The sequence below is a fragment of the Callithrix jacchus genome, chromosome 20 (assembly GCF_049354715.1).
Source record: "Callithrix jacchus isolate 240 chromosome 20, calJac240_pri, whole genome shotgun sequence".
In the NCBI taxonomy this organism is placed as follows: domain Eukaryota; kingdom Metazoa; phylum Chordata; class Mammalia; order Primates; family Cebidae; genus Callithrix; species Callithrix jacchus.
The window spans coordinates 33,335,574-33,407,662 of NC_133521.1; positions in this window are offsets into that span (position 1 = coordinate 33,335,574).

Sequence of the window (72,089 nt, forward strand, 5' to 3'; positions counted from 1 at the left end):
ATTTTGTGTTACAGTATCTTCTGTGCATTTATTCTTACTTCTAGACAGGTACGTTTTGTTCTGCTGAAAGTCTGAATTTGTAACTTAAACCTTGAATTATGACAGATACAATTATCTGAATTGCTATATTGCACTTATCACAAAACTCCATTTCCCTATGCAGTAGAATGAACATGATTCAAAGTGTTATATATCATTTGAGGGATGTATCAGGCAAGAAAAAATATATACCAATGCATATATTTTCAAGTGATTAAATATGGGGAGTAATGTCAGGTATAGGTGATGGGGGGATGGAGGCAGCAAACCACCTTGCCGTGAATGTACCTATGCAACAATCTTGCATGATCTGTACATGTACCCCAGAATCTAAAGTACAATTAAAAAGAAAAGAAAAATAAATACCCAGCTGAATGGTTTGATCGTCCAAGCAGCAGTTTATAATGAGTATATGACAATGTTGTAGACTTTACTTCTGCTTTATATCACTAAAGTTCATGTAGCATGATTTTAAATTCTGTGGAAAGGTTTGTAGCTCTTTAAGCTGTGCTTGTCTCAACTTGCTTATGCCCCGAGAAAGAGAATTGGCTTGTTTAGTACCTTTATGAAATTGTCATACATTTCTGTATTTTCAATCAGTGGTGTCACAATGATAGTTTATAGGATGCTTTCATGTATGCATAATCCTAAGGATTATTGTTCTGATTTAATGACTTGAAGAACATACATCTACTGAATAACAGAGTTGGGCTGGGTGTGGTGACTCATGCCTGTAATCCCAGCACTTTCTGAGGCTGAGGCAGGTGGATCACCTGGGATGAGGAGTTTGAGACCAGCCTGGCCAACATTCCCTCTGGCATCAGAGGTGGGTCATTTGCTGAGAATGAGAAAGTGATGATGGAGTAGGAGATCTGAGTGAGTGAAGAAGAATTTAGGTGGCCACTGTAGTGAATGGGAGGGAGGAAATTAGAAGGGTGCAGTGTTGCCATACGGTTTTTTAACTCAGTAAGGATAGCAATTATAAATTGATAAGTATTAGCATCTGTGCTTTGAAATGTTGGACAATCCAGGTATAGGTTCAACTAAGATGGACTGTAAGTCCTCGTTTCTACTGAAAATGAAAAAAAATCAGCTGGGTGTAGTGGTGTGCACTTGTAATCCCAGCTACTTGGAAAGCTGAGGCAGAAGAATTGCTTGAACCCAGGAGGTGGAGGTTGCAGTGAGCCTTGATCACACCACTGTACTCAAGCCTGGATGACAGAGCAAGACTCTGTCAAATAATAATAATAATAATAATAATAATAATAATAAACAATAACAGAGTTGGAAACTGAGAAACTTCTTTGAGCATTAGCACACAAAATGTGTATAATTTCCTATTTTCATGGATAATATGAATTAAGCGGTCACAAAACTGATTATGTGCGTATGGGAATGTTGTTATTTCTATTAGGACCCTATCTCTTCAATTCCTTCCATATCTGGCTCCCTCTTACTCTTCTCAGTTCACCTTCAGCACTAAAAAAATATCATTGACTTTTTAATCCAGTTGTCCTTTCATTATATTTGCCTGTCCAAATCCTAGTCATGGTTCAGTCTCATTGTCTGTCTTAGTTAAACCTATTCCTGGATTGTCCAACATTTCAAGGCAAAGATGTTAATATTTATCAGTTCATAATTGCTATCCTTACTGGGTTAAAGAACTGTATGGCAACACGGCACCCTTCTAGTTTCCTCCCTCCCATTCACTACAGCAGCCACCTAAATTCTTCTTCACTCAGATATCCTACTCCACCATCATTTTCCCATTCTTAGCAAATGACCTGCCTCTGATGCCAAAGGGAATACAGGGTCTATGATCTGTAATTTCTTAAGCTCATGATACTAAGACTCACATTGCTTGGTCTTGATACCCACCCTTAATCCAGCCCTCTTGAGTCAATAGAAGAATCTTCCCTCTTACATTTAAAGTTAAACCCTACACTCATACTCAGAGCCCGTCTCCTCTAGGTTCCACAGTGACCTAGATTTACCAGTTCTCTCTTCCTTTCTGTATCTTCAACTTTTTCCTCTCTCCTGACCCCTTGTCCTTGGCACTGGCCCCACATTTAGCTGCAGCCATGTCCCTACCTCTCTTCCACCTTGCAGCAGAAGTCTACTGGCTCTGCATCTTCATTGCACAATCTCTTCTGCACTGCAGTCTGCCTTTCACCCTTCCTGACCCAATAAAGGTTCATTTGCTCCATCACCACGAAATCATCTAGTACTAAATCCCAATGAACAATGTTACATTATTGGTATGGCTTGGACATGATTTTACAAGCAAAATATGCGGACTTGACTTTGCAAGCCAAAGTGAAGATATTTGGATTTTAGAACATCATTCTGGCCTGTGGTCTGTATTGGAGGGGGCCAATTCAGAGGTAGGAAGATAAGTGAGAAAGCAGTTGCAACTAATCTCGTATCTGGAATATAAATAAGAAACAAAAAGCAAGACCCAATTGCAAGGAAAGATGTTTCTCCCTTCCCTGACTCTTGATAGCTCCTCATTGCTGCCTATTTTTTAGCCTTTGGATTTAGCAGGAAGGAAATGTGGGAATATAGTTTATTTTATGTTTATGATGTATGTTTAGCTTAGGCTGGGTACTAACTGTTTGAAAAGTACATGTTTTCTAAAAGAGGTGCAAGATGCAAATAAAATATATAAAGCTTCTATCATCGAATAATATAGAATGTAGGTCAACTTAGCTCTAAATTGCCAATTGATAAAGCAGTTCTGCAGACTATGTCCCTGAACATTATTGCTTAAGGAAATATTCTAAAGTGCCAGATATTTCATTATTTGAGTATATTTTTATAAAATGGAAATTTATTGATTGTTATCAAATGGAATAATTAAAAATATTTAAAATATCAGTTTATCTTATCTAATCTTTAAAACATACATATGTTCTAAAAGTAGTGTAATTATGTTTATAGAAATTGAGGAGAACGTACATTTGAATTTCTTTGAAAATAATTTGTCTTTATGTTACTGTGAGTTGTCAAACATCAGGTGACTGAGGTTTGTGTAGCTTCAGAGCATCACTGGTAAATACTTTTATGAGTATTATTTATTTTTCCATGTGGATTCGAGTCACTGTTTGGTTCATTTTAGCCTGGAGGACTCTCTTTAGTATTTCTTGTAGGGTAGATGTGCTAGCAACAAACTCACTCAGTTTTTCCTTATCAGGAAATGTCTTAAGGCATGCCTTCAATGCTCAGCAGGAATTTTGTAATGTGCTTAGCCTGCACTTCCGACTAGTGCACAGCCTCCAGCTTAACCAAAGGTGAAAATTTAGGAGATTCTCAGGTCTTTTCCTGGGCATATGCAGAGCCCTCTTTGTGTAGCCTTTTAGATTTTCAGAAATATGTTGCAGCTTTTCAGTCTCCCCCATGGACATCTCATTCTCCAGCTTTTCCTTTTAAACTTTATGACTACCCTATTGTTTGCCTACTGTTCTCCACTACCTCTGGCGTCTGCAGTGTTAAACAATTGCCCCTTATAATTGTTTTTCACATGTGCCCTCTCTTTCCATTCCAGGAAAAATCTCTTTGCATTGAGTCAACTCTGAGTCAGTAAAAATAAAGACAGCTTTGCAAGTAGAATCTTCCAAAGAACTACCAGACTGGTCAGATAATGAAAATTATCTGAAATGGGGCTTTGAAGGAACTCTGATCTGTTTTCTCTCCACTGACTAACATGCTACTGATCTCCGTGTGATGTGCTGCTGTTATCTTCATGGCTATCGCTAAGCTGGCATGGGGGAATAGGGCAAGTTAATAAAACGCCACAAAGTTCACAAAACACCTGAGATTTAGCAATTTTTCTTGAGTAAACACCCTCAGGATTGCTGGAAGCCTCTAGTTAATTCCAGAGTTCTGAGCTTGTTGATTGAACAGTTTTTACCAGTTTCCTCATGTCTTTGATGGAGGAGAGGATTTTTGGAGGATTTTTACTCCCTTATTTCCATTGATATCACCTATTCAGTCCCTCTCTGATTCTCACTTTGGTGAAAGTGAGATGAGATATACTAAAAATATTAAAAAGGTGCCAGGTGGAAGCTGGGCAAAACTAGATGATGAGTTGATAGGTACAGCAAACCACCATGGCACATGTATACCTCTGTAACAAATCTGCACGTTCTGCACGTGTATCCTGGAGCTTAAAGTGAAATAAAAAAGACCCAGAGATGGTTGTCAATTTTGTCCTTTGGTATGTATGCAGATTGTGCAGATTTTGGGGAACTCACGTAGGGGTTCCGCAAGTGGAAAACCTGTTTCATGAATGTATCATTCTTGATTTTAAACACATGAATGTGGGGTGAATAAGGAGCATAGTGTGATTGGAGGGGGCATTGCAACTGAGCCTGTGCATCTTAACAAAAAAGAGACGGATGCCAGGGCCCAAGGTCTTCAGTTGGTTCACATAAACCACAAGATGAAAATCCAGATATAGAATAGGTGAGTTGAAGACAAGGAAGAGAAAAGCCTGAGAGAGGTGAGAGGAGGAGGACAGATAGAAGAGTGAATATACCAAATAAATGAAGAGAATTTGATGGCTCATTAAGATCAAAAGCATAGTAGGGAGATTCCGGGTGGAAAGAAGCTGGTAGAATTGCTTGCATTTCTGGCTTCAGCTTCAAATGTACTCTTATTTCTCCTCCCAATTTAAATCGAACTTTTCATCTCCCTTTAGAAATGGCAGAGTAACCATCACAAAATGATTGTAAGCATATGGTGTGTGTTAATGTGATTGTTTGCCTCCTCATTATGGATTTAGTATGACCATTAGCATCTAACTGCCTAATTTCCCAATAAACACTGAAAAATTAGAGCTGCATCATTGCCACCCTAGTACTCACCATAATAATTCTGTCATTTCTAAAAGCGTTTAATCTTCGCAAAATGATGCAGATCATTTGCTTTTGTATTATTTTGACTTTTGGCCGACATCAGTATGATTTATTTGTGAATTATGTTTCTGTATAAAATGAAAATTACACAGTTAACCATCTTGTATCTAAAAAATAAATTATAGTTATCTAATTTTTAGGATACCTTTTCCTTATGAAATTAACGTTTATTTGCTCTTTTTATATCTTGGTTCATATTAAAGTTTAAAAAAATTATTATCAACTAAATGTATATGGTAAAATATCCAAATCTTTCCATGCTTTACTTAAGTTGTTTTCATAAATGACTAAGAACAAATTCTTACTATGTGCACAGGTATAATTCATTATTTAGTTGGCAACAATTCCTATGAAGTTGAATGAAGACTTGTTCATTATTAAAGAAAAATGTATGACCTTTAAGTAATTTTCACATTGTATAAAAACACATTAGAAACTGCAGATATGCATACACATTCACACTCACGTGCCTACTCACAAGATCTTATATTTGCACACACACACACACAATTTCTCTCTCATACAGACACAAATATTTACCATTCCACAAAACACATGCATACTCACCCACACAGTCATGTGTACATAATATTCCCATACTCACTCTCATAGGCATATGCAAATAAATTTTCTACTTGGCTTGGAATATGCAAAATTCTTTCATTTTTGACACTGCACTATTTTCACTGATATTGAGGGGTAAACCTGCTGATATTTTTCTGCCTTTCAACTTGGATATGAATAAACAGAACTATTTATGCATTTCATTGTGAAATATATGGAATGCTTCTATTAGATTTCAACCATTAATTTTCTCTTTAGGTATTTGATTAATCTTTAAAGCATCTGAGCCAGAAATGCACACATAAAGTTATCACTTTAATTCTTCCCTTAAAAATATGGTCAAGCACAAATTTCCAAAAAAAGAAAGTAAATAGGCATCAGTTAAATATATCTCCCATTAGTATTATGGCTAAACGTACCATGATTCTACCCATTCTAAACTTTATGCCTAGTTCTAATGCCTTTATTTCTACTGGTTTTTCTGATGTAGCAGGTTTTTATTTCATTCAATCTAGACCAGATACCAAATATTCCAATTCTTTCCATGCATATCCCAGGACAATTGGAAGTAGCTGCATAGGTTTTCAGTTGGACAACTGAGATGGCTGTACCTGCATCATCTTGTCTCTATCTTGAAGATGAAGATGTACAGAAACAACATGAACCTCGCCTTGCCCTTTTTGTTAAAGAGAGGTCTGAACGGGGCCAGAAGATTGTAGAGAGCAATGATGCTCTGATGCATCTCCATACTTTGTTCCCAGGCCATTGGCATTTTAGCTGAAGGAAAGAGCTCATGAAAACCTATTCTGGGCCGGGCGCGGTGGCTCAAGCCTGTAATCCCAGCACTTTGGGAGGCCGAGGCGGGTGGATCACGAGGTCAACAGATCGAGACCATCTTGGTCAACATGGTGAAACCCCGTCTCTACTAAAATTACAAAAAAGTAGCTGGGCATGGTGGTCCGTGCCTGTAATCCCAGCTGCTCGGGAGGCTGAGGCAGGAGAATTGCCTGAACCCAGGAGGCGGAGGTTGCGGTGAGCCGAGATCGCGCCATTGCACTCCAGCCTGGGTAACAAGAGCGAAACTCCGTCTCAAAAAAAAAAAAAAAAAAAAAAAAAAACCTATTCTGTGCATCTGTCATTTGGGAATTCTAGAACTTAAACTTCAGGAAACCCCAGCCCTAATTCATCAGGTTTCTTTTCCTCTAAATACGCCTTTACAAATGAGAAAATGGAAGCCCCCAAAAGGAAAACAACTTGCTTTAGATCACACAAATAGTTTGTGTCAAAGCCAAGGCTACACCAATAGTCTTGAATAGTCTCGATAATAATGCTGGCTCCTAATTCACAGTGTCTTCTGTGTCCCTTAAGGATTTCTAATCACCCATCACCTAAGTGATTACCTGCTGTTGCTTCTTTTCCACTATATAAATCATGAATGCCTGGACAGAATAAGTTCCATCATGCACATTCTAAAGAATCTGCAGTTTCCTTCCCTCTAAATTCTTGTCTCACTTTTAGTGGCTTGTATCTGATGGTGAGTGATTTGTCAATACTCTGGCCTGAAGGAATATGTACCAGCTCCTTCTTATATTTAATTATTGGTGACTTATCATCATTAGAAATAGCCTTTGAAATTTGTCCAGAAGCTCTTCTGTTACCCACTTTTAAATTGTCAAAGGTGAAAGTCAGGGAAAAAGCTCTTCCAGTTTCAAGAGTATTTAAATGATCATACTGACCCAAAATGAACGTGACCTCAGAACTTGCTTGACAAAGTAAATTTAACTCACTCCAGAGATTTTGGAAGGAAATATATACTCAATATTTTTTATGATTTTTTATAATTTGTGTAAGTTTTATAGGTATCTTTATTGAACCATGTTGGTTTGAGACTTTAAAGCAAAGGGGATATTTGAGCAGGTGAAGATGTCCAAAATGGGAATGTTGTCGCCAACTCTTAGTTGACTGGAGTTCAGCCAATTTAGTGGTAGAAGAAGCAGCCTTGATTAGCTCTATTGTTATAGTTGCAGACTCTTTTTAAAATAGGTACAGAAGATGCCTGGTGGTTTAGAAGATTTTTATGAATATATATGTATATATATAAAATATGTAATGTAAAGATGGATAATTATACTTATTCAGAGTAGAAGTTTTGTTTTTAATTTAATTTGTACAGGTAGCTGTTTTATATGTGTACTATTTTTCCTTCTATTTTTGCCTGGTAGGTTGTAGAATGTGGCAGGGAGGTAGAAAAATTCCTGAGATCAAGCACTATTTCTAGGTAGCTGCTTCCTTTGCTGTGAATTTACTGTTAATCCTCTTAGTCATAATCTCTGCAATTGAATATATAACTTCATTCTCCAAGTTGAAAATGCCAAATATCATTTCAAAGTGATTAAAAACCTGGTGATAAAAAAGTTCCAATAACAGTCTCATTTTATGACTATTTCTTTGGGTGATTTCCTAATGATGAAGCAGCAATAATAATGTATGAGCTTTTAATATTAAGTATTTAGAGACTTTAATAATTTGAGATTAATATTTATAAAACATTTATGGCGAGATAGTGAACATTTAATGGAAATGTCTCAAGTTACATTAGTAATATTAGATTGACCCATATAATAGTAAAATATAAATTATGCATTTTCCCATTGATCCTTGACAAGTTTGTATATGGAAATATGAGTGATGGGATGAATGTGGACTTTGGAATTGTTCAGACTTAATAGAAATGGTAGCTTTGGAAAGTTAATTGTGCTCTGAAATGCTTTTCGTATTTAGTAAGTGACAGTGGTGATTCCTGCCTTGCCTGCTTTTTTCAAGTATTAATGATATACGGTGCAATAACCTAGCATAGTGATTTGAAGGTAGTGATAACAGCAGTGAGTGATAACAGCAACAAGAAGATAATCACGATAAGGATAAAGAATATATGAGATGAAGCAGCTAATAGTGACCTTGTTTTTTTCTTAATGTGTATTCTATTTCCAAAATCTCAAAGTATTTTATTTGCCATCTCTTAGTAAAACTGAGAAGTTTAAGTGAGTGTTACTTTATATTCTAGGAATTAAGAGGGGGCAGGAGATGAAGTTCAATTCACACAAAAGGCCTAATGAGTATTTCTCGGAACCTTTGTAAAAATTGCTCAGTTAATAAGGTGGCTTAATTTCATTGCTAACAGCACCAATGCATATTTCATTCACTTTAAGTGTTTCCTTTTTCAGAGCCAGAATGAAAATATAATAATTGCATAGGCCACGATTAACCAGCTGCTTAGCAATTCTCTATCTTACTATTTTCTACCATATCTTTTTGCAAGCAAAGGACAGCAAGCAGACAGTATGAGTTGAGGATAGGCAGTGCATTTTTGTTTTGACATAAGTGCTCTCCCTTTAATGGAGCATGAGAGCAACCAGCAGTGATAGCTACCTGTGTATTTTTAAAAACTGAAGATGCCTAAAGATTCTATCCACAGTACAGAAAGTTAGCCCTTTTCATGGTGATGTAGCCAGTTTCATCGAGCTGATTTTGTAACTGTTTCTCTCTTGGCTTTAAGTCCAAATCCTTTGTTGAAGTAGGACCAATGGACATTTACTGAAAGTCTCTGCCTCCATGCCCAGTTCCTTCCCCTCACAGTGAGACCCTGTAAAGAGTGGCTCACAGAGCCTCACATCCACCCTCTCCCCACCCTACCCACCATCAGCCAGCAGCTGTCAGGCCGGGGATATTCTGGGAAGAGGGATTTAAAAGAAAGCACAGGGCTGGCAGTCTTCACAGATTCCTGTAAAGAAGCATCTCTGACATTTGGAGTGCGCAGTCACTCCTGCTCATGGCCAGCTGGCTAGAAAATTGCCCTGGACATCATGCATGTGACTGAGAATGAGGCAAACTTTTAAATGAATCACTAGGGAGAGGGGGATTGCATTAGTTTTGTTTTCTACTTTTCAGTTTCCCCAGATTGGTCCTTCCAGATGAATCCTGTCTGCAGTAATTACCGGTGGCCCCCCCTAACTGAGACCCGTAAGTGCCCAGCCAAAGAGGTGTTTAAGGTTCCTTTCCTGTACCTGAGGATCACATAGCCTAGATGGTCATCACTCAGGTAGCAGAACCCTAAATGTTCAATGCTGTATCATCTGCTGGCAGCTTCCATTATTCTCCTCAAGTCTTCCTACCGCCCCCTATACCCCATCTTGCTCTCTGTCTCTGCCTCTCTTTCCTGTACATGTACACATATACACACACACACACATCAAAGACGTGTATGCCTGTAAAATGACCATCCCTGCTTTATAATCCCACGATGCCTGAGTCTTTAGCCATGTCTCCAGTCCATGGGTTGATGTTGTTTGCATTTCCCAGGACCAAATTCTGTTCTCATCCCACTCTATCATGAACCACCCTCTGGTTAGTGATCAAGCTTGCTTTTGATGCTTGCAACATCTTTGCTCCTTACACTTAAGATGATATAATAATTAACTAGGTAAGCTTTCATCTGGCTCAGTCTGATCAATGCATCTTGCTGTTTATGCTTCTGGGTTGGATTTGAGTTTTGTTGCAAACCCCAGATGTAGTGGGGCCATTAAACATATTTCTTGTCTTTTCCCTGGGGTATTTCTTTGCCTCATATTTTTAAAGTGAAGGTACATCCTACACAATTGAAGTTTCTAAAGTCTGCCTGTAAGGTGGAACTGAAATATAGTAAAGTATTCCTCTTGAATATGCCCACAAATCACTCATAAGGCATGTGCTATGGACATGAATAACCTCAGTAAGACCAACAAAGCCAAACAGCTTTTCCTGCAGCATGATCCAACCACTGTGTCTTCACTTGAATATCAGATGAGGTTTTGCCTTGTGTTTCGGCTTTATCTTATATGAAAATGCATATATTTAATCCCAGAATCATATTTGTGAGCTGAGATATTCACAATATTGGGGATAGAAGGGCTGACTGATAAAAACAGCAGATTCTGTTGCTAGCGTTGTATCTGCACTGTGGCATGTGTTCATTGAGAGGAGCGGGGAGTAGATTGTCAGTACTTACTCTCTGTTCTTTTCCTCAAGCACCTACTCTTGAATTTGCATAAGTCAAAGTACAAATGACAACATGCTGCTGTTCTTTTGGGCAGCTCAAACCCTACACTTAGTAATTCACATGGCTGACCATGGCATTGGGAACCAATGGTGATAATGAACGTGACCACCATTTATTGAGAATTTGCTAAGTGTGCAAAGCATGATGCTAAGTGTTTTATGTTGTAATCCTATTTAATCTGCAAATCAGCTCTGTGAGTACTTACTTACTAGTCCCATTTCCCAGATGTCTATGTGTAGATACATTTTTTAAATTGCATTTTCGGTTTTGGGGTACATGTGAAGAACATGCAAGACTGTTGCATAGGTACACACGTGGCAGTGTGATTTGCTGCCTTCCTACCCTTCACCTATATCTGGCATTTCCCCCCATGCTATCTCTCCCAGACTCCCCATCCCCCGCTGTCCCTCCCCTATTCCCCCCAACAGCCCCCAGTGTGTAGTGCTCCCCTCCCTGTGTCCATGTGTTCTCATTGTTCATTTTAAAGAATCTTTCAATCTTCAGAAAAAAAAGTAAGCAAGACACATCATTCACCTACTTTTATCCAACTGTGTATGTGCGCACATGTGTGTGTGTGTATTGTGTGTGTGTGTGTGTATGTGCATATCAAATGCAAACTGGCTTACAGGATGTAACATTTTAAAGAGCTGAAAGCTGAGAGAGCAATAACTGTTTTCATTATACTTAAGATGAAATGACTGAAGATTGGAAGGTTGACAATTGTTTCCAAGTCATACAGCTAGTTCAACTGAGTATTTTGAGCCACATTGCTTCCTGCTCTTTTTAGAATAGTAACTTTTGTTTCCAACTTATTTTTTTATTGTCTGTTTTCTAGCTTTCTTACAAGCTAGAACTTTGGCAATGTCATTGCAAACTGCAAGGTATTCTTACACTACATTCTTTCTGCCAGTAGCTGATTGGCTTCTGAGCTTTTTATTTTTATTTTTTTTTTAATGAGATGGGCCTTGTATCTGCAGTCTTGATATTTCCATTATAGACAATTACCAATATTTCTAGTATGATACAGTTTCCTATCAGCAAAAAAAAAAAAAAAAAAAAGGGCTTATTTCTCTGTCGGGGCTCCGGATACAACTTTAAGGTGTTTCCATCAATTGAGGCCTTAATCGTAAGCTGCCTGGATGTGTGGCAACATTTTGTGTTATCTATTGCTCAGTCAGAGGTTTAGTAGGAAATTGATCTTATTTCTACTATGATATATTGCTTATTCTGCTTTTAGTTTTGTAATTAATTTCTGTTTAGTACTTTGTCTCTCTTAATGGCTACATGGTTTTTGTTTTCTTTGTTTTGTTTGCTCATTTATAAAAATTTCTAAGACTTGAGTAATGTATTTTTAGATATTTTAGCAGTGACTGTTGTAAGTTAAATTATCATACATACTTATTTAACTATAACTCTATATCTTTATTTATTAATGTTTAACTTTATATTTTGAGACAGAGTCTCCCTCTGTTACTAGGCTGGAGTGCAGTGGTGCAATCTTGGCTGACGGCAACCTCTGCCTCCTGGGTTCAAGTGATTCTCCCTGCCTCAGCCTCCCGAGTAGCTGGGACTACAGGCATGTGTCACCACTCTGGCTAATTTTAAAAATATTTTTAGTATAGATGGGGTTTCACCATGTAGGCCAGGATGGTCTTGACCTCGTGATCTGCCTGCCTAGGCCTCCCGAAGTGCTGGGATTGCAGGCGTGAGCCACCACGCTCAGCCTTGATGTTTAACTTTAAATAAAAAGAAGTTATGTAACATAAATTACATGATGGTCTCTAGTTTATCAGCTTTGTCGGTAGATGTGCTAAGGTTTGGTAAGGCATGCTAGCCGAACTGAAGACTAGCAGTTCTCTCCTGAAATACTCTGCATCAACAGAGTTAATTTTCATGACCTCTTACCACACTCTTCAAAAAATTTTCTGAATATCTCGATTTCTACTGGGCCCAGATTCAAAGGTAGACAGTTTTTAATTGAATTCATTTTCAAATAATAGGTACTTTTCTAAATCTGGCCGATAAACAACCTGGAAGCCAACAGCAAAATTTTATATAAAAACATTGACCATTATATACTTCTAGTGATTGATTTACATTCTGATTCTTTAAGTACTTAAAAATGCATGTTTACCTTTTAAAATAGCCACCGGGGGGCATTTAACACAATGCAGCAATAGTGTACTAAATATAATAAATGAGAATGTGCCAGGAAGGCATTGCTAATAAAATAGCACAACCATCAGCTTCGGAGTTGTGGATTATGTATTCTAGTGAGCTTTATGAAAGTTAGCAATTGGATACAGAAAACTGAAATTGGCTGCACATTCAAAGGTACACCTGCATGTCTGTATGAGTGTATGTATAGGTATATACATATATGTGCATATGTATTATATTTAGAACAAGAGGATATATGGATGTTTTTAGAACTTTATAATTATATACTAATAATATTAGTAAAGAGTTGCTTAAAAAGACTCTAGTGCTTGCAAAATAGAGGGATAGGCAACCTGTTCAAGAAAATGAGTGGCAACCCTAGTCAGAGGAAGCATCCTGAAGTTTGAAGGACAGTGTTGCAATCAAATTTTGACAGAAAGCATCTCACCCTCTTTTCAATTATGCAATTATGCCAATCACTTTCCCTTGAATAGAGTGATTAAGTGTAGAGCATAGTTCTCTCTGACATGGAAAGTTGTGTGTGTGTGTGTGTGTGTGTGTGTGTGTGTGTGTGTCTGAGATCCTTGCATTTTAATTAATGATACAAATCTGCAAAGAAAAGGTAAATAGTAATCCCTTGATACTTTCTCCTGATGTTTAATGCTTTGTCATGATGCAGCTCACTATAAGCCTTTGTTCTTTATGCCAGGCAATAGTGGAACAATGATATTTTTATCAGAGGACACTGTTCTTTCTCCTACATCTTTCTGTGACTCTATAGCACGGCTTAGACCTTGTCCCTCAGCAGCAGATTGTCTGCCCTCTGAACCTAGCATCTATGCTGCAAAAGACATGATTTTTTCCCCCTGTGGACTGAAGTTCAGCCTTCAAGAAACTCATAGGAGAGACAAAATATTACAAAAACTATCTGTAATGGTAAGCTAAATGAGGTTAAGTGAAACAATATCCAGGAAGCCCAAAGAAGAAATAAAAGCTATACTGGGTCAATAGAGGAAATCTTCATGGAATATTTGTGATAAATCTTAAAGACTGGGTAAGATTTTATCCAAAGAGACTCATAATGAATATTCAAGGAATTGAGAATATTAATGGGTGGAAACAGAAACACCTGGGGGTAACTTCAAAGAGTTTGGTTTAATGATGCCAAGGGGATGTGAAGAGGAGTTACAGGAGAATAAACTAGAAAATGAAGGCAGATCCATGTTGTTGACTTGGAACTAGTCTTTCTTAACTGGGGTTTCACAAAAGAATTAAGAATTACATAAATTAAGTTGCGTGGTTATTTTCTTAACACTTCCAAAGTTGGTAATAATTATCACCAATCTAGATGGATAGTAGTTAATTTGTTACATAGTGAATGTCCAGGGCATTTGGGTTTAATTGTCTCTGGGAATCCCAATTAAGAAAGACTGGCTAAGATTCCAGATAATGAGAAACTGTGGAAAATATTTAAGTTAAAGTGTGATATGTTACATTTGGGTTTTAGGAAAACTTAACAGACAACAGCGTTTAGGAGAGTTTGAAGAATGTGAAATTAAAGATTATTAGATCATTTAAACATGAAGGGTGATAACGGAAAGGAAAATGGAAATCAAAAGATGATGGATGCACAAGATTTATAGATTCACTCATTTAAAGCAAACATAGATTGGCTACCTACTGGATGTCAAATATTATGTGTCTGTTATGATGAGCAAAAATAGACTTAGCCTTTAAATAACCGAATCAGGCATCAGACATTAAGCAAATAAGCACAAATCCACGTGAATTCCTAACAGGGATAAAATGCTATAAAAAGTATCAGTGCATGTAACTCACATGATGTCCTCTACAGCACAGTTTTATGTCCTGGAAGAAATGGCTAACTGTACCATGCAATGAGGCTTTGTTTGTATATGGTGAGTTTGGGATTTATTTTATCATTAGTGGAAGGCTAGCAGATATCTTACATTAGGAACTAAGATTATGACAGCAATCTCCCCTTTTCTCTTCCTGATCATGCTATCTTTATTCTAGTGATGTTGGGGTCACATTATACTTACTACAAATTATAGTCTTGTAGCCTATGTCTAATGATCAAAAGCCATGGCTTTATTCTCCCATATTACTTCCTACTAAAGAATGCTTTTATGAAAGTCGTAATGATTCTTCCATAAGGGTATAAACAAACATAAACAGGATTTTTTTTTCTCCTTGTGATTATACCTGCATGATGGCTGTATTTTATTGACACTGTCTATATCTTGTTGTTCACTGTAATGAAAGCCCTACTCAGGCATGGGTGAATTTTCTTAAGTTGACAGACAAGCAAAACTACAGCTGGAATTCAAATAAAAATAAGTGAATGGAAGCTAAAATGAAAGAAACACATTTTTTATTTTTTAACTTTTAAGTCCAGGGTTACACGTGCAGGTTTGTTACATAGGTAAACTTGTATCATAGGAGTTTGTTGTACAGATTATTTCATTACCCAGTGTTGGAAATGGATGCTTGAAGCCACAAGGAAAATTAAGCCCTGAGACAAAGGGTCTTTGAGCAATTTAATGTTTACTTCCTGGCTGCAGGAAGGGGACCCTCGCTAGCCATTGTGTCACAAGAGTTCAATGAACAAAGGGAAACACACAAATTTATCCCTTATGCATTTGGGGTCGTCCTTACCGCTGTGTCTGATCTCTGTTAGCTGGAGCCAGACCTCACAATCTAAACTAAAACCCGATTGGCTAATGACTTAAAACTTTTCTAAACAGGTAATAGAGAGCTGGGACATGCCTGTGAGCACATCCAGCACAAATATCTTGGTTGAAGTACAAGGACATAGAATGTACTACATGCCGGAAAGTGTGGCATGTTTAACAGCTACATGGGATATGGCTTAACAAAGTTATTAGCACACTTTAACAAGAAAGGAAACTTGAAAAAGGAACTTTTCTACATCCCACGCCCAGGTATTAAGCCTGGTATCCGTTAGTTATTTTTCCTAATCCTCTCCCTCCTCCCACCCAGTGTCTGTTCTTCCCCTCTCTGTGTCTATGCATTTTCATAATTTAGCTCCCACTTATAAGTGAGTACACAAGGTATTTGATTTTCTGTTCCTGTGTTAGTTTGCTAAGGATAATGGCCTCCAGCTCCACCAGTGTCTCTGCTAAGGACGTAATCTCATTCTTTTTTATGGCTGCATAGTATTCCATGGTGTATATATATGATATTTTCTTTATCCAGTCTATCACTGATAGGCATTTAGATTGATTCCATGTCTTTGCTATTGTGAATAGTGTTGCAATGAACGTAAGTGTGCATGTGTCAAAAGCTTAAGTGGTTATTGGGAATCTGCTGTTGAAGATGTCAGAAATGTTACTAATTCTTCAATCTATTTAGGTCCTAGGTGAGCATTTACATTGAAATTTAATACCAAGATAAGGATCTCATTAAGGAGTTTCTGTTATTTCTCACTTTTGAAAATTAAGGCATCTATCCTGACTTCTAAGAAGTTGAGAAATAATTTCAATAATAAAATATCATTTATACTTCCTTGAATTAGAGGTCTGAATTTTCTTCTCTTTGATCACATTGTATCCCTGCCCCATTCTATTTGCTACTCCAAATACAGAACTTCTAAGTTAACAGGTCATTAGAGATTCCTTATTTCTTACTATCAAGTCACTTGAGTCTCTGTATGGTACTCTGATACTGTGTGGACAAAGTAAAGATGATAGATAGCCTTGATTTGTCTTTCCTAAGTAGACTATAGCATGAAAAAGCTTTACAAAAATGAAATTCATTAGAAAGAACAGTGAACATTCCCATCTCACCCTTGCTGTTCATATTTCCTATTAAGGTATGAGTGTCTTCTGGGAAGGATCAGCAAAGAAGGAATGTTTGAAAATGTCAAAGTAAATGTGAAAATAAAAGTGAGAATACATAGGTGGATCTAGATCTTGATATGGAAAATAAGCCATAGCCACAAGTTTAACTTCCATGGTTACAAATGTTGTAAAATAAACACCAGTAAAAGTCTAGACTAATTAAGGGATTTGGAAAAACAAATGGCTGCATTGCTTTTAGCAAATCACATTGGAAATCATAAAACTGCTGAAGGCAATGTAAACAGAAATGTGTAAAATTTTAAGATTTATATGGGTCTATGAGATTTAATTGGGTCCCAGCATGCGAAAGCTGTGTTATCGAATATGGTAGCCACTAGCCAACTGTATTTAGTTCTTGTTCAGATCTGAACAAGACTCATCTTCTGAGTTAAGAGCACTGTCTTAACCTCCTTGTTCATGCACTCCACTCTCTGCCTCAGCTCTCTCTCTGACTAGCTGCTAGCAGAAGGCAAGGAATAGAATCAGAATCTCAGGAAGATAAATTCCCTAAGGCTTACATCATTTGGTCCCATACTTTCTGTTAAAGAAAAGCACGTGTTTTTATAATCACTCACTTCATCCTAATGCAAATGTTAAACTTTTCCTTTTTACTAACTTAGAAGGAGATTGGTAACAACGGTGTCCCTAACTTTACCCTAATTCTCCAGTCATCATGGGATGTGTCTAATCTTTCTTCTATCCAACATTTCTGGAAATATTGGATACGAATATAGTAAAACCAAGTAGGGGGTCATCTATTTTTAGTTCTAGATGGGTAGACATTATCAGACACTGCCACTATACATGACCTGTTACTGCCTATTTTTAATGCATACATGTAACCATAAGGTTAATGCACATGTCTAACCAACAAGGTAATTACTGTTATTTTCTAAGTTTAGCAGTTGACAGAGAAACTTTCACCATGGATGTGAGGCCCAACCTTATCCAGCCTCAGGGTTGACTATAAAGTTGGTGTTCTTCACTATTCTCTACTCCTTTATATAAATTGAGGGCACATGAATTATTATTAACCATCTTATTCTGGGGTATGTTGTACTATTAAAGTATAATGTTGGGGAAATTGTTTTAAATCAAGATTAAGAAGCAAGAAGCTGCACCTAGCATGGGACAGAGTAAGAAGCGACCTTGTTAGCACTCAAAAAGGAAGCACCATGCAGGCCTGGCACCTTACCTAGATTTTCAGTTGAGTTTAAAAAGCATTTAATTCTTAAGTTTCTTATGACCATACATTAATCTGATTCAAGGAGCATAAGCTAATAAACGAATGATAGAGATTAGTGCATATCAAGTTTATATATGTGATACATATGAAATATGAATTATATATGATATACAAAAATATATTTAATGTTTACCTCAAAGAAAACAGTACAAATTTATAGTTATAAATTTAAAAATGTATAAGTGTTCAAAAATAAATTTAATATATCACCTTCTCAATACACTCCCTATAACACTTTAACAATTTGAGGCATATTCGTCCAAACATTTCTCTATGCTCTACATCAATCTAGAAATTTTAGACCTTAAACTTTTTCATTGGAAAATAACAGAATGAAAGATAGAAAAAATAATATTTCAAAGTATGCGATAGCTCACTCAAATGATAGATGCATTTTAAATTTATAAAAATTACTCAATTATTTTGCAAAAATTGCTGCAGTTCACACTTTTGGAACAATGGTGGATATGCCCTTTTTTTGTCCCCCAAAATTCTTTCCAAATAATGGTGAACATGCCATTTTTTCCCCCAAATTACCTCTATCTCAGGATGCTATATATTTTTTAAACTGTGGCTAATCTGATGAGTGAAAAATTATATTTCACTCATGACACATAATCCGGATGCCCATTGATGCTGAAAATCTTACTGTGTTTAACTGCCATTCGTGTGTCCTTTGCAGCTTGTCTGCTAATAACCTTTGCTGAATTTTTTTTTGGTTTGTTTGATTTGCTCCTAGTAACTTAAAGAACTCTGTGCATATTAGCAACACTGGCCTCTTGTTTGTCATACTCTAAATGCTTTCCCAGGCTCTTGTTTAGCCTTTGTTTTTGTTTATGAAGATTTTGGCAAACTACTATTTTATGTGATAAAACAGAATTATTTTAAGAAGATCCTCTCAGTATAATTTTTTTTCTCCAGAAACATTTTCACAATTTTTACCATGAAATTTATTTGTATACTTTGTATGAGTTAGGGGTTAAGTTTTCTTTAATGTCATTAGCAAAAAATAATGCCAGTTTGGATGATGAATTGGAGTGAGATTATTTTAAAGGTAGAAGTTTAATTAATGCTCCATTCTCTTCTATAATTATGTGTCTGCTGAGATCGTTTATCTCCTCTATCAAATTTCATAGTGGTCCTCATGATTTCAATTGGTGTCTCATAGCTGCTCTTATATTTTGAATTCCTTCTAAGATTTTGTGTTTTTCCATGAACCTAATTTTATATATTATCAATTTATCTTTTTTAAGTCACATGACAATTACCGATGCTTTCCTTATTATTATTATTATTATTTGAGACACAGTCTTGCCAGGTTGCCCAAGCTGAGTGCAGTGGCATGACCTTGGCTCACTGCAACTTCCACCTCCCAGGTTCAAGTGATTCTCCTGCCTTAGTCTCCCAAGTAGCTGGGACTACAAGTGTGTGCCACCATGCCTGGCTAATTTTTGTATTTTAGTTCAGATGGGGTTTTGTCACGTTGGCCAGGCTGGTCTTGAACTCCTAACCTCAAGTGATCTGCCCACCTCAGCCTCCCAAAGTGTTGGGATTATAGGAATGAGCCACCGCGCCCGGCCACCTATGGTTTCTTTAAAGCAAGTCTTTGTTAGGTATCCTTTTAACTGTGTATCTTGGCCTGCCAGTCTCTTCTGCAGAGGCAAATTAACAAGGGATGAAAGACTTGGCAGTTCTGTGGGCTTAGAGCAAATGAGCATATAGACCTACCCTTCTGCTACTGTTTAGGGAGGAAATCTCTGCTCTTTTTATCCAAGGCATCGACTGCCATGTCCCAGATGCAGGTCCTGGCCATGTGTGCTGCTTCCTTCCATCTGGGCCCATTAGGGTTTACACAAGATGCTCTGAAGATCACAAGAAGCAGACAGACATGTGCTGTCCATCCTCCAGAAACATCAAAGCTGCGACCACTTTGGACTGTTCATGAGCACCTCCCCAAGATCGAGGAGAGACAAACCTTATCTTTTACTTCAAGTCCCTTGGAAAAGAAAGCCCTGCCTTGATTTCCTTCCCTGAAACCCCAGCAGGACTTGTGGCTTCTGTATATCCTCAATGGGTCCACCAACAGCATGCTTGTGTCTGTCAATCACCTACTCCAGAGACAGTGTTGGGAATAAGAATAGGACAGTGATAAGTGATCAGTGTGCCATTATTCTAGAAGCCCACAGAAGTGACTTCAATATTAAGACATAGCTTAGAAAGATGAAGAAATCGGCCGGACGCGGTGGCTCAAGCCTGTAATCCCAGCACTTTGGGAGGCCGAGGCAGGTGGATCACGAGGTCAAGAGATCAAGACCATCCTGGTCAACATGGTGAAACCCTGTCTCTACTAAAAATACAAAAAATTAGCTGGGCATGGTGGGGCATGCCTGTAATCCCAGCTACTCAGGAGGCTGAGGCAGGAGAATTGCCTGAACCCAGGCGGCAGAGGTTGCGGTGAGCCGAGATCGCGCCATTGCACTCCAACTTGGGTAACAAGAGCAAAACTCCGTCAAAAAAAAAAAAGAAAAAGAAAAAGAAAGAAAGATAAAGAAATCTTTTGTGGTTGTCTTAACATTTTTAAAATCTCTAGTACATGTTAGAATCAAATGCAAACAAATTTTGAGTGTTTGCCTCTTACAAGTGTGATATGATATGAATTGGGGAGGGGGGATAAAAAGAACATACTTCTGCAAGAAATTTTAGAATTTGAAGGCTGATCCACTTGGATTTCAATTGCTTAATAAGGTAAATCATGTTTTACTCTCCTGCTATTTGTCTAATCATCATCATATGAGTATTTGCCTGCATATCTAGATGCTGTTTGCCCTATGTGCAACATCTCTCCATCTGAGACAGTGGCAGGAGCCCTGCACCCCCCTCGTTTTTCATCACCCTCTTGCAGAAATGCTTCTCACTTTTCCTGAGCAATGCTGCTGTGGTCTCGACTGTCATTTCCCCAGCACCATCTGTAGACTAATATTTTGTAAGGATTTGTATGGATTCCAAGTAAGAATCCTGCTCAACAGGCCAGCATATTTAGTTTTTAAGAGAAAAGAAAGTAATTGATCAATTCCTATTCTAGTCCACTCTCTATTTCCCTCCACTTGTTCTTATTTCACCCTCGCATGAAGATATTCTTACAGCTTTGAAACAGAATCAAATTTCTGGGCGTCACAATTAAATTTCAGTCAAAATTTTCACTTACCAGAATGCTCACAATACTAATAGTGTTGTTAGAAATAAGACACTTGATTAAAAGGCAGTGCACTTGTCTATATCTTTAATGTGCATTCCTAATGAGTCTTAGCAGGAGGCTGATTCACATGAAAATGCACAATTAGCTCATCCAAGTTTAATACACCATTATCTGCACCCAGGCCCTCTCTTCATTACCATTTGAATGCACTGTTTTCTTTGGAGTTTTGTGTAGGAAGCAAATCCCTATATATGGCACACAGCTCTAGACGCTGATTTGTCCGCATTTGCCCTTTAGACAAAAGGCCAAAACAACATGCTCTTTGGTGCATTAATTTTCAATCTCTGGCTATTTTTGAAATTGTAATGCAGCACATTTCCTTTTCCAAGGGACTTTAGTCAGTATACAATGTGGAAGTGGATATAGCCAAGGGATTTGTTTGTTATGGGGCTGCTTTAAAGAGCTGTTGAAATCCAGTGCAAGAAAATATGACTTGAGTCTGATGTCACTGCTATATAGAGTCCCTTACCATCTTGACTTTGGAATCTAAGACAACTCATTTCCTGAAATCAAAACTGAGAAAACAGGAGTTTTAGTTAATTCCTATCAATGCTGTCATTTGGCCTTTCAATAATTTCTGGTTGTTTTTAGCATGTCACACTCCTACAGTTCTATAAGCCGACCTGGTATGCAAAATTCCATTTAATATGGAGCAAATCACATCACTAACTGATTAAAAATACTATTTAAAAAAATTCCTTCTTCTATCCTCATTTTCAAGGAGCTTTTATATTTAGCCCTCAGAGACTTAATTATACAAAGAGAGAATGCCTTTCTTAGGACATGAGTTTCTACTTTTGATTAATGAATCATATAGTACATTTTACTAAGCATGAAGTCATTTTAGAGAAATTTGATTATAGTTTTACAGATTTATACAGCAAAACAAACAGGCGACATACTTGAGGTACAGAAATTGTTAACATTCTTATTTGTCCATAAGGTAATACTGAGAATAATTTGCTAAGCATAAGAAGAAAAAGGTTTATTGGAGGGCACATGGCATATTAGAACCTGTATGATGTATTTATACCCTCTGCAACTTCCTAACTTTATTTATTAAGTACTTTCCTTAATTTCTCTGAGTCTCAGAATTCCTCTTTCCTTTTCCAGGCAGTGTCTGGAAAAATGGCACAACATCCTCTGCGCACCATTGTTGTGAGGAGGAAAATTAGAAAGTATCTAGTAATACATAAGCTTATCAAGGTTGCAGGATACAAGATCAATAAAAAAAGAACTTTTTTATATGCTAGCAATGAATTATCTGAACTGAAAATTAATAAAACAATTCTATTTCCAATAGTATCAAAAATAAATACTTAACAAATAAATTTTAAAAATGAATCGCAAAACCTGTACACTAAAAACTGTAAGACATTGGTGAAAGAAATTAAAGGCAACGCAATTAAATGAAAAGTTATTCCATGTCTGTGGTTTAGAAGTTTTAGTGTTATTAAGATGGTAATACACTTCAAATTGATCAGCAGATTCATCACAATGCCTATCAGAATACCAGCTGATTTTTTTTTGTTTGTAGAAACTATCTGATCCTCACATTTACATGGTAATGTAAGGAATAACCCAAAGAATCTTGAAAAGGAAAAATAAAGTTGGAAGACTCATACTTCCCAATTTCAAAATTTACTACAGTGCTACGTAAATCAAGTCATTGTGGTCCCAGCATAAAGATAAACATAAAAGTTAATGTAATAGAATCAAAAGTCCAGAAATAAACCAGACATTAATGTCAATTGATTTTTCACCAAGAAGCCAAGCAAATTCAATGGGAAAAAGAATAGTTGTTTCACAAATAGTGCTGGAACAAGTGGATAGCCGTATGCAAAAGAATAAATTTGGACCCCTACCACCACATGCAAAAACTAAAGATGGGACCTAGACCTAAACCCATAAAAGGAAAGAGGAAGACATCTTTATGATCTTGGGTTAGGCAGTAATTTCTTAGCTATGACCCCAAAATACAACAATAAAAGAGAAGATTAATACATTGAACCTCATTAAAATTAAAAATTTAGTTCTTCAAAGGACACAGTCAAGAAAGATGACCCAAAGAATGGGAGAAAATATTTGCAAATCATATATCTAGGAAGAGAATCGTATCTAGAATATATAACTAGTCTTGCTCTGTTGCCCAGGCCAGAGTGCAGTGGCACAATCTGGGCTCACTACAACCTGCCTCTTGGGTTTTTCCTGCATCAGTCTTCCAAGTAGCTGAGATTACAGATGCCTGCCACAATGCCCTCTGGTATTTTTACCAGAGATAGGATTTCACAGTGTTGGCCAGGCTGGTTTGGAATTCCTGACCTCAGGTGATCTGCCCGCCTTGGCCTCCCAAAGTGCTGGAATTACAGGCATGAGCCACCACACCTGGCCAAAATGGCTTTTAAAATAAAATATAAAAAGACACTTTCTCAATTACAAAATGGATAATGGATTTAAATAGATATCTCTGCAAAGAAGATGTATACAAATGAACAAAATGTATGAAAAGATGCTCAATATTATTAATCATTAGAGAAATGCAGAACAAAACCACAATGACAGTTTCCAGAATGGCTATGCCAAAAAGACAGGCAATAAGAAGTGTTGGAGAGAACATGGAGAAATTGGAACCCTCATGCATTGCTGATGGGAACATAGAATGGTGCAGCCCATTTGTCAGTTCCTCCAAAGAGAGTTACTATATGACCCAGCAATTCCACCTCTAGGTATCTACTTGAGAGAAATGAAAATAAATGTCCACATATAAACTTGCCCTATAACCAAAAAATGGAAACAATCTATCCATCAAATGTTGGATAAACTAAACATAGTATATCAAGATGATAAAATATTAAGAAGCATCAAAAAGAATGAAGGACTGTTACATGCTACAACCTAGATAAAGTTTGAAAGCATTATACTAAATGAAAGGAGCCTGTCACAAAAGAATATATGTTGTATCATTGCATGGTCTTATTTTATTTTCTGTTGCTTATAACAGAACACCTGAAACTGGTGTTAAAGTGAACTAAATATGGCCTGAGAAGGACTCTGTGCCTCTATATTTGAGTCCTTGTGTGAAAACTGTAACCTAACTTAATAAGTAGACAGGACTCAAAACGTAATTTAGGAGTAAGCTCTTGTAACAATAGCTGAATCTTGGCCAATCCCAGCAGCCATACTTCAACCACTCATACACTGCTGAGTGTTCAAATAAGGCAAATGCCAACTTGTAACCAAACTAGTTGTTTCTGTATCTCACTTCTGATTTCTATACATTACTTCCCTTTTTTGTCTATAAATCTTCTCCACCATGTGGCTGTGCTGGAGTCTGTGTGAATCTGCTGTGATTCTGGGGGGCTGTCTGAATCGAATTGTTCATTGCTCAAATTCCTTTAAATTTAATTTGGCTGAAGGTTTTCTTTTAACATTGGATAATTTATAAAGAAACATTTCTTACAGTTCTGAAGGTGGGGAAGTCCAAAGTTGAGGATTTGCATCTGGTGAGGGCCTGCTTGCTGATGGAGATTCTCTACAGAGTCCCAAGGCAGCACAGGACCCCACATGGCAAGGGGACCGAGTGTGCAGGCCTCTCCTCCTCTGTTCACAAAGCTACCGGTCCCCCTCCCAGAACAACTGATTCATCCATAAGTGAGTGAATCCATTTCCGTTTTAGAAGTTCCATCTTTTAATACTGCACATTGGGGATTAAATTTCAACATGAGTTTTGGAGGGAACAAACATTGAAACCATAGAACTTATACATATGAGATATCTAGAAAAGACAAATGTATAGAGACAGGTGATCGATGGCTCTCTAGGTTTGGGGTGGGGGAGAAGTGATAGACTATAACTGCTTATGGGTACAAAATTTATTTTGGGGAGAATAAAAATGCTCTAAAATTGGATTATGGTGATGCACAACTCTAAATTACTAAAAGCAACTGAATCACATGCTTTAAATGGCTGAACTGTATGGCATGTAAATGATATCTTAGTAAAGCCCTTGAAAACACTAAAAACATCTAACAAAGTCTGTGGCACATATTGGTTGCATAGTAAATGGCAGTCATTGGTATTTTATTTTGACATTCAAAGTTTTAATCAATAATATTTATTTGGTGTGAATTATGTGTGAACAATTTTTTAGACTAGAACTTAAAGTATAGTAAAAAAAATAGAAAATGTGATACATATATACCATGGAATACTGTGCAGCCATAAAAAGGAACGAGATCATGTTTTTTAAATATATATATATATATGTTTTATTGCATTTTAGGTTCTGGGGTACATGTAAAGAACATGCAAGTTGTTGCCTAGGTACATACATGGTAATGTGGTTTGCTGCATCCATCCTCATCACCTATATCTGCCATTTCTCACCATGTTATCCCTCCCCAACTCCCTATCCCCTACTGTCCATCCCCTAGTCCCCCACAAGAGACTTCAGTGTGTGATGCTCCGCTCCCTGTGTCCATGTGTTCTCACTGTTCAGCACCTGCCTATGAGTGAGAACATGTGGTATTTGATTTTCTGTTCTCATTGTTCAACACCCACCTATGATTGAGAATATACGGTGTTTGATTTTCTGTTCTTGTGTCAGTTTGCTGAGAATGATGGTTTCCAGGTTCATCTACGTCCCTACAAAGGATACAAACTCATAGTTTTTTATGGCTGCATAGTATTTCATGGTGTATATGTGCCACATTTTCCTTGTCCAGTCTATCATCGATGGGCATTTGGGTTGGTTCCAAGTCTGTGCTATTGCAAACAGTGCTGCAATGAACATACATGTGCATGTGTCCTTATAGTAGAACAATTTATAATCCTTTGGATATATACCCAGGAATAGGATGGCTGGGTCAAGTGGAATTTCTATTTCTAGGTCCTGAGGAATTGCCACACTGTCTTCCACAATGGTTAAACTAATTTACACTCCCACCAACAGTGTAAAAGTGTTCCTATTTCTCCACATCCTCTCCAGCATCCGTTGTCTCCAGATTTTTTAATGATCACCATTCTAACTGGTGTGAGATGGTATCTCAATGTAGTTTTGATTTGCATTTCTCTAGTGACCAGTGATGATGAGCATTTTTTCATATGTTTGTTGGCCTCATATATGTCTTTTTTGAAAAGTGTCTGTTCATATGCTTTGCCAACTTTTGAATGGATTTGTTTTTTTCTTGTAAATCTGTTTCAGTTCTTTGTGGATTCTGGATATTAGCCCTTTGTCAGTTGGGTAGATTGCAAGAATTTTTTCCCATTCTGTTGGTTCCTGGTTCACTCTATTGATTGTTTCTTTTGCTGTGCAGAAGCTCTGGAGTTTAATTAGGTCCCATTTGTCTAATTTGGCTTTTGTTGCCAATGCTTTTGGTGTTTTAGTCATGAAGTCCTTGCCTATGCCTATGTCTTGAATGGTTTTGCCTAGATTTTCTTCTAGGGTTTTTATGGTGTTTGGTCTTATGCTTAGATCTTTAATCCATCTGGAGTTAATTTTAGTGTAAGGTGTCAGGCAGAGGTTCAGTTTCTGCTTTCTGCACATGGCTAGCCAGTTTTCCCAACACCATTTATTAAACAGGGAATCCTTTCCCCATTGCTTGGTTTTGTCAGGGTTGTCAAAGATCAGATAGTTGTAGATGTGTAGTGTTGCTCCAGAGGCCTCTGTTCTGTTCCATTGGTCTATGTCTCTGTTTTGATACCAGTACCAAGCTGTTTTGATTGCTGTAGCCTTGTAGTATAGTTTGAGGTCAGGTAGCATGATGCCTCTAGCTTTGTTCTTTTTTGCTTAGAATTGACTTGGCTATGTGGGCTCTCTTTTGGTTCCATATGAAGTTTAAAATGGTTATTTCCAGTTCTGTGAAGGTCATTGGTATTTTGATGGGGATAGCATTAAATCTATAAATTACTTTGGGCAGTATGGCCATTTTCACAATATCAATTCTTCCTAACCATGAGCATGGAATGTTTTTCCATCTGTTTGTGTTTTTCTTATTTCCTTGAGCAGTGGTTTGTAGTTCTCCTTGAAGAGGTCCTTTACGTTCCTTGTTAGTTGTATTCTTAGGTATTTTATTCTCTTTGTGGCAATTGTGAATGGCAGTTTGTTCTTGATTTGGCTCTCTTTAAGTCTGTTATTGGTGTATAGAAATGCTTGTGATTTTTGCACATTGATTTTGTATCCTGAGACTTTGCTGAAGTTGCTTATCAGTTTCAGGAGATTTTGGGCTGAAATGATAGGGTCTTCTAAATATACAGTAATGTCATCTGCAAATAGAGACAATTTGGCTTCCTCATTTCCTAATTGAATACCTTTATTTCTTTCTCTTGACTGATTGCTCTGGCTAGAACTTCCAATACTATATTGAATAGGAGTGGAGAGAGAGGGCATCCTTGTCTAGTGCCAGATTTCAAAGAGAATGCTTCCAGTTTTTGTCCATTCAGTATGATATTGGCTGTGGGTTTTTCATAAATAGCTTTTATTATTTTGAGATACATTCTATTGATATCTAGTGTATTGAGAGTTTTTAGCATAAAGGGCTGTTGAATTTTGTCGAAGGCTGTTGAGATAATCATGTGGTTTTTGGTTCTGTTTATGTGGTGAATTAGGTTTATAGACTTATGTTGAACCAGCCTTGCATCCCTGGGATGAAGCCTACTTGATCATCATGGATAAGCTTTTTGATGTGCTGTTGCAGTCAGTTGGTTGGTATTATATTTAAGATTTTTGCATCTATATTCATCATAGATATTGGCGCAAAGTTTTCTTTTTGAGTCTCTGCTGGGTTTTGGTATCAGGATGATGTTGGTCTCATAAAATGATTTGGGGAGGAATCCCTCCTTTTGGATTGTTTGGAATAGTTTCAGAAGGAGTGGTACCAGCTCCTCTTTGTATGTCTGGTAGAATTCGGCTGTGGATCTATCTGGACCTGGGCTTGCTTTTATTGGTAGGCTATTAATTGCTGCCTCAACTTCAGCCCTTGTTATTGGTCTATTCAGGGTTTTGACTTCTTCCTGCTTCAGGCTTGGTAGGGTGCAAGTGTCCATGAATTTATTAGTTTCTTCCAGGTTTACTGGTTTATGTGCATAGAGTTGTTTGTAGTAATTTCTGATGGTAGTTTGTGTTTCTGTGGGAGTGGTGTTCATATCCTCTTTACTGTTTTTTATTTCATCTATTTGATTCTTCTCTCTTTTCTTTTTTATTAATCTGGCTAGCAGTCTGTCTAGCAGGAAATTTATCCTTTTCTTCCAGGTTTACTGGTTTACGTGCATAGAGTTGTTTGGAATAATCTCTGATAATAGTTTCTATTTCTGTGGGATCAGTGTTGATATCCTCTTTATCATTTTTTATTGCATTTATTTGATTATTCTCTCTTTTCTTTTTTATTAATCTGGCTAGCAGTCTGTCTATTTTGTTGACCTTTTTGAAAAACCAGCTCCTGGATTTATTGATTTTTTTGAAGGATTGTTTTGTGTCTCTATCTTCTTCATTTCTGCTTTGATCTTAGTTATTTCTTGTTTTCTGCTAGCTTTTAAGTTTCTTTGATCTTGCTCCTCTAGCTCTTTCAATTTTGATAATAGGGTGTCAAATTTTTATCTTTCCTTGCTTCTCATGTGGGCATTTATTGCTATAAATTTTCCTCTAGACACTGCTTTAAATGTGTCCTAGAGATTCTGGTATGTTGTGTCTTCATTCTCATTGGTTTCAAAGAACATCTTTATTTCTGCCTTCATTTCATTGTTTATCCAGTCAATGTTCAAGAGCCAGTTGTTCAGTTTCCATGAAGCTGTGTGGTTCTGAGTTAGTTTCTGAATTCTGAGGTCTAATTTGATTACACTGTGGTCTGAGAGACTGTTTGTTATGATTTCAGTTCTTTTGCATTTGCTGAGGAGTGATTTACTTCCAATTATGTGGGCAATTTTGGAGTAGGTGTGATGTGGTGCTGGGAAGAATGTATATTCTGTGGATTTGGGGTGGAGATTTCTGTAAATGTCTAGGTTTGCTTGTTCCAGGTCTGAGTTCAAGTCCTGGATATCCTTGTTAATTTTCTATCTTGTTGATCTGTCTAACACTCCACTGACAGTGGAGTGTTAAAGTCTCTCACTATTATTGTGTGGCAGTCTAAGTCTCTGTAGATCATGAAGAACTTGCTTTATGTATCTGGGTGCTGCTGCATTGAGTGCATATATATTTAGGGTAGTTGGTACAGGTACATATATCCTGTATTAGGTGTGTATATATTTAGGATAGTTAGCTCTTCTTGTTGCATTGATCTTTTTACCATTATGTAATGCCCTTCTTTGTCTCTTTTGATCTTTGTTGGTTTAAAGGCTTTTTTTTTTTTTTTTTAATCAGAGCCTGGGATTGACTCCTGCTTTTTTTTTTTGCTCTCCATTTTCTTGGTAAATCTTCCTCCATCCCTTTATGTTGAGCCTGTGTGTATCCTTGCATGTGAGATAGGTTTCCTGGATACAGCACACTGATGGGTTTTGACTTTTTATCCAATTTGCCAGTCTGTGTGTTTTGATTGGGCCATTTAGCTCATTTACATTTAAGGTTAATATTGTTATGTGTGAATTTGATCCTGCCTTTTTGATGCTGGTTTGTTGTTTTGCCCATTAGTTGATTCAGTTTTTTCATTGTGTCAATGCTCTTTACCATTTGGTACGTTTTTGGAGTGGCTTGTACTGGTTGTTCCTTTCTATGTTTAGTGCTTCTTTCAGGAGCTCTTGTAGGGCAGGTCTGGTGGCAATGAATTCTCTCAGTAATTGCTTGTCTATAAAGGGTTTTATTTCTCCTTCACTTATGAAGCTTAGTTTGGCTGGATTTGAGATTCTGGGTTGAAAGTTCTTTTCTTTAAGGATGTTGAATATTGGTTCCAACTCTATTCTGGCTTGTAGGGTTTCTGCTGAGAGATTTGCCATGAGTCTGATGGGCTTCCTTTTGTGGGTGACCTGAACTTTCTCTATGGCTGCCCTTAGCATATTTTCCTTCATTTCAACCCTGGTGAATCTGACGATTATGTGCCTTGGGGTTGCTCTTCATGAGGAGTATCTTTGTGATGTTCCTCTATTTCCTGGGCTTGAATGTTGGCCTGACTTGCTAGGTTGGGGAAGTTCTCCTGGATAATATCCTTAAGAGTGTTTTCCAGCTTGGATTCATTCTCTCCATCACATTCAGGTACACCTATCAAATGTAGGTTATGTCTTTTCACATAATCTTATATTTCTTGGAATCTTTGTTCATTTCTTTTCACTCTTTTTTCTCTAATCTTGCCTTCTCATTTTATTTCATTGAGTTGATCTTCGACCTCTGATATCCTTTCTTCTGCTTGGTCGATTCAGCTATTGAAACGTGTATGTTTCGTGAAGTTTGTTGTGTTTTTCAGCTCCATCAATTCATTTATATTCCTCTCCAAGCTGTTTATTCTCACTAGCATTTTGTGGAACCTTTTTCCAAGGTTCTTAGTTTCTTTGCATTGGGTTAGAACATGATCTTTTAGCTTAGAGAAGTTTGTTATTACCCACCTTCTGAAGCCTGTTTCTGTCAATTCATCACACCCATTCTCCATCTAGCCTTGTTCCCTTGCTGGTGAGGAGTTGTGATCCCTTGGAGGGAGAGAGGCGTTCTGGTTTTGGGTATTTTCATACTTTTTGCACTGGTTTCTTCCCATCTTTGTAGATTTATCTACTGGTGGTCTTTGTGGCTGGTGACTTCAGACTGGGTCTCTGAGTGGACATCCTTTCTGTCTTTCTGTTGCTGATGAAGTTATTTCTTTCTGTTTCTTAGTTTTCTTTGTAACAGTCAGGCCCCCCTGCTGTAGGACTGCTGGAGGTCCACTCCAGACCCTGCTTGCCTGGGGATCACCTGCAGTGACTGCAGAACGGTAAGGGTTGCTGCCAGTTTCTTCTTCTGTTAATCTTTGTCCCAGAAGGATACCCGCTAGATGTCAGCCTGAGGTCTACTTTATGAGGTGTCTCTTTTGTTATACGGGGGTTGGGAGCTGCTTGAGGAGACAGTCTGTCCCTTATAGGAGTTCAAGGGCTGAGCTGTGAGCTCTGTTTTTCTGTTCAGAACTGCTGGGAGGGTACCTTTAAGTCTGCTGCAGCAGAACTCATAACTGCCTTTTTTCCAGGTGTCTGTCCCAGGAAGGTGGGGCTTTATTTATAAGTTCCTGTTATTCTGCTGCCTTTTTTCAAAGATGCCCTGCCCATTGAGGAGGTAGCCTAGTCACAGTCTGCCATCAGAGTTGTTGCTGAGCTGCTGTGGGCTCTGCCCAGCTGCTGTGTGAACTTCCTTGCAGTTTTGTTTATAGGGGTATAGTTAGAACTGCCTTGGTAATGGCAGTCTGCCTCAGTAATGGAAGAGTGTCTCTTTAATGGTGGACCGCCTCAGTAGTGGTGGACTGCCTCGGTAATGGCGGACTGCCTTGGTAGTAGTGGTGGACTGCCTTGGTAATGGTGGTTGCCCTTCCCCACACAGAGCTGAACCATCCTGGGTCCAGCTGTGCTTGCTATGAAACTCTCAATCCAGAGCATTTCAGATTTCTGGTCTTTGTAGGGGTGGGATGAGCCGAGACAGATCACCTTGCTCCCTGTTTCAGCCTCCTTTTCTTCAGTTGAATGGGCGACTCTGTCTCCCAGGCGTTCTAGTTGCCAGTTGAAACAGTTGCCAGATTTATGTGAGTTTTTGTGTGAAGTCCCACTGCACTGGCTGAAACAGCCATGCTGGAGACTCATGGTGCTTTTCTGCCCAGGAATCTCCTGGTCTGTGGGCACTAAAAACTCGTTTGGAACTGCAGTGATCACTCACCCTCTACATTTTCGCTGGGAACTGCAATCCAGAGCTGTTCCTATTTGGCTATCTTGGATCCTCCTAGTGATTTTTTTTTTTTTTTTTTGCAGTAACATGGATGGAGCTGGAGGCTATGATCCTTAGCAAACTAATGCAGGAATAGAAACTGAATGCCACATGTTCTCACTTTTAAGTGGGAGCTAAATGAAGAGGAGCTTATTGCTATTGAGATTTTAAGGGATCTGAATAACAGGAAACCTCTTGGCTACTCATATTCTCAGCAGACTGAAAAATAAGGAAAAAGAAACCTGCAAATGACGGCTAAGATAATGTTTTTATTTTTTTGAGACGGAGTTTCGCTCTTGTTACCCAGGCTGGAGTGCAATGGCACAATCTCGGCTCACCACAACCTCCACCTCCTGGGTTCAGCCAATTCTCCTGCCTCAGCCTCCCGAGTAGCTGGGATTGCAGGCACGCGCCACCATGCCCAGCTAATTTTTTGTGTTTTTAGTAGAGACAGGGTTTCACCATGTTGACCAGGATGGTCTCGATCTCTTGACCTCGTGATCCACCCGCCTCAGCCTCCCAAAGTGCTGGGATTACAGGCTTGAGCCACCGCGCCGGCCAATGTTTTTATTTTTGATAAATTGATACTGCTGTTGAAGCTTACATTGATAAATAGGTCAGTTTCCTAATGTAAAATCCCAACTTAGGTATAGATGTCTACTCAACCACAGAAACCCTGAACCTCTACAGGGCTCCCTGTGGGCCAGGGTCCTTACTAATCAATCAATAAAGTAGTAAGCAATTTCAATAAAGCATTTGTTTATGAGTGGGATGCAGATGTGGAGCCAGAAAAATTCTACAAAGAGGTGGACTAGCATGAGGAATATCAGATACTGCTATGAAAAACAACATTGACTTTTGGTCCCAAACAGCTCTGACTGGGATCTCATATAAAAGGATTTTTTTCTAATTTATTTTGCAGTTAATGAACTTAGTGATCTTACAACACAAAAATAAAGGTGAAGAGATTGAAAATGTTTTATGAATTTATAAACATACAGCATCAATAATTTATATATATATGATTTCAAGAATTTTAAAGTAATTTTTAACCTCAGCCAGAATTTGTTGCTGAATATGAATACAACTTTTTGTGCTGGGAAAAAATCTAGCCATAGTTTCAATAGCCACATTGTTTGGTTGTTCTGGGGTCCTGATCAGAAACCATAGTAGGGTCAGACTATTGAGGGTAAATTCAGGGAGAGGAAAATTGACCAGTAAGATCTCCGCTGATCAAAGACAACTTTGAAACATTTAACAGATGTATAGTATAGGTTTCTTCCTAGTGTAAGGAAAAATTCAGAAATGAAACTGAATGTAGCAAAAGCAAGGAAAAAAGTTAATAAAATTCAAGGATAGGTAAAGAAAAGCAGTTGAAAGAACTTCTGTTTATATCTGAATTCTCATAAGTGAGATTTGCTAATACATTTCAATATGGTGATTATTATGCAAAAAGGAGTTAGAGATGGACGGATTGAGTATGCTGGCAGAAAGGCACTTTAATAAATTACTCTTGATGACAGCATGTAATGCCCTTTTGAATGAAAGGATACAGTTCAGGTCTGGTAGCATTTAGGGTATTCGCTAACTTCATATGTTTAGCAATATAGAAGCATTTAGACAGCCTCCTGGACCCCTTGAAGTTTCCTTTCAAAAAATAGATTTCAATGAAGTAGAAACACATTTAGATAGACCTGAACTTGTAAATGTGTGATGTGGTGGGTTTCCATGCACCCTTGAGGGTATAGTTTAAGACAGGCAACTGCATTTGCTTGATTAAAATATGGACTTGTAAGTAAAAATTATAAAACATAAAGTGAGAGCTTATTAAGAGATATAATTAAGGAAAGTTTTACCACTGGGTTAAAGAAAAGCAAAGTAAATTTCTTAGGGATAGGGGAAAAATTCTACCCCTACTTACATATAGGAAGAGAAACAGCAGTTTTTTTGGAAATTTTCAAAGGTAGATGTCTGACAAGATGATGTCTCAAAACCTTTCTATCAAAGCAATTTTATGACATGTGGTCAGAAAAGAGCACAAAGTTCTTTGTCACAGCTGCAGAGCTGAAGTCCTCAGAATTGGCTGAGTGAATAGCAGTCATTTATTGCAAAAATATCAATCACTGGGTGAAATTATTCGTTTTTGTATAATATGAGGCAGCTCCACAGTGTCCCGAGACACATTTACTTCAGTAAATCACAGAGAATGAGACTGATTATTCTCACTTATCTTCTCACCTTTGTAAACAAATGAAAAAACAGAACTGCAAACTTATCAGAATGTCATGATCAAGGTTGCACCTTCAGCAAAAAGTGGAAAGCCAGTTTTACACTAAACATATCATGACAGAGAGCTACTTTTCAATTAGTATGTGGAAGAATAGGAAATATTTTCTATTTTCTTCTAATACCAAGAAAACACCAGAAAAACTAAAAATTAGTCCCCCGCCCCCTATAATATCATTATAGAGTATTGGCTTAAAAATATACGAATAAATTAAATTCTAGAGAAAGAAAAGTGCTTCATGGTTGTGCAAAAATAAGTGGTTGCTTTCATATGTTGTACCAATTACCTAGTCTAGGTATAGATGGGCCGAGAAGGTAGCTTGCCACAGCAAGAAAGACTTTTGCTTGGTGAGAGATTTTAGTATCAATCACATGAAGTTAAACACATAGCATCAAATCCATTCCCCTAAAAAGAAATGCAGGGGAAAATAATGTGCAGAAATTAATTATAAAAGTCAAACATAACATGGAGAGAATGAACACCACCAATAGTTGGTTATTTGACAATAATAATAAAATGGATAAATCCCTGGCAGCACAGTTTAAGAGAAAATAAGCTACAATGTATTACTAAATATTAAGAAACTAATAAGGATCAGAACAATGTATGCCACTCATTTCAAAAGTAACTAACAGGGCATTTTTATTGAATGCTTAGGTGCAATGGACAATTTCCCATACAAATGCAGCTTACAAAACTGACACAGAAAGAAATGGAATATATGAATAGTGCCGTATCTTATAAAGGCCTTTAATACAAAATTTAAGAAATACAATTAAACAGAAACATAAGGTTTTTAACATTTGCAAATCAGTTGAATTATCCACATTGTCAGATTGTGAGAAAAAGCAATCTGATTATCTGAGTAAATGCATAACAAATGCTGGATAAAATGTGATAAGCACAAAACATAGAAACATTTTTGAAGTGAAACAGATTTTTCTAAATTTGATAAAGTAGATCTACAAAAAAATGGTAACAAACACAATTTATAGTACTGTATTTAACATTTGCCCTGCAAGATTGGGAATAGCACAAGGGTTATTGGTATTATTTCTATTCAATATTATACTGGATAGTCTCAACCAGTGCAGTAACTCAGAGAAAGAAATAAAAGGCCTGCAAATTAGAAAGAAGTGAAATTGTTACTATTCACAGCTAATATTGTTGGGCATGTAGCAAACTCATATTTATATATAGATATTAGAATTTTTAAGTGAATTTGGTGTGGTTCCTGGATAAAATATCCATTAAAAAATTGTACTTATTTATATCAAAAACAATGAATTAGTAAATAAAAATTTAAACATATTGCTAATAAAAACACATCAAGTACCAGAATAAATCTACTAAAGCATACATAAGACATCTAAATGAAAATTATAAAACATTTATAAAAGCAATTATAGAATGCCAAAATGAATGATGGACTATACCATGGCAAGGGGTTGGAAGATTCAATATTGTAAATGGTATTTTCTAAAAGTTAATATGAGATGTATGGATTTAATCAACTTATCCTCAATGTTATTGGTAGAATTTGACAGGTTGATTTTAAAATTTAGCTAGAATTGCAAAGGACCATGAATAGTCAACAGAGGTTTGAAGAACAAAAGTTGAGCAATTACTCTAATCAAATGACAATAGTATTGATAATGGTGCTCTAATTCAATATTGTATTGGTATGAGTATAGACAACTACATTACTGGAATAGAGAGTTCAAAAATGAACCTACACTTACATGGGTAACAGATTAATGACACTTTGCATTGCACTTTGCAATAGATTGCACTTTGCAATGACAAAGGAAAGTCTTTTCCAAAGATGGTGTTGGGTTGATTGGATGCCCAAATGGAAAAAAGTTGATCTTAATGACACATCATAATACAAAATCAATTTCAGAGGGATCATGGATCTTTTTTTTATACTTTAAGTTCTCAGATACGTGTGCAGAACATGCAGGTTTGTTTCATAGGTATACATGTGCCATGGGTTGATGGTTTGCTGCACCCATTGACTCATCATCTACATTAGGTATCTCTCCTAATGCTATCCCTCCCCTAGATCCCCACCCCCAACAGGGCCGGGTGTGTGATATTCCCTTCCCTGTGTCCATGTGTTCTTATTGTTCAGTTCCCACTTATGAGTAAGAACATGTGGTGTTTGGTTTTCTGTTCTTGTGTCAGTTTGCTCAGAATGATGGTTTCCAAATTCATCCATGTCCCTACAAATGACACGAACTCATTCTTTTTTATGGCTACATAGTATTCCATGGTGTATGTGTGCCACATTTTCTTTAGATCATGGATCTCAATATGAAAGTGTAAACAATAATGTGTTTAGAATAGATTACATGGAAATATCTTTTTGAACTTGGATAGAAAAATTTTCTATACAGTGACACCAAAACACCAACTACAAAGAAAATGAATGATATATTGCAGTACATTAAAACAAAAAATGTTTAGCCAATAATATTAAAAATAGTGAAAATCAAGTCATATAGTGGGCAGAGATGTTTATAACGTGTAATCTTAAAAGATTTATATCTGGAATATATGAAGGATTCCTACAAATCAATAAAAAGATAATGCAGTAAGAAAGAAATGGGTACGAGATTTGAACAAGCACTTCCAATGAAAAGACATCTTAATAACCATTAGCATAAGGAAAGGTCTTGGACTCATTAGTTATCAGAGAAATTCAAATTAAAATCATATGCAATACCCACCCTAATAACTAAAATAAAAGCATGGGTAATACCAAATGTTTAATAAAGTGGATAAATTTAAACTCTACTTTTGATGGGAATGAAAATAGATTTGAAAAAGCATTTAGCCTTTTCTACTAAATTTGCATGTATGCATACCCAGTTACCTAAAAGTTTCACTAGTGGTTAGACAGTCAACCAAAATGTTTATATGTGTGACACACACACACACACACACGTTTAAGAGCATATTACCTGAATAGCCTAAACTAGAAACAACCCAACCGGTTCATCAACTGTAAAATCGACAGAAGAAAACATTGTGCTATATTCATAGCTTCTAATACTATAGAAATGGAAAGGGATGAGCTACAGTTATATGCAACAAGATGTGTAAATACTACAAAAATACTAAAGAATTTCACCTTGTTATTAACTTGTTACTAATTTGCCTTATTATTCCTCTTTGGAAGTGGTTTAGAGAGTCTTTGTTCTAGATACCATTAGATTATCTGCCCAGGGCGGGCTGTGTTCTCTGTGCTGTTTCTGTATCGCCATGTAATTTGGGGGATTTATATTTTGCCTTAAAACTTTATTTAGTAATTGCTATTTGAAGAGCATGAATTTGCAATTATGCAAATGATTTAAGAAGTGACATCAAATATGTTTGTAGGAGAGGTATTAGTACTTTTGAGGCAAATATTTTTATTTTATAACCTGGCGTTTGTACTTTCTTTTCTGAGCGGCACCATTGTCAGATAAAACAAGGAGAAGGCCAAAGATTGAGAAAACAATTGTTTTCAGAATTATGTTTTATTTATTGAGGATAAAGATTTCTTAGCTCATCAGATCGTCTTTGGTGATTGAGCCAGGATAACTGGCTGAAGGAGTAGTTTACAAAACAGGCCTTGAGACGAGTATGTTTTTCACCCAGAAAACCACGATATTAGTTGTATACCCTTATTGTGGTTTCCTTAGCCCTGATATTATCCAGTGTAAAGTCTTCAATTTATTTTGAGAGAAGATTTCTCCTGGGAAAGTATTTCTGTATTGATGAAAAAATGTCCTGACCTTTGCTTGAGGATGGCTTGCCCTAAAGAGGGACATTATGACATTTTGCCAATGAGCTCTGAACAAAACTTGCTAAGTTTTTTTAAAGCAATTGCTAAGGGGTCCTAAAACCGTGTTCTCAAGTGGAAAATGAGACTGTTTTTGGTATGTTAGAAAAGTAACAGGTAGCTTAAGTGATGCTGCTTTTATGCTCTAAAGAATGTCGCTTATGTGGCTACTTGGCTAAAAGCACACACAAAACATGTTCTCACCTTGCTCGACATGTCATCAGTGCAGAATTTGGTACTTATCAAGGATCTACCTGCCATGAATGCATCATACCTTGGCTCAAGATCTCATAAGATAACATAAAACTTCATAGCATTTTACAGCTGAGGAAAAGCAAAAAGTTTTACTGAGATGAGAGCACTTAAGACCGTGAAGGCAGAAGTCTGCCTGACACATAGCTGAATAGTAGATTGTCAATAAATATATTTCCAATGAATAGAAATTAAATATCTTCCCCTTTTTGAAAGTAGTCATTGGGTTCTTAGTGTTTTTCTGACACACTTTGTAGGTTAGATCAAAGAGGATGCTCTGAATTTAGGTTCCTAACAGCAAAAAAGATTGCCAAATGCAGTACTAGATTAGACATTAGTTTTGACTTGGGGTTAGATCCAGTTACAAGATTTTTTAGCACCATTTCCTAAAACCAGACTTGAGCCCGAGATCATTAGGTAAGCAGAATGGCTGGTGGTAAATACAATGCTTTGTCGCATACTCTGAAAGTCAGAAGGACCCTGGGTTAGCATGCATGTGGCTTACTCATTACCCAGTGTGAGGACTCTGTTACCTACACCAAGATAGGAGAAGAGGTATACACTCCATCTAGAAAATACATTTGTGACACCTGCCAATGGTCTACATTTCAGAAACAGTCTTTCTACTCACTTGTGTTTTAATTTTTATGTGCTATGTTCTGCAATATAATTTAACCTGATTGGATGCATTGGTAAAAACAAATACTTTTGATATTCCCGATACTATTACTACTACTACTCCCAAATGCAAATGTACACAGGATGAGTCTGCCTGGGTAAATCTTGCTTGAAGGGTGAATAGTGGTTTTGTATCCAAGACCATAGGGGTTATCAGCAACTTTATCAGGCTGCCCTTTATTCACATACCCTTTCCTTTCCTAAAAATATTTTTTAGCAGTAGAATATAGTGAATAGAGCTGATTGTTCTATAGGAAGCACATAATAGAATAGAGAGTTAATGGGAGTAGGAAGGCAGACACATGTTACTGGGGAATTGAATAATAAAAATAGGCATTTGGATAATTGCAGCAGATGGGCTTGACACAAAACAGAAAAGCACCAATGTAGAGAATGCTGCGTTCTTTGAAAACAGTAGCTAGTACTGTATTTATTTATCTAAAATATCTCATTTATATGTAAGCAGACACAGGTGCACCAAAGTTCATTTTCCAATACTATACTTACAACAGTCTAATTCATGTGGGTATTTAAAAATAAACACTGCTGGCTGGGTGTGGTGGCTCGCGCCTGTAATCCCAGCACTTTGGGAGGCTGAGGCAAGTAAATTACCTGAGGTCAGACGTTTGACACCAGGCTGATCAACATGGTGAAACCCCATCTCTATTAAAAACAAAAAATTAGTCGGGTGTGGTGGTAGGCTCCTGTAGTCCCAGCTACTCAGGAGGCTGAGGTAGCAGAATCGCTTGAACCCAGGAGGCAGAGGCTGCAGTGAGCTGAGATTGCACCATTGCGCTCTAGCCTGGGTGGTAGAGTGAAACTCCATCTCAAAAAACAAACAAATAACAACAAAAACCTTGAAACACTGCTATAAAAAATAGAATATGACAAATATGTGGCAGGCAATTATTGCAAAACAGTTGATAAATTTATGGAGGATGTATTCCTTCAAAAGTTCACAAATATATATATATATATATATATATATATATATATACACATACATAATATTTATCTTATCTCTATGTAAAACTTCACTGGCAAATATCTACAATGTTTGTATCTAAGATGCCCCTAGATTTTGTTTGACTAGTCAGTGGGTTTAGTTTTGTTACTGCAAAACTTGCTTGTCTCTGGCCCATTTTTTATGTTTATTTCTTGCTGACCATGTCCTAGACTTCGGTTTCCTCCATGCATTGGCCTTTCTTTTCTATTTAATTCCTCCTAAGGCCTTGTCTGGCTCTGAGCCATTTCTGTCTCATATCTGCTGCAGGATAACTTAGGAATCTGTCCTCTTGTTTGGTCCTGATTCTTTGGAGGATCACTATAGAGGGTCAGCTTGGCAACCAAGGCGTGAGAAGCTTTCTAAAAATGCTTGTTGCTTGTCAGGTGAAGATGGAACTTGACTTTCTTAAGACATTTACTTTAGTTTTTTCTCAGCTCTCCATGGTTTATCTTATGCATGAGCAGACAAGCTGCAGGGAGACATTGAGTAACATGCACACCTGTGAAGAGCTTGGTGTTCAAGGCCTCTTCCACATGCCATGTGGTAGCTGTGATGGTTAATTTGATGTGTCAACTTGACTGGACGGAGGGATGTCAAGACAACTAGTAAAAGATAATATCTGGGTGTGTCTATGAGAGCATTTCCAGAAAAGATTAGAATTTGAATGGACAGACTGAGTGAAGAAGATCACCCTCACCAGTGCAGCTGGGTATCGTCTAATCCATAGAGGGCCTGAACAGAACACAAGGCAGAGGATGAGTGAATTTGTTCTTTGCTTTGAGCTGACACATCCCTTTTCTCCTATCCTCAGACATTGGTGCTCCTGGTTTTGGGGCCTTTACACTAGGGCTGGGACTTATATTATTGGTTCCCCTGGTTCTCGGACCTTTGGGTTTGGACTGGAACTATACCACTAGCTTTCCTGGGCCTCCAGCTTGTAAACAGCAGATAGAGGGACTCACCAGCCTCCAAAATAACCTGAGCTAGTCGCTCACAATAAATTCTTAATCTCTTTCTACACATCTATAGATATCCTATTGGTTCTGTTTTCCTGGAGAACCCTGCCTCTATAGTCAGTTTTCATACCTTTTTTTTTCATACTTTAAGTTCTGGGGTACATGTGTAGACTTGCAGGATTGTTGCATAGGTATACACATGCCATGATGGTTTGCTGCCTCCATCCCCCCATCACCTGTTAGGCATTTCTTTCGATGTTATCCCTTTCCAACCCCCCCACCCCCTGCTATCCCTCCGCTAAACCCCTACCCCGCAACAGTCCTCAGTGTGTGATGTTCCCCTCCCTGTGTCTATGTGTTCTCATTGTTCAACCTAGGAGTGAGAACATGCACTGTTTGCTTTTCTGTTCTTGTGTCAGTTTGCTGAGAATGATGGTTTCCAGGTTCATCCATGTCCCTGCAAAAGACATGAACTTACCTTTTTTATGGCTGCATATGTGCTGCCACCATATGGCTGCATATGGTGTATATGTGCCACATTTTCTTTATCCAGTCTGTCATTGATGGACATTTGGGTTGGTTCCAGGTCTTTGCTATTGTAAACAGTGCTGCTATGAACATATGTGTGCATGTGTCTTTATAATAGAACGATTTAAAATCCTTTGGGTATATACCTAGTAATGGGATTGCTGGGTCAAATGGTATTTCTGTTTCTGGATCCTTGAGGAATCATCACACTGTCTTCCACAATGGTTAACTGATATACACTCCCACAAACAGTGTAAAAGTGTTCCTCTTTCTCCACATCCTCTCTAGTATCTGTTGTCTCCAGATTTTTTAATGATCGCCGTGCTAACTGGAATGAGATGGTATCTCAATGTGGTTTTGATTTGCATTTCTCTAATGACCAGTGATGATGAGCATTTTTTCATGTTTGTTGGTTGCATAAACGTCTTCTTTTGAAAAGTGTCTCTTCATATCCTTTGCCCACTTTTTGATGGGATTGTTTTTCCTTGTAAATCTGTTCTAGTTCTTTGTAGATTCCGGATATTAGCCCTTTGTCATGTGGGTAGCTTGCATAAGTTTTTTCCTATTCTTTTGGTTGCTGGTTCACCCTAATGATTGTTTCTTTTGCTGTGATCCTATTAATTAGATCCTATTTGTGTATTTTGGCTTTTTTTACCATTGCTTTTGGTGTTTTAATCACGAAGTCCTTGCCTCTGCCTAAGTCCTGAATGGTGTTGCCTAGGTTTTCTTCTGGGAGTTTTATGGTGTTAGGTCTTAGTTTAAATCTTTAATCCATCTGGAGTTAATTTTTGTGTAATGTGTAAGGAAGGGGTCCAGTTTCAGCTTTTTGCACATGGCTAGGTGGTTTTCCCAAAACCATCTTTGTTTTTTAAAAATTGAGTCATTGATAAGACAGAGGATTTAGTGACCATGAGAACATTACCCATGCACGATTTCACTTCTCATGTGCTTTGGTGTTACACAGGGATTAAAGGTGAGAATACAGGCTGGGCAAAGTGACTCATTCCTGTAATCTCAGCACTTTGGGAGGTCGAGGTGGGTGGATCATCTGAGGTTGGAAGTTCGAGACCAGCCTGACCAACATGGAGAAACCCCATCTCTACTAAAAAATACAAAAAATTAGCTGAGCGTGGTGGTGCATGCCTGTAATCCCAGCCTCTCAGGAGGCTGAGGCAGGAGAATTGCTTGAACCTGGGAGGCAGAGGTTGCAGTGAGCCGAGATGGCACCATTGCATTCCAGCCTGGGCAACAAGAGTGAAACTCTGTTTCAAAAAAAACAAAAACAAAAACAAAAACAAACAAACAACGAGTGAGAATACCAAAGAATATAATGATGACTCCTTACCTCCTGTGGTTCATGGATGCTGTAACAGATTAACTGCTTCCTCCTGTGCTGTTCTCCCCATTTCAGAGAAAGCTGGCCATGTTGGACCCTTAACATCAGCCTGATGTTGAAGATGTCCAACTCCAGTATCAAGGTCAGGCTTAAGAAAGGGGGGAGTATTGTGATTTGTGTGACCCTCTCTCATCATCTCAGTTTGTGAGACTGGGAATATATTTAGATCATGAACAGAAGGAAAGACTGAAGGTAGTCCGGGCATGGTGGCTCACACCTGTAATCCCAGCACTTTGGGAGACCAAGGTGGGTGGATCACCTGAGGTCGGGAGTTTGAGATCAGCTTGGCCAACATGCAGAAACTTCCTCTCTACTAAAAATACAAAATTAGCCAGGCATGGTGGCATATGCTTGTAATCCCAGCTACTCAGGAGGCTGAGGCAGGAGAATCGTTTGAACCTAGGAGACAGAGGTTGCGGTGAGCTGAGATGGCCCCATTGCACTCCAGCCTGGACAAGAGCAAAACTCCATCTCAAAAATAAACAAACAAATACATAAATAAATGAAAGGAAAAGCAGTATGTCAGAACAGCTGTGGTCATGAGGAAGAGGAATGCAAGTTATGTCAGAGCACGATCAGGGCTTGATCATACAGGGCCTGTGTGCCAAGGGAAGGAGTTTGCGTTCGGTACAATGTGAAGCAACTAGAGTGTCTTAAAGAGGAAAGGACAATTTTCAAATTATTTTTGCTGAAATATGGAGAATAGATTGAAGGAGGCAAAAAAGAAGCAGAAAGTCCAGTTAGGAAGATATGGTAATTCCGGCAAGCTAGGATGATGACCAGAAAACGTGGTAGTGGCCATAAAGATGGAGCTCCAATTATAGAGATTCAAGATATACTTGGATAATTGAATTAATGTTACCTGTACAAAGATTGTTTGCAATTTGTGTTTCTACTCACTTGTGTTTGAATTTTTGTGTGTTATATGGTGCAATATAATTGAACCAGATTGGATGATGCATTGGTAAAAACAATTACTTTTGATATTCCCGTTAGTAGTACTGGAAAACACAAGGGAGGTTCCTGGCTTGAGCAAATCTGTGGATGGGTGTGGCATTCACACTTGCAGACATTAGAAAGGAAACAGATCTTGGAGGTGTGACAGGACTGCTAACTGTCCTCTCAATCCTAGTTGCTCCATTAATAGAAGGCCATCATCTCAGCTTGGTCCATGGCTACTCAAAAGAGAGATTATGTTTTCCAAACTTTTTTATAGTCATGTCTGATCAGGTTACTAAGCTCTGAATAACGGAATGTGGAGGTGATAAGTGAAATTTCCTATTAAGTGTTCTTTTTTAAAAAAAATTTTTATTGCATTTTAGGTTTTGGGGTACATGTGAAGAACATGCAAGATTGTTGCATAGGTACACACATGGCAGTGTGATTTGCTGCCTTCCTCCCCTTCACCTATATCTGGCTTTTCTCCCCATGCTATCTCTCCCCAAATCCCCACCCCCCGTTGTCTCTCCCCTATTTCCCCCCAACAGACCCCAGTGTGTGATGCTCCCCTCCCTGTGTCCATGTGTTCTCATTGTTCAACACCCACCTATGAGTGAGAACATGCGGTATTTGATTTTCTGTTCTTGTGTCAGTTCTTAAGGAGAAAAGGTTTATCTTCCCTGCATTCCTTTCTTGTGGCTGCAACATGTGTAGAATGGCTGAAGCTGGGGCACCCATCTTGGGTCATGAGGGCTAAGTGTGTTAAAGCATCAAGTGAAGAGTTATCAGGACTCCAGCCTTGAACTGCTTGTCTTCACACTTTATTGATATGAAGAAAGGAATATTCTTCTGTCTTTTTTTTTTTTTAAGACGGAGTTTCACTCTTGTTACCCAGGCTGGAGTGCAATGGCGCGATCTCGGCTCACCGCAACCTCTGCCTCCTGGGTTCAGGCAATTCTCCTGCCTCAGCCTCCTGAGTAGCTGGGATTACAGGCACGCGCCACCATGCGCAGCTAATTTTTTGTATTTTTAGTGGAGACGGGGTTTCACCATGTTGACAAGGATGGTCTCGATCTCTTGACCTCGTGGTCCACCCGCTTCGGCCTCCCAAAGTGCTGGGATTACAGGCTTGAGCCACCGTGCCCGGCCTATTCTTCTGTCTTTTTAAAGCAACAGTTGTTTTTCTTTTTTTGCCACTCAGTTATGACCCTGAAACTACCTGATAAAAGAAGTCACAACAAGATCCTTTCTTAGATGCAGGGTCTCCCTAGGCTGGCTTTAATCTCCTGGGCTCAAGTGATCCTCACCCTTCAGCCTCCTGAGTAGTTGAGACTACCTAGTCTGTAGGTCAACCGAGCAAGATCCTGTCTCTAAGAAAAAAATATCACATTATATTAAGTTTGTGAGAGTTGTCAGAGATCCATGTGACATGGAGACGTGGCTGTGAGACCTGGCACATAATCATGGTGTTAAATTCATGAGAATGTGTAAGTCAAACTCGGGAGAGGAGGGAAGAGCACTCAGCAGAGATTCCTGCGTAATTCCAGCAATCCAAGATGGAATACAGGAGGAAGGATTGGATACTAAGAAGGAACACTTAGAATGTAGGAGAGAAAATAGCTAAGAGCTATATCACAAAGTTCAAGGGAGGGTTTAAAAAATAAGAGATTAATTTACTTAAATTCTGCTGAGATATCAGCTACACTGAGACGCAAGAAGTGACCACTAGCTTTGGAGTTAAACTGGTCACTAGTGATCCTGACGAGAATGGTGTCTGTTGAGAAATGAGGGTACTAGCCTGACTAGGGTGGGTTAGAGGTTAGGAATTGGGGGAATTTTTAGAGATAATTCTATTGAGATGTTTTGCTGTGAAGGGAATCAAGGAAATGAAGCATCAGCTATCTGAGTATATGAGCACATCTGTATCTGTACCTCCGAAGTTCATATGCTGAAGTCTTAACCCCCAATGTGATGTTGTTAGATGGTGGGGTCTTTCAGAGGTAATTAGGTCATGAGAGTGGAGTCCTCATGAGTGGAGTTAGTGCTCTTATGAGCAGAGGCCCAAGAGATAACTAGTTTTCTTTCTACCATGTGAGGATACAGTGAGATGGCAGCTGGCAATCCAGGTAGCCTGCTGGGGGGATCTCACAAGAACCTGGCTATGCTGCCATGCTTATATGACACTCTAGCCTCCAGAACTGTGAAACATGAATTTCTGTTGTTTTAGAAACCACCCAGTCTATACTGCTTTGTTACAGCTGCCCAAAACTAAGACAGTTACTAAAAATAGTTTCTATTACTATATGTACCTGACATAAAAATGCATTATTTTAACATGGTTAGATGAACATTAGTGTTTAAATCAACACTTTGTAATTATGGGGGAAGCAAAGCACTAGAACTTTTTTTTTTTTTAATGAACGAAACAGTAGAGGCTCAGTTTTGATTTTCTGAAGTTAAACAGATTTTTATTTTGGCACTTCTTTTAGTCCATAGCTACAGTCACAGATTACCCTGTGTTGGTGCTATGTATTTTATCATTGAGACAGGGATAGTAAATTAAAACTAAAATTAAATATATTCATTCTCATCTAATTTTCACGCTTTTGTTTTCAAAGCTTTCTGAAGTAATCTGGGAGAGGAAATTAGTACTGATACCATGTCAAGCAAGGAAAATTACCAGATCTATGTGTGATGTGGGGAGAGACATTTGAGGGAATGTGTATCTTTACATCACTTTAAAATTTATTTGATCTATTTAAAAAGTCATTTGGCCAGTAGATGTGAAGAATAATGATCACATTTCATCAGGATTAGTAGAGAGGCATTTTGTAAAAATGCACAAGATTTTGAGTCTGTTTTTACTCATCTTCTTCTCCCACACCACAAGTCAGATGTCAGAGAAAAGGGAAAGAAAATTGAAAAAGTAGTTATTTGATTCGCTTTATAGTCTCAACTCAAAAATTTGTTCAATATAAAAATTAGAGAATCAGGATTTGAACCAGGTCTGTATGTCTGTGTAAAGTCTATGCATGATTTTCCTGCCACAAGAAGTATGTCTCACTATAGATCACACAATTTTACCTTCATGTCTTGATGTTCTAAACTTTGCCTTCACCTAGTCTGCAGACATGTTCTTCCCCCAGTCTGCTGAACCTCCATTTTTAGGCTTTCAGGGTTTGTGCATTCTCGAATGTAATGTTATCCACAGGAGCTTCACTTTGCTGGGCTGTGTGACCAGTGCTTGTGTGTGGTCCTGCTAGTGTGTTGCCCTTTGTCACGTGACCCAACCATTAATGGGGACCCTGGGTGAAAACACACACACACACACACACACACACACACACACACACACACACAAATACACAACAGAATTCCATTTTGCATCAGAATGCAGATTGTAAAACAAAGTATTTGATATAGAAATAACCTTTATTAAAAATAAAAAAACTGGCCAGGCATGGTGGCTCATGCCTGTAATCCCAGCACTTTGGGAGGCTGAGGGGGGTGGATCATGAGGTCAGGAGTTCAAGACCAGCCTGACCCACATGGTAAAACCTCATCTCTACTAAAAATATAAAAATTAGCTGGGTGTGCTGGTGTGCACCTATAATTCCAGCTTCTCAGGAGGCTGAGGCAGGAGAATTGCATGAGCCCGAGAAGCAGGGGTTGCAGTGAGCCGAGATCACACCACTGCACTCCAGCCTGGGCAACAGAGTGAGACTACGTCTCAAAAACAAAAATTGAAAAGGTAAAATAACCTACATAAACCTTGATAAAACATATCATTTTTCATAATTCTGTAAGTAAAATCATAATATAATAATTTGATTCTGTTGACAGTAGAAGATCAAGGCAGCTTTTCTGGAGTTTGGTGGGGGCAAAAACTATTTGGGAGAAATGACTACATTTTCATATCTATGATACACAGATAAAAAAAGAATAAGTGCATTTGGAATCAAAATGTCACATTTGTGAGGAACACCAAACAGGACTCTTAGAACTTCACAAATGTGAACATAATTTTACAAATTGCTGGTTCTAGCCTGAATCATCTATGTAATTGAGATTCATGAATTTCATTTTATATGATAGTCACAAATAACTGCTTCAAAGTGTTTGTCTCATATTTGCAAACTACGCATCCAACAAAAGGCTTAATATCTAAAATCTGTAAGGAACTTAAACAAACCAACAAGCAAAAGCCAAGTAACCCTGTGAAAAAGTGGGCAAAAGATACAGATAGTTCCCAAAAGAAGACATGCAAGCAGTGAGCAAACATATGAAAAAAATGCTCATCACTAATCATCAGAGAAATTTAAATCAAAACCACAATGAGAGACCTCTCATACCAGTCAGAATGGCTTTTCTTAAAAAGTCAAAAGATAATATTTTGGCAGGGCTGTGGAAAAAAGTGAATGCTTATACACTGTTTGTGGAATGTAAATTAGTTCAGCCACTGTGGAGAGCAGTTTGGAGATTTTCAAAGAACTAAGAGTTGAGCTACCATTCAACCCAGCAATTCAATTATTGTGTATATATCTGAAGGAAGAGATACATGTATCCGTATGTGCATTAGAGCACTACTCACTGTAGCAAAGACATGGAACCAAACCAGGTGCCCATCAGCAGTGGATGGGATAAAGAAAGTATGGTACATATACACCATGGAATACTATGCAGCCATAAAAATAATAAAATTATGTCCTTTGCAGCAACATGGATGCCGCTGGTTATCCTAAGTGAATTAACATAGAAACAGAAAAACAAATACTGCGTGTTCTCACACGTAGGAGCTAAACATTGGGTAAACAGGGTCATAAAGATCGGAACAACAGATAGTGGGGAATACAAGAGGAGGGACAGAGAGAGGGAGGCAGGGCTAAAAGCGATCTATTGGGTACTATGCTCACTTCCTGGGTGATGGGTTCAATTGTACTCCATACCCCAGCATCACACAGTATACCTTTGTAACAAAGAACATATGCACTCCTGGAATCTAAAATAAAAGTTGAAAAAGGAAAAAAATATTAATTATTTCGCTGTCTCTGTTAATCATTTCAAATGATACTTTATGGATTCTGTGATGAATAGGGGAAGACCCATTTCTTCATACTCAATGGGTATGCAACTCAGCAACATTACAAATTACTGCCTGCCACAGTCCTGTGGTTCCCACATCATGGGTATTAAATTTGTAAAAGTCACAGTATTATTGTTTGCCCTTTACCTAAATCCCGAGAGGGAGAATAGAGCAAATTTTTTTGACTCTTCAGCCAATGAGCCCAGAGAAAGCCTTGGAACGTGATCTACTTCTCTTATGTGAGAGAACTGAGAACGAAATACACAGTGTGTGTTTCACCTCAAAGTTAAATGAGAGCTTTTTAATGAAAATAACTTATAGTTGTAACACCATCCTATTGTGTTAGGAACTTGGAGTTAATGCTGCTGCTTCTGTTGGGGAAACAGAGGTTTATTGTTGCCTAAAGCGTCAGAAATAAATTTAGAGCAATCTCGAAGGAGGACTCTTCCATGAATGATCTGCTCTCTTTTGTACTCTTTCCTGTTTGTTTCAAGACACTATTTTGTTATTGCTAAGAGCCAGTCCAAATCTGATCAGCAGAGGTTTCTCATGAGAATGCTGGTGTGCTTTTTATCTTTGGAATTGTTTAGTTTATCTTTAACTTTAAACTGTCTCGGAGTAATTAGCTTGATTTGATGCTTTAACAGAAAGCAATCCTCAAAACTCTTAATAGAGAAAAAAACTGATAACGGTAAAAAAGGAAAGATAATGAAAAATTGCTGTTAATTTTCTCATTTTTAGAGTACAAAATGATAAATTTTTACTTACTCATAAAGTTGTTATCTGTCTACAGAATGCATATAGAAATAAACAAAAAAAGAAAATTTACCAATAAGGTTTAAACTTAGTATAGTTTTATATGCACTAAAAATGTGCTCTTGTGGCTTATGAGCTATTAAAAGTAATTTTATTCATGTTTATTCTTGCCATGTTGACGATTGTGCTAACTACCCCTTGCGTGTATGTCTGATAAGAGGTAGAAATATTAATTTATGAATTATCACGATGAAACTGATGGGTTTTTAGTAATAGAATTGTTTTTAAGTCATGCAAGACAAAACAAAATTTATTTTTGTTGCCCTTTTAAATAATTTATTATTCAGATAAAGGTTTATGGTATTGGTGTGGAGAAGTCAACAGTTTGAGTCACCCATCCACCCTCTCCAAGGTCTGCCAACTCCTCTCTCAGGGTTGACCATTGTTTAGAGCTGGAAACCATCTTGCTCAGTGCTTTTCCAAGGCTCTTGTTGGAGTTCCAAGAGATGTGTAGCTCCTCAAAGTCCCTCTGGCGAGCTGAGGGTACGAGGACATGACTGGATGTTCCTTATAGACCATCAGTCACAAAAGCATTTAAGTAATTTATTTGTTTACAGTCTGGGTAAGTTATTATTTATTTAAGGGAAGTTTTCACAGAAAAATGGATTCTGGAAAGTGTTAATCCAGTTCAGAACTTCAAACATATACAGTACATCCCCAGTGATAAGCCAGTATATGGTGGAATCAGGATTAGATGTTAATTTGCATACTTGTTTTACTCATCTTTTCCTCATTTCCTCCCTCCCTCCCTTCTGTCCTTTCTTCCTGGCATTTATTCACTAAATATTAGCACATCCTGTTTGACAGGTACATTGCTTGCCTGAGAAAGCACTGAGATCTCTTGCAAAAAGACCCACAACAAACAAATAAATCACAAAACAACATGATGAGTGCTATAACAAAATATGAAAAAGCAACCTGGAGCACACAGATGACTAGATTACTGTAAGATGAGCAATAACCTTTCCCACTCATAGTACAATGGTTAAGCATTTGAACTCTGCAATCAGATTTACTTTTGAATCTCTTCACTGCTGATTAGCTGTGTGACCTTTGCTAAGTTCCTTAATATGGTTTGATTCATAAGTTTTAGAGAAGGGAGATGTAATCAGAAAAGCACTACCCTTACTCTCTGCTTATAAATCCATGGGATGTCTGTTTACCTACTACTTCTCCCTTTTTGCAGGAGAAGAGAGTAGCATTGGCCTCTAAGGCTAACTCCTTTACTAGAGCCCTGGATGTCATCCCTTGTATGAACTGAAAAATGGTGCCCCTTCATTGATTCATTGTTCATTTATGAATGGTGCCCATTCATTTCTCAGCTGCATCATTTGTTTGTCCCTTTCTCTGGGTTTATTCCTGTTAGCAAAAATGCCTTAATGGCATCCATGTTAAAATTCTTTAGACCCATGTCTCGGTTCCTCCTCACAGCAAATATTTCTTAAAATATTGATTACAATATATACTATGAGTATGCAAAAACATACAGAGTAATATAATGGGCTTTAGAGACTCAGAAGGGGAGGGTGGGTGGGGAGCCACAGATAAAAACCTATGTGTTAGGTGCAATGTACACTACCCAGGTGACCAGGTGACCAGTGCACTGAAATCTCAGAATTCACCACTGTATGATCAGCTACGTAGCCAAATACCATTTGTACCCCCAAAGCTACTGAAATAAAAAATTTAAAAAATCTATATAAAGAGGAAAATAAAAACAAAACAACTGCTTAAAATATATACTTATAATCTTTATTTCCTCATTTCACATTTTTTTCTTAATGCTTAGTATACTAGGAAAAACAGCCCTCACTACTCAACTTTGGGGCCTAATGGACTGTCTTTATTTGCTTAAAACATTTACATAATTTTTGCAAGTAATTTAAATAAGGAAGAATAAAGATAATTGAAAATGACCTTTTCCCCAAAAGTATAAGAATTAAACATAGCAAATTCATTTGTATCAAATATTTTTTGATATAAGCACGTCATGAAAAAGAATATTGTCATATGCTCTTTTAGCAAAAATGGATAGTCAGGTTTTTGTCACAAAAGAACTGTTTGATGAAGTCCTTCCTATTAAATTACTAACTGAATAATAATACTGTATCTCCTTTTTGTACTTAGAATAATATTGACCATACATTGATTATTTATTTATTTATTGAGTCAGAGTCTTGCTATGTTGCCCAGGCTGGTCTTGAACTTCTGGGCTCAAGCTATCTTCCTGTGTTGGCTGCTCAAAGTGTGGGGATTACACACATGAGCTGCTGTACCTGGCCCCACTGATTTCTGCATTTGAGAAAATTTATTTGTAGGGCATCATGTGAAGACTCATAGTCTGATATTTCATTTGTATAATCAATTTAATCATCATTATTAAAATCTAGAGTGTTGCTATCCCTCTCTCTGGGTTCATTATGTCATTTTTCTAATAATGGTGAAGTGTCTTTTATAGTTTCTTTACCATTATGGATGGGGAAAAAACTCCAAATTCTCAATGATATTTGATAAAAAGTAAAACAAGTCTACAAAGATAGTTTTCCCAGTATTTTCAGCATATATTTTTTAAAGATAATACTATATATTGGGTAACAGAATAAAAAAATTGAGGAGTGATGATTTATTTCACTATTACATTATCCTTTTACATGAGTCTAACATTTTCCATCTTGTCTTTGTTTGGGCTGCTATAAGAAAATACCTTAGACTGTGTAACTTATAAACAACAGAAGTTTATTGCTCACAGTTCTGGAGGCTAGGATGTTCAAGATCAAGATGCCAGCAGATTTGGTGTCTGGTGAGGGCTTGCTCTCTGCTTCACAGTTGGTGCCTTTTTGCTGTGCCCTCCCATGGCAGAAGGGATGAGGAAGCTCTCTTGGGCCTCTTTTATAAGGGCACTAACGATTTATGAGGGCTATACCCTTGTGATCTAATCACCTCCTAAAGGCCCACCTCTTAACAGTATTGCATTTTGGATTAGGTTTCAACTTACAAGTTTGTGGGGACATAAACATTTGGACCATAGCATATCTGTTGGTTTTAGCCTTTTAAAAACCATACTTGGGAATGATAAAATACATTTTTGAAATAGCAAAATGTTTCAAGATATAGGAAACAAAAAATTCTTAAGATCCCTTTATATGTTTTAGATTTATAGAGTTCAATGGATTCCTGTGCTAATTCAAGTTAAGTGAGTTTTATTCTATTAAGAAGTAGTACCTATTTTATTTGTATTTTTGTGGAACACTTCTAAGAAAGAATACAAGTGATATTATTCCTCACAAACAGAACTGTTCAAAATGAAACAAACAATGAAGATGAGATCTATTGGCGCCTGATTGCATATTGATGGTTAACTCACTTTTATCAAGCATTCTGTCCCCACCATGAACCCAATGAAATAATCCTTTAAGGTCATTAATAACTTAAGTTTTGAGAAAACATGTAGTTAACTTTGAGTTCTCATTGTAGTGAATATGCTCAGGGTGCTACATTGCTGACTTCACATTCCCTCTTGAAACCGAGTTCTGAGTGATTTCTGTAACGTCATACTCATGTAGCAGTTTTCTACCTACTTTACCTCCTTTTCTTCTTAATCTCATACTCCTGTTCATTCAGTCTTCTGAATATTGGAGAACCCATAGTCTGTCTTCAGCTTTCCACTCCATTCATAGTCAGTTCTCTGAATTTGTGGGTTCTGCATCCATGGATTCAACTCACTGTAGATTGAAAATGTTTGGAAAAAAAATTAAAAGTACAATAAAAATGGTACAAAAACAATACAGAATAACTACTATTTATAAGGCATTTACATTGTATTAAGTATTATATGTAATCTTTTAACGATGGAGATAATTTAAAGTGTATGGGAAGATGTGCATAGGTTATATGCAAATATGATGCTGTTTTATATAAGGGACTTGAGCATCCATAGATTTTGGTATTTATGATGGGAGTGGAGTTGAGGAATAGAGGGTAAACTGGAATCAATTCCCTTTGAATACTGAAGAATGACTATACTCTCTTTTCATAGATTATTTAATTCATTCCTATGTCTAGGTCAGTAAGTCTCCATTTGGATATACCGTATTTCATAGGGCTCACATTGAACTATTGCATATCCCTCCTCCAAACTGGTATTCCCAAACCCTATGTTTTCCCTGTCTCAGCAAATAAATCACCATTTTATGTTTCTGGGTGCAAACCTTTGTGAATCTTCATCCTTTCTTATTCAATGCTAAACTCAGACATGTCAGTCTTCACAATTATATTTATGTAACTTTTTACTATCTTCTTTATAATCACTTTAGTCCACGCCACCCTTATCAGTAACCTAGACTACAGCACCAGTCTTCTAAATACTTTCCAATCTTGCTTCTTTGGCAACTTAGTTTCCAGTCAGCAGGCAGAGAGTTTTCTAAAGACTTCCTTACAATACATTACTCTCCTGATTAAAACAATTTAAGTGCTTCCAGTCACAACCAGAATTAAATAAAAACTTTTCATTATCAGCTCTTGCTTACAATTCCTCTTCTTGTTACTTTTCCCATTATTCTCTTCTCCAGGCAAGCAGGCCTTCCTTCTGGTTCTCAAACACTCAAGAGAATAAGTTTTTAATTAGGTTACTCCCTCATGAAGGAAGAATGCTGTAAAAGGCCATCTCTGTTTGCATCCATTTTCCTAGAATGATGAAGACCTCCACATTTTGGTCTGTAGTCGAACAAAATATGCTTGAACCGGTGGTTCCTTAGCACATTTGTCTTCTATGGGGGAAACAGAGCTTGGGAGTGGTATGGCCAGTTGTGCGTTATGTGCTAATTATCTATGTTCTAAATTTAAACAAATATTATGATATATATAGAGTTAGAACTCAAAGACGGGAGATAACATTTATTGTTGGTTATGAGAATTAGAGGCCTGCTCCTTCAAGACGCCTTACCGGTAGGAAAAAAATATTTATTTTATTAGTCCATTCTAATGCTGCTAATAACAACTTACCTGAGACTGGTAATTTATAAAGAAAAAAGGTTTAATTAACTCAGTTCCACATGGCTGGGAAGACTCAGGAAACTTACAATCATGGCAGAAGGGGAAGAAAATACATCTTTCTTCATAGGGCAGCAAGAGAGAGAAGTGCTGAGCAAAGGGGCAAATGCCCATTTTAAAACCATCAGATCTCATGAGAACTCACTTACTATGATGAAAACTTCATGAGGGTAATCACCCCATGATTCAGTTACGTCCCGTTGTGTCCCTCTCATGAAAATATGGAGATTATGAGAACTGTAATTTAAAATGAGATTTGGGTGAGGACACAGCCAAACCATATCACTTATGTATAATCAGTATTTGAAATTTTGTTTGATCATGACATACACTAAGAAATGTATTTTACTATATGGTCCAAATAATACATACATATAATATATATATATATGTACATGAAGTTGAAACAAATATTCACATAGCTATACTTACTCTTTCAGTATGTAATGTTCCCTGACATTTTCTCTGTGATTGTATTTTATTTCCATTAAAATTGAATTATGGTTATAATACACTAAATTGATTTCAACTAATTAGTCACAGTCTAAGTTTAAAAAACACTAATACTGTTGTGTCTCCAAGATACCGTGACAGCAATGAAGAAAAACACCTAAATCAGATGGGAGGATCAAAAGGGGTTTATCAGAAGATTTCCTAACTCCTGGAAATAGATGATGTCCACAATATTGAAAATCAAATTTGGTGTACTTTCTCTGGGGTCCTGAAAACAAATTTTCCAAAAGAAGTTAGAATGAGACAGAGTGTAAACAAGCAATAGAATAAATGAAAGAATAGGAGAGTTCAGAAAATCCCTATAAAATACACATGCCACACTTAATTCCTATTAATTCGCAATTTGAGACAAAGTCAAATTTCAATTTTATGCCCCAGAAAGCATATGCCTTCTTTAAACATTTGTTTGCCATGCGTTTATGGAGTGCCTCTAAAATTCCGAGAACTATGTTACTTTTTACTTGCAGGAGTGATTATACTTAATATTTATGTATTATTACTCTATAACCTTGAATATCGAGTACTACCGAAGTCTGAAACCTGAGATAGAAAGGCTAAGAACAGTAACGGTGATAATGATAGTAAGGGCTAGTATTCACTGAGTGCTTTCTACCCTCCACATCCATTTTGGAAGGATCTCTAGTGAGCTTGAGTTACTACTGACTGTGGAGTGTAACTTTATGTGATTAGTTGTTCCACTTACAAGTTGGATTTTCTTGCATTTAATGCATTTTCTATAAATGATGCTTGAAATAATCTAGTGGGAAAAAGCTAAAATACTGACTGAATTATTTTAACAGTAAAGCTTTTCCTGGATGAAATAATGAACCAATTTTAATAGCCCCTTTAAGGCAGTTTTAACTTTTCTGTCTCACACGGGTTTTGAGATGTTTAGTTTTATTTTAAAGTCTTTATTATACTCCAGGAGAGTGGATTGGTTTTCAATAATTGCTGTATCCCTCCTTCACATTCAGGTTACACCCCACCTCTTTTTCTAATGTCACTTTTCTTTTTTTTAAGCCTCTCTTGAGAGAACACAGATGGAAAGCAATGTTATGGAGGCAGTTTTGTATTTTTGCCTGCTGGAATGAGATCTTTGTTGGAGAGCTGCTTCTAGATATGAAGTAGCCTCAGCAAAAATTCTTGGAGGCAGAGGCTGAGTCTCCAGGGCTGAGAACCACCCAAACCCAGGTCTCCCACGTGGAGGGATGCCATTTTGCACGAACGATGGGGAACAACAACAACAAAAACACAAATAGGCTTTCAGTGAGGAAAGCCTAGAGGAAGCCAGGTGGAGCTGATGAGGCCAGGCTCAGAAGGAGAAAGAGGGGAGAGGAAGACTTGTGGACCCTTGGCTGAGAAGGGGATTTGGAGAAATACCTAAGGAGACCTTAGGTTCTTTTCTGTCAATATTCTCTCAGGCCACAGTAAATTCTACATTGCCCAGTGATGGTTTTGTGTATTTTCTTTCAGAGTAACTTTAAGGGGAAGAGGGCCTAGCCAACTCCCGATACCCAGAAGCAGAGCTAGTAATCTGGACTCAGAGAAAGTAAAATGACCCCAAAGTTGCTCTGTCCCTTTACCTACATCAGAGCTGAGTTGTTCTTCCTGAGACGGAGACAGATCACCTATGATGTGACTGCTGATGAGAGAGCTGTGCCTGCCATTCCTCAATAGCTAGGAACTTGGGTCACTGGATTTTATTTTGTCTTTCTTTTAATTCACGACCCTCCAGGTAACAAAGGGCCTAGTTTTCAATTTCAACTTTGCCCTTACCAAATCATGTGGCCAACTCTCTAAACTTCTTTCTCCATCTGCAATAATTTGAGTGGAGGGGGTGGTAATAATACCTTCTTGGAGCGTAAAAAATACTAAGTTTAAAATGCATGCCAAATTCCCAGGTACACAGGAGTTGCTTAGTAAGATTCCCTTCCCACACATCCATCATTCTGCATCTACCAGGTTCCATGAGAGAAGGCATTTCTTGACTCTCCAATGGAAAGATATTGTCAGACTCTGAGGTCTTAGCTGCTGTGCGAGTGGTAGTTTTCCCTCTGTTCTTACTGTTTTTAAAGCGCCCATGGGATGCCATAGTGTGTATTTGTTGCTTATACTACCAACCCTCTTTTTTCTGACAGAACCCAGAGCTTCTTGCTAGGTTGTCTACAGTGGCCTCCTGAACATTTTATCTGTTTCTGGGGAAGCTGATCTCACCCTGTATTCTATTCCCTGGTCACAGAGCTTGATAAAGAAGTGAAACGATGGCTCAAGGAGACCAGTCATGGTGAATCTCATGACTCTTTCCAAAATGCTGGTCCAGAGGCATTTTTCTAAATGGTGTGGTGCTTTGGCTATAAAGGGTCCCATGAGGAAAACAAGTACTGGGAAGAAGTTAACACAGGGAGAAGTCAAAACAAAGAGAACCAGAGATAAATCGAATCAAAGGACTACAAACTTTGTTCAAATCATGTCTTATGCCCACCATGCCCGTTCACTTTGGGTTACATGAGTCAATAAATTCCCTTTATTACTAGATACATTTGGGTTGTATTTTCTCTTCTTAAGGCAAAATTATCCTAAATGTCTTAGTTACCATGAAGGTGTGTATGTGGGGATCTGTATTATCACTAAGGAGGAGTATTAAGTGTATTTCTCTGTATTTCTGACTGAAAGTAAAACCATTCTTAGGACAGTGGTTTAGATGCATATAAAATAAAGTGATAAACCATAACTGGTATCTTGGTTCACTAATAATCTTGGGTTTACCATAGTGATTGAATTCAGCAAACATTAGGAGAACATACTATTTATTAATATTTTTAATCAAACAACGATAAGAAGCCTTAAAAACATAGAGCTTCTTATTGTTGATAACAGAAACATACCTATTTTTATTCTTCTTCTTCTTATCATACCAGCATATTTAGGATGAATATTTACAGATTATAAGGATAACCATATGTCATGCTGAAATTTGGTTCAGCCAGTCTCTTTCACCTTTTTGTTTTCAATACTGTTCCATAGAGTAGCAAACCATGGATTCTAAGTAAATAAGTGCATAGAATTTACTAAACCCGAACTCTTTGGCATGACAGCCATTGCCCAAGATGTCATTCTGGTTTGTGAAAGTGATGCTGACTGGCCTATATTCAGCAGTTCTGTAGTATCAGCCAGACAGACCTGCTGCTGAGTTCATGAAATGTCCATAGACTGCACCAGGGTGGTGCACCTGCAGCACCATTTCTCTAGTCTATAGCTCAAAATTTTTAAAAGAAAACAACATTTAGTTACTGAACTTGATAAAATTTATAATAAATTTGACAGAATTAAAACACATGACAACACAATTTATCAAGAATTAGTGGTAATTAAATAAGCTGAATTTCTAATGTTCAGGGCATCATATTCTAGATTGAACTTGGGCATCACTGCCTATATTTATACATGAGGTGATGTTCCACCTTAACTGTTTTTAAATATACAATGCAGTAGCGTTAACTGTATGCATATGGTTGTGCAGCAGCTCTCTAGAACTTCTTTGTCTTGAGAAACTGAAACTGTATAACCATTTAACAACTCCCTTCGGCCCCAACCTGGCCACGTACTCGATCCTGGCAGTCCATTTTCTGTTTTCTAAAAGTGTGACTGCTTTAGCTACCTCATTTAAATTGGATTGTGCACTTTTGTCTTTTTTGTGACTGGCTTATTACACTTAGCATAATGTCCTCAAGTTTCATCCATGTAGTAGCATATAACTAGATTTTTTTCTTTCTTTTCATATATAGATATATATTTTGTGTATACTTTAAGTTCTGAGGTACACGTGCAGATCTTGCAGGATTGTTACATAGGTATACACATGCCATGGTGGTTTGCTGCCTCCATCCCCCCATACCTGCATTAGGTATTTCTCCCAATGTTAACCCTTCTTAATTGTCCCATTCCCTGCTGTCCCTTCCCTAGCCCACCATCCCCCAACAGACCCCATTGTGTGATGTTCCCCTCCCTGTGTCTATGTGTTCTCATTGTTCAACACCCACCTATGAGTGAGAACATGCAGTATTTGATTTTCTGTTCTTGTGTTGGTTTGCTGAGAATGATGGTTTCCAGATTCATCCATATCCCTGCAAAGGAAGTAAACTCATCCTTTTTTATGGCTGCATGGTATTCTGTGGTATATATGTGCCACATTTTCTTTATCCAGTCTATCCTTCATGGGCATTTGGGTTGGTTCCAAGTCTTTGCTATTGTGAATAGTGCTGCAGTGAACATACATGTGCATGTGTCTTAATAATAGAATTATTTATAATCCTTTGGGTATATACCCAGTAATGGGATTGCTGGGTCAAATGGAATTTCTATTTCTAGGTCCTTGAGGAATTGCCATACTGTCTTCCACAATGGTTGAAGTAATCTACACTCCCACCAATAGTGTAAAAGCGTTCCTATTTCTCCACATCCTCTCCAGCATCTGTTGTCTCCTGATATTTTAATGATCGCCATTCTAACTGGCATGAGATGGTATCTCAATGCAATTTTGATTTGCATTTCTCCAGTGAGCAGTGATGGTGAGCATTTTTTTGTATGTTTGTTAGCTGCATGGATGTCTTCTTTTGAAAAGTATCTGTACATATCCGTTGCCCACTTTTTGATGGGGTTGTTTTTTTCTTGTAAATTTGTTTTGATTCTTTGTAGATTTTGGATATTAGCCCTTTGTCAGATGGGTAGATTGCAAAATTTTTTCCCATTCTGTTGGTTGGTGGTTCACTCTAATGATTGTTTCCTTTGCTGTATGGAAACTCTGGAGTTTAATTAGGTCCCATTTGTCTATTTGGCTTTTGTTGCCATTGCTTTTGGTGTTTTAGTCATGAAGTCCTTGCCTATGCCTTTGTCCTGAATGGTATTGCCTAGGTTTTCTTCTAGTTTTTTTTTTATGGTGTTAGGTTTTATGTTTAAATCTTTAATCCAACTGGAGTTAATTTTTGTATAAGGTGTAAGGAAGAGGTCCAGTTTCAGCTTTCTGCACATGGCTAGCCAGTTTTCCTAACACCATTTATTAAGCAGGGAAGCCTTTCCCCATTGCTTGATTTTGTCAGGTTTGCCAAAGATTAGATGGTTGTAGATGTGTGGCATTACTTCTGAGGGCTCTGTTGTGTTCCATTGGTCTATATCTGTGTTTTGGTACCAGTACCATGCTGTTTGATTTCTGTAGTCTTGTAGTATAGTTGGAAGTCTGGCAGCATGATGCCTGCAGCTTCATTCTTTTTGGTTAGGATATCTTGACTATGTGGGCTCTTTTTTGGTTTCATAATAAGTTAAAGGGGTTTTTTCCAGTTCTGTGAAGAAGTTTGATGGTAGCTTGATGGGGATAGTGTTGAATCTATAAATTAATTTAGGAATTATGGGCATTTTCATGATATTGATTCTTCTTAACCATGAGCATGGAATATTTTTCCATCTGTTTGTGTCCTCTCTTGTTTCCTTGATCAGTGGTTTGTAGTTCTCCTTGAAGAGGTTCTTCACATCCTTTGTTAGTTGTATTCCTAGGTATTTTATTCTCTTTGTGGCAATTGTGAATGGGACTTCACTCTTGATTTAGCTTTCTGTTTGTCTGTTATTGGTTTATAGGAATGCTTGTGATTTTTGCACATGGATTTTGTATCCTGAGATTTTGCTGAAGTTGCTTATCATCTTAAGGAGATTTGGGGCTGAGACGATGGGGTTTTCTAAACATACAATCACGTCATCTGCAAATGGAGATCATTTGACTTCCTCTTTTCCTAATTGAATACCCTTTATTTCTTTTCCTTGCTTGATTGCTCTGGCTAAAACTTCCAAAACTATGTTGAATAGGAATGGTGAGAGAGTACATCCTTGTCTTGTACCAGTTTTCAAAGGGAATGTTTCCAGTTCTTACCATTCAATGTGATATTGGCTGTGTGTTTGTCATAAATAGTTTTAATATTTTGGGATACATTCTATCGATACCTAGTTTACTGAGCATTTTTAACATGAAGGGCTGTTGAATTTTGTTGAAGGCCTTCTCTGCATTTATTGAGATAATCACATGGTTTTTGTCTTTGGTTCTGTTTATATGGTGGATTACATTTATAGATTTGTGTATGTTCAACCAGCCTTGCATCCTCTGGATGAAGCCAACTTGATTGTGATGGATAAGCTTTTTGATGTGCTATTGCAATCGGTTTGCCAGTATTTTATTGAAGATTATTGCATCTATGTTCATCAGGGATATTGGCCTGAAATTTTCTTTTGTAGTTGTGTCTCTGCCAGGTTTTGGTATCAGGATGATGTCGGTCTCATAAAATAAGCTGGTGAGGAGGGAATTCTCCCTAACTCATCTTTGTCTTTCTTAAGGCTGAATAGTATTCCATTGTATACACATATACACAAATACATATACACACACACTCCCCCCACATTTTTTATCCATTCATCTATCAGTAGGCATTTAGGTTGCTTCCAGCCCTTGGCTATTGTGGATAAAGCTACAGTAAACATAAGTATGCCAGTCTCTTCATGATCCTGTTTTCATTTCTTTTGACTGTATACCCAGAAGTGAAATGACTGAATCAGATCATATGGAAATTCTATTCTTAATTTTTCTAGGAGGCTCCATGCTCTATTTCCTATGATGGCTTCATCATTTTAAATTCCCATCAACAGTACACAAAAGTTCTAATTTGTTCCCATCCTCACCAACACTTGTTATTTTCTGTTACTTATTTTTCATTAGTGACATTTTAATGGTGTGAGATGCTTTCACAGTGTGGTTTAGATTTGCATTTCCAGTAATGTTGAGCATCTTTTGTTTTTTTTGAGATGGAGTTTCACTCGTTACCCAGGCTGGAGTGCAATGGCGCGATCTCGGCTCACCACAACCTCCACCTCCTGGGTTCAGGTAATTCTCCTGCTTCAGCCTCCTGAGTAACTGGGATTACAGGCAGGCGCCACCATGCTCAGCTAATTTTTTGTATTTTTAGTAGAGACAGGGTTTCACCATCTTGACCAGGATGGTCTCGATCTCTTGACCTCGTGATCCACCCGCCTCGGCCTCCCAAAGTGCTGGGATTACAGGCTTGAGCCACCGCGCCCAGCTGGAATACCTTTTATTTTACCTTCATTTTGAAGGAGAATTTTTCCAGTTGTAGTATTCTTGGTTGGCAGTTTTTTGCTTTCAGCACTTTGACTATGTTATCTCATACTCTTCTGATCTGTAATGTTTCTGCTGAGAAATCTGCTGATCTCTTTTTTTTTCTGGTTCCTTTTTTTTAATTGTACTTTAGATTCTGGGATACATGTGTAGATCATGCAAGATTGTTGCATAGGTACATTCATGGCAAGGTGCTTTGCTGCCACCATCCGCCAATCATCTATACCTGACATTTCTCCCCACATTATCCCTCCCCACCCTCCCTCCCATTATCCCTTCCCCAGCCCCCTAATAAACCCCAATGTGTGATGCTCCCCTCTCTGTGTCCATGTGTTCTCATTGTTCCCCACCTGACTATGAGTGAGAACATACGGTGTCTGATTTTCTGTTCTTGTGTCAGTTTGGTGAGAATAATGGTTTCCAGGTTCATCCATGTCCCTACAAAGGACACAAACTCATTCTTTTTTATGGCTGCATAGTATTCCATGGTGTATATGTGCCACATTTTCTTTGTGCAGTCTATCATTGGTGGGCATTTGGGTTGGTTCCAGGTCTTTGGTATTGTAAACAGTGCCACGATGAAAATGTGTGTGCCTGTGTCTTTATAATAGAGCAATTTATAGTCCTTTGGATATATACCCAGTAATGGGATTGCTGGGTCAAATGGAATTTCTATTTCTAGGTCCTTGAGGAATTGCCATACTGTCTTCCACAATGGTTGAAGTAATCTACACTCCCACCAACAGTGTAAAAGTGTTCCTATTTCTCCACATCTTCTCCAGCATCTGTTGTCTCCTGATTTTTAATGACTGCCATTCTAACTGGTGTGAGATGGTATCTCAATGTAGTTTTGATTTGCATTTCTCTAATGACTAGTGATGAGAAGCATTTTTTCATATGTTTGTTGGCTTCATATATGTCTTCTTTTGAAAAGTGTTTATATCATTCACCCACTTTTGAATGGGTTTGTTTGTTTTTCCTGTAAATCTGTTTTAGTTCTTTGTAGATTCTGGATATTAGCCCTTTATTGGATGGGTAGATTGCAAAAATTTTTTCCCATTCTGTTGGTTGCTGGTTCACTCTAATGATTGTTTCTTTTGCTGTACAGAAGCTCTGGAGTTTAAGTAGATCCCATTTATCTATTTTGGCTTTTGTTGCCATTGCTTTTGATGTTTTAGTCATGAAATCCTTGTCTATGCCTATGTCCTAGATGGTTTTGCCTCGGTTTTCTTCTAGGATTTTTATGATGTTAGGTCTGATGTAAGTCTTTAATACATCTGGTGTTAATTTTAGTGTAAGGTGTCAGGAAGGGGTCTAGTTTCTGCTTTCTGCACATTGGTAGCCAATTTTCCCAACACCATTTATTAAACAGTGAATCCTTTCCCCATTGCTTGTTTTTGTCAGGTTTGTCAAAGATTAGATGGTTGTAGATGTGTTGCTGTGGAGGCTTGTGTTCTTTTTCATTGGTCTGTGTCTCTGTTTTGATACAGTACCTTGCTGTTTTGATTACTGTTGCCTTGTATCTTAAGGGAACTCCCTTTTATGTGATGGGTCACTTTTACTGCTTTGTCTTTTACTTTTGACAGTTTGATTATATGTCTCAGTGTGAGTCATTTTCTGTTTATCCTATTTTGTGTCCTTTAGTATTCTTGAACTTAAATGCCCATTTCCTTCCTCAGATTTGGGAAAATTCTGGCTACTATTCCTTAAATTTTCTATCACCTTTCTTTTGTTTCTCATACACTTCCATAATACATATGTTGGTCCACTTTCTGATAAGTCTCCAAGGTTTTCTTTACTTTTCTTCATTTTTTTCCCTTAATTAATCTTTCTTGATAATTTCAAATGATCTGTCTTCAGGTTTGCTGATTCTTCAACTTGACCATGTCTGCTGTCGAAATGCTCAGTGAATTTTTCAATTCAGTTTATTGTACTCTTTATCTACATTCCTGTTTGGTTCTTTTTTATACTTTCTATATCTGTTGATAGTCTCAGTTTTTTTATGCATCTGTGTCTTTATTTTATTTAGTTGTCTACCTGTGTTATCTTGAAGCTCATTGAGCTTAAGATTATTATTTTGGATTCCTTGTCAGGTAATTCACAGATTTTCATTTCTTTGGTTAATTTCTAAAAATTTAATTTATTCCTTTGCATATGCCTTGTTTCTATTTTTTTAAAAATTTCTTTTGTGTGTGTGCCTTGCTATTTTATTGGTTGTTATTTATGCATTTGAGAAAGTAGCCACCTCTCTTAATTTTTACAGACTAGCTTCATTCAGGTTAAGACCTTCACCAAGAAGCCTGGCTATAGATTCTTGGATTCTCACAAACTCTCATATAACCCCTCTACAGTTCTAGCATTTTACGATGGGTCAGTTAAGTTATTATTAATGTTTCCATTTTATAATCAGAAGAGGTTTATTTAAAAAACAGTTACTAAATCTTGGGAACAGATTAATATCTGAACATATCACAATCAAGCTGTCAAAAGCCAGAAACAAAGAGAGACTATTAAAAGTAGTAAAATACATGTGACTTATCATGTACTAAGAAACTTCAATAAGGTTATCAACTGTTTGCTTATTATTTCATCTTCTACTTTTAAAGATACATGTCTCTTATATATAGTAATATAAATATACTTAATGACAAATGGTCATGGTGGGGCAGCATTTTTGGAGTGTTGCTGAGGTTGAAAATCATATTGTGTGATTTTTTTTTTACCACTTAATTTCTGTTTTTGAGAACATACATACAGTATTTGAAGGAGGTCACTGATATGATGTACTACTGAGAACACCAGAAAACTGAAAACTACAAAATAAAATGGAGATGAGACCAGAAAGGACATATAGCAAATTCTTAAAATTCTTTTCTCAAAAATGGCAGCAGAAAAAAGGAAGCACATGGAAAGAAGAAAGAAGATAAACACGAAAATGGAATCTGTATGTGAGACAAGGATCAGAGAAGTTTCAGAAGAAGAACTCTGAAGCTGAGCTCCAACAGTATTCATAAGTAAATAACAATTTGGATACAAAGCTCAGAGAATTGGAGGAAAAACATAATACGTTTGAAGATGAAAAGATAAACTGAGAGAAAGGAAAAAGAAAAGGAGAGAGAGCTCAGTCAGGCAGTGTGTACTGTAGCAAGAGAAATATGCAACAGCTGAAAAAAATAACAAAATAGTAGGACAGAGAAATCCTTTAAAACCCATTATAGAGCACTAGTCACCTATTAAATGCCAGTGTGCCATCTGCTATATCAGTGTTAGATAGTTTGGCCAATTTGCAGAAACTGTATCCATAATGATGGATTTAATTGCATGACCAAAAATTATCATTGGGTTTGTTATTTTATTTTTAGAGATTAAGTTGCCTTAAATTTTATCGAGTGCTGTGAACTTAGAAAGTAACAGCTCTACATACATTTTCCGTATTTCTTTCCGTTTTTAAAATTTAAGCAAATGTCTTCAATGTTAATGCAAGCACACATTTTCCTCTATAATTCTACTTGTTTACAATTATGTTTTAGACATTTGGTTGTTTACATAATATTAGAAATCCAAAGTACTTGGAATATTGTAATCCAGAATACATTTCCTTATTTTTATATAATTTGACATATTATAGGATAATTATAATTCCAATATTCCATTCAATGCAACATATATAAGGTAATTTAGTCTTATGCAGTTGCCTCTATTTTTTGAGACTTTATTGATTTTAAAAAAAGCTTATATGCATAAAATGCACCTACAGGTTTTTACAGCAATATTTTATCATTCTGATTTTTAAGAAAACATATTATTTCTGTGTAATAACCTCTTCAGTGAAAAATTCTCATTACTGCTTCATTTTTGAAATAATGTTTAATATAGGCATCTTTCCATATATTGGCTCTGCTGCAGTAGATTATAGCATCTTTCAAATGGTAGGAACCAAAGATTAAAGCTTTCCTTTACCTGCCTTTTTAGATTTTATAAAAGATCAGAGAAAATTGAAACTATAAGTCATTTTGGGGCAAAATTGTGAAGCTAATGACCAATCTGTTTTTCTTTATAAAAGTAGAGTTCATGTCTAATTTTACCAGAAATGAGAATTGCAGCCTCTTGGATTAAAAAAAAAGTAACTATTCTGCACTTAGCTATATTCAGTTTATTGCATTATGGATTTTTTTGGTATCACACAATATCACATAAATATTTATATGATTAAAAAAGTTTTTTGAAGACATAAAAACATACCAAGCTAACCAAAACTGTGCCATTTTCCTGAATGGAAAGTTCAGTATTTTAAATGTATATTACATCTTTCTAAGTTAATGTATAAGTTCAATGTGGTCCCAGTAAAATATCTGGCAGATTTCAAATAGAATTTGACATGGCATTTCATGAGAAGCATCATTGGTAAATTTGATTCTATTAAAATGAATAATATATAAATAAGCAGTCTAATAGTGTTAAATATAAATGACAACACCGAAAAAAACATTTTTTACTCTGTATAACAGATAAAATAGTAATACCTAGGATTTCCAAAGAGAAACATTTGAAATATTTAGGAAGCATATTAATAATCCAATAAAGATGGACAAGGATAGGAAAAGGACAATTCACGAAAGATGAAACACCCAACTTCAGTAAATGTAGTTACAAATTTCAGTTGCATATTGTATTAATTAGGCTTCTCCAGAGAAACAGAACCAATGGAATATATGTGTGTGTGTGTGTGTGTGTGTGTGTGTGTGTGTATAGTATATAATATACATATTTTATTCATGTGTTTTATTATAAGAAACTGGTCATGTGACTGTGGAGGCTGAGAAATCCCACAATCTGCCGTCTGCAAGCTGGAGACCTGGAAAAGCCAGTGATGTTTACTCCAGGCCAAGTTTGAAGGCCTGAAAACCAGAAGTATTGGCAGTATAAGTTCTAGTTCGAGGATTGGAGAAGAATGATGTCTCAGCTCATGCAGTGAGAGAGAGAGAGAAGAGAATGAGTAAAAACAGAGAGGATGCCGAGACCAGCTCGGTCCTGGAGACAGCCACCCAGCAACACTGAAGGAATTAAGAAACAAACACAAAGATACAGTGCAAAGTGGGATCAGTGGGCTAACAGCCTTCCAAGCTGAGCACCTCCAGCAGACTCTGACCCACATATTTATTTTTTCTGAACAGGTGATTATTATTAACAAGCCAGTGTTGCGTGTTTTCTCATAGAACAAAGATACACTAGGCAGGCAGCTGGTGCCTGCTTACCACCGATCAAGGACAAACTAGAAAGCATTCTCCATGAAGGAGCAATGGGGGCAGGATCACATATCCCGTGTTTAAAGAATTGGTTTAACTAATGTATGATATGCATATACTATTCACTATTTTTAAATACCCTCAGTCATTTTCTGCTTGGGGGCTGGCTCGGTTTTCCTTGCTGTCATTCTCAGTAAACAATATAATCCATCACACATGTTAGGATTTGTCCCAGCAAGAGGGAGAGAGGAAGAGAGAGAAAGAGAGAGGGAGAGAGAAGATGAATTCAACCTTCTTCAGTTTTTTTCATTTTATTTGGGCCCCACATTGGAGAGGGCCAACTGCTTTATTCAGTCCACCTATTCAAATGCTCATCTCTTCCAACATACCCTTTCAGATACACTTGGAAATAATGTTTAACCAGATTATGTGGGCATTCTATGGCCCAGTCAAATTGACACATAAAACTAATCATCACATATATTTTTTCATAGAAACCAGTTAAAATATTTTTCACCAGAGTGGTAATTTAAAAATTGTCAATATCAAGTGTGGGTAAAGGTGTATGTCAGATATTTGGAATCCTAGTGAGGGATATTTATTGGTATGCTACAAAATTCCCCTTCATAGTAACCATTCACTAAATTTTAAATGTGCTTGCTTTTCAACACTGCTATTATTCTTTATTACATATATATATATATATATATATATATATATATATATTTTTTTTTTTTTTTTTTTTTTTTTTTTCTTGAGATGAAGTGTCACTCTGTTGCCCAGGCTGGAGTGCAGGAGTGTGATCTCGGCTCACTGCAACTTCTACCTCCTGGGTTCAAGCAATTCTCCAGCCTCAGCCTCCTGAGTAGTGAGTAGCTGGGACTACAGGCATGCATCACCACAACTGGCTAATTTTTTGTATTTTAGTAGAGATGTGGTTTCACCATGTTGGCCAGGATGGTCTCAATCTACAGACCTCATGATCCGCCTGCCTTGGCCTCCCGAAGTGCTGGGATTACAGGCGTGAGCCGCCACACCTGGCCTCTTTATACTATTAACCTTTATATCCAGCACTAGGGAATGAGAAAGTAATTGAGTGCTAACCATATTGTTATGACAGTTTTATGTGATGTTAGGAAGAGTTACTAAACATGACGTCTCTCATATAGTGATTTGCAAGGTACATTATGGTATGAAAAAACAAGCCAAAGATACCAACAAAGAATTGCCTGAAAGTAAAGAAAGCAAACTCTTTCAGCACAGGATGTGAGCATTCACAAATGCTGCAGAATATCTTGAAGGACATACATCACAGGGATAACGGTGGTTACCTAGACAGGAGACTGAAGGTGTGGGTTGGTGGAAGAGAACAACTTGGCTTACTTATCTTAATTTAAGTATTAAAATGTCTTTAAATCAGATGTAATATAATCTTAATTGCAATGTATTAAGAAATTAGCTGTCTAACTAGACATTAGTTATTAAGGTAATTCTACTTAAGTATCTAGTCCAGAGTCAGAAATAGAGCCTACAAGTATAAGGTAAATCTTTTTCAAAAAATGTGCAAACACTCTGGCTTCAATGAAATACTTGGCTGAAGTACAAAACCACTTGAAGTTTAGAAGACCAAATTGAAGATTTCTAAAGATAAAATTTTTAATTATAGATCTGACATGTCTTCGGATAATTCTTGGCTCCCTATCAAATCAATAAGGAAGCACCCTTCCTTTGGACTGCTAGTATTAAGGATTGACTTGCTCTACCTCCTTTCTACTCGTATCTAGTTCTCATTGTAAGGATCACAATCCAAATACCTGGTGTCAGAGAAAACCTGCTATTGTGGGACAGACCATTTTAAAGAGCTCATGTATAGAATGAACTGTGTATGTAAATACCTATCACATGCTCATAAAGTGGTTGTTTCCCTTCATAAAATTTCATAAAATTACCTGGTGCTCAAAGAAGGAGGAGGAGAAGAGAGAGTGAATCAGTTTGTGTCTTTATTTTGTAGAAAAGAATGATATATGGTCATTTGTGCTTATGGATAAAAATTGAACACTTATTTGAACGCATAATTTACAAATTTATCTTAAGTTTATATACTTAGGAAAAGAATGACATACATTTTTACAAACTTTCCCTAAAATCTTTCATTCATTCAATCATGTAATATATTTTGGATGCTTTCAATGAATCAGATGCTATCCAATGTGGCACTGAAATAACAGGGAACACATTGAAGTTCTGTCCTTGTGCAGGTTAAATTCTGAGTCACAGACTGACATACAAAAAAGAAAATATAATTGTGAGATTTAAAAGCTATGAATAAATTCATAAAGGTCCTAGATAGAGAATTCAGATAGAGAAAAATGCCAATCTCAGTGAAGAATGGGGAAGGAAAGCATTCCAGGCAAAGGGGACAGCATTTGCAAATGCTCTGATGTAGAGGAAGAACTTGATATGGATCCATATAATGCAAAAAACATAAACCATGGTAAAAAGACGAATGCTGTTCTAAACGCAATAGAAACCACCGGAGAGTTTGTAACAGGGATCCAGTTCGAGTGTAGTCTGAATAACATTTGTAAATATTGACAGCAAAGTATTAAAAGAAGAAAGAAAACTATCTTAATTATACATTTTACTCCAGAAATGTCTTTTGTTCAGATAAACACTCTTTGGAGTTTAGAGTTATGTGTTTGGACTTTTGACTGGTTAGTCCCAGAGAATGATCATTAAGTTAAACAGAAGTAAATAAACCATTTTATTAATTTTATGCATTTTGGGACAGCTAGACCCTTAGGATAGAGATAAAGTCTTCCAATAATGTTTTTTGTCTTTATCTGACTGTTGAGATTAAACTTTCTTCAGTCTGGAACATGTGTCCTTAACTAGATTATCAGATGAATTTTCCCCTCAGTATTAATTTCCACAGTGGTGATTTCAATATTTAATAAATGCATGACAAGACTTCCCATTAGAGAAAACAATTCTATTCTCGATTGACAGATAAACAGTTTAGCATGAGATCATTTGATAGCTTCTGTCTTAAACTATTTGGTCTCCCAAGGCAGAAGTATTTTTTAGAGCCAGCCCTTGCACCGTGTCATTGTAATGACATCGTAAAACAGTTCTTTTTTTTACTTTCCAATAAAACAGTGTGACATCTTAAATCTGAGTTGCTTTACTTTTTAAAGGGTGAAGAATGCATGATTCCTTTCCATCCGCCTCCCTCTAGCAAGGCAATCATCGGGTACAAAGAAGAAAGCTCAGGGGAAACATAGTCTCACTCTATAAATGCATTCAAGGTAACCATATAGATAGAGGAGGAATTGTTCACATTCTAAGAAGATAAGAAGACAAGGTGACAATAACCTAGAATTAGTCCAAGATAGAGTTTAGGTTTTTCAATGGGTAAAAATAACACATCCCCACACAAACAAACATTCACTCTATGGGGTCTGAGGTGGTTATCAAAATCACACAGAACAAGAACGTTTGGGATTAGCCATTGCAAGGGTAAGGAGACTCCTTGTTTTGAAACTTGGGGCCTGGTCCTTATACACAGGTCAAGTTGGATGGTTCAAGGTGAGGGAGGACTGCAAAGGGAAACGTGCAAGGGGCGATTTCTGGCATTGGTCTATGTTCACTAGAACAAGTCTCTAAAACAGTAGTAACCCATTTCTCTTTAAAACTTCAATTTCAAAAACAAGTACATACGGAGAAACAAGAAGTTCCTTTATTTCCAATGAATTCTCTCCTTCCTCAAAAGAAAGCACAACCAAATAAGTAGACTAAACAACTCATAGCCAGAAGTCAGTCTACATGAAAGATGGCTTACGCACGTTCTGGGAATAATTATCAATTGTTATCATTATTGTGTTGTACAGTGTCAACTTCGTTTTTGTTATGAGTCACAACAACGAAAATCTAACTCATTGGAAGGATCAAATTCAATGGAAACATCTGTAGGTATCAATTTGTCAGAGAAAATTTATTCTTGCTTATACATGGTCCTGGTCCTATATTCTTGAAGATTAGATGTGGGTTTCAGGTAGATAGTGATGCTAATGTTTATAACGGCTGTATCCTGGTACAGTACCCCAACCTTAGGCCCAGTAGTCTGAGATATATTCTTAGGAGATATATTCTCTAAGGAGAATAAATCTCAGACTCTTGGACAATGAAGGGAAAGTAAGCATTAGGTTGGGGTCCAATTTGCTCTGTGCACAAAATGGTCCTGGTTCTATCTTCTGGAAGATTAGACATGGGTTTAGGTAGATAGGGATGCTAAGGTTGATCACGGCTGTATCCTAATAACA